Source organism: Molossus molossus, unplaced genomic scaffold (genome assembly GCF_014108415.1).
Source record: "Molossus molossus isolate mMolMol1 unplaced genomic scaffold, mMolMol1.p scaffold_m16_p_19, whole genome shotgun sequence".
Classification (NCBI taxonomy): domain Eukaryota; kingdom Metazoa; phylum Chordata; class Mammalia; order Chiroptera; family Molossidae; genus Molossus; species Molossus molossus.
The window spans coordinates 35,315,184-35,387,272 of record NW_023425354.1 but is presented as its reverse complement, the minus strand read 5'-3'; the positions used below and the strand labels follow the sequence as shown (position 1 = coordinate 35,387,272).

Below are 72,089 nucleotides of genomic sequence, written 5' to 3'. Positions count from 1 at the left end.
GCCCTGTCAGGTGTGAGGAGGTGGATGCGTGTTCCAATGGACCAGTGCATTTCACAGGTCCAGTTTGCAGTAGACATGGGATCCCAGTGGAGACTGAGTAGTTCCCCCTTGCCCAGGGGTACCAAGTAACCTGCCCAACCCAGGCAGTTGTTGGAGCCAATTTAAGAACAACAGGAATCCGCAATTTGGGGTGCAGTGAGGAGGAAGCTATTCAGTGCAAACAGGTCAATAGTGATAGTCACAGCTGTGGAACAGCTCAATGGTGTTAGAACTCGGTTATAAAACAGCACAGCCACAGGCGGCTAGGCAGTGACGTGGCTCTCAGGCGGGGCCCCTCTCAGGTTAGACCACTAGTGGGCTCTCCTCCCCTCCTCTGCTCAGCTCCTGTCCACTCAGATCTTCCGTGGAAAGAAAACGCACTGTCAGCTAGAAGTTCCGGCTGCTGATCCCTGCAAAGGAGGACTCCAAATCCTCACGTGTTGGCCCAAAAAGCACTGTCCTGATTGGTTGGCAAGGGACCACTCTGATTGGTCAGTGGAAATACAAATGAGGCTATAACTGCACAGCTCTGATTGGATTGGGGAAGTCTCAGTCCTATTGGTTGAAAGATGATTCCAGGAACTCCTTTATAAGGGTTGGTTTCGGAGGCCAGGAATGCAGTTCAGGCTTCTTCCTGAAGTGCGACTTGCGGGAGAGACCCTGTTTCGGCTCTTTTTTAAATTTCAGCCCGGTTAGCCACCAGGAGTCTTTCTTGGTAGGTATTTTCTTTATCAGTGTCCACATGGCCAAGGTGGTTTTACCTGTGAGTAACTTGGTCTGCTGCTTTAATATTCCATTTTTTCCCCTTTCCACTAACCATTGCTGCTTGCAGATCTGAGGGAACAGGAAACCTCCACTCAATGTCATGTCCTTTTGCCCAGTCTGCTGCATTATGACCTTTGAAATGTGACCCCCCCACCACCACTCACTGTCCATTCAAGTTGGGTATCCATAAACAGTACTCAGCTTCTCTAACCCTGTAGTGGTCGCAGGCTGGTTTGCACAGCAACAGGGCAAAGCTTAGGTTAGGCCAGACACGACGTCCACACAAACCAAGGCATGTTTGGAACCCTTATGGGAGGGAGCAGGCCCATCTAGTCAATTTGCTAATCTCTCACAGTTGAGAACTCCACTGGATGGCCCCAGACTCCTTTGGCAGTTGCCTTGGGTAGGTATTGTTTAGAACATACACTATCTACTATTACTGCATTAACCAAGCCACTGCGTTTGAAGGGCCATCTGGCATCCTTGGTAATATGCCATCCCACCCAGGGGCTACAGTGGCCACTCCTCCTATGGACCCAGGCTGCTGTATCTACTGAAGGGTCAGCTGCTAATGCTTATACCTGGGCTAGGGCTGGGGGGTGTCAGAGACTTGTGAGCCAGGATATGGGAGACACTGAGAACTGCCTCGGGCTCTTGAAGGCAAATCCAAGTGTCTTTTCACCTTTCCTGACTTCCCAAGGGCTTATTCATGGTCATCCTACCTGTTAGGTTCCCACTGTCCAAGCCATAGGTTCATCTCTTTAGAATAGCCCAACTGTGAGTGCAAAGGGGTGGTGGCCAGGGCGCATGAGTGATCACAAGCGAGACTGCTCTGAGGTCAGCCCACTGGCTGCTGCAGTTTATTCCTGCTTTCTGGTGTCTGTTTACCAGGCGACCGTGGGAATTTCCCCCACTCCCTCGCTACAGGCCTCAGGGACCCCCACAGAAATGGGGCGGGGACATTGGAGTAGCAGCATACTCTACAGGGCCTAGCAGCACCTGCATCTCTCAAGATAGTGGGCTGGTGGTCAGGGTGCTCCTCGGCTGCAAAGAGGCATGCCATTCATCAAAATGGGAGTTTGAGCCACGGCACAGGTGGGTCAGTGAAACATATCCTCCATTCACCCCTTGATGGGAAGTGAAGTTCTCACCATGATATGCTGTTTCTTCCAGAGAGACTTCCTGGAGGAGTTCTTGCTTTATGGGAACTTATAGATTTCTGCCTCCTTCCAGAGCTGGGACCAAAATCCTAGGGGACTCTCTCCTGCTGTCTCTGCCACATGCCTTCCAGAGTCACGGACACATCTAACTCAAACGGTAGCCCTGCTTGCGGGATGCCCGGAGCGTCTGTCTGTCTCGTGAGTGTTTGTGCTTCTCAGACGCTGCTTGCCACTGTGAGTCCCAGACCCACGCATGCCCTTTCTTTACTAGGCACTCAGGGGTGGAGACACTGTGCCAGGTGGGGATAAAAGTCCTCCGAAACCCCAGATCCCTTACACCTCCGCCACAGTCTTAGGGACTGGATGGGCTTGCACCTTTTCAGTCACAGCCTCCGAGACAGCGTGCCTCTTACCCAGCCAGCCAGACTCCCCAAAATTACAGCGGTGCCCAGGACCTGGGTTTTCTGTGCATTCACCGCCCGTCCTCTCCCCGCTAGATGTTCCAGCAAAGTCTGTAGTGTGCCTGCAGCAGAGGCAAGTCTCCATGTGTTAACACTGTATCATCGATGTAATGGGCCCATCTTCCTGGGGTGGGGAGGGATAGCAGGGACGGGTCTCAAGCTACTGTTTTATCCCATATTGCGGAGGTGTGCAGGCACCTTAGCTATCAGAAACCTGAGCTTGTGCATCTTCCCGGGGATCCCCTTGAAGACAAGCGAGCACCAGAGTAAAACAATAACTGTCTGTAGATGATAAAAGGCTTAAAGATAGCCATCGGTCCAGATCTGATGAGAGTTCCTTGTCATGCAGTTGACAAGGAAATTCGGTTAGTCCTGTGATACATATTTTTAAAGTATGACTGATAACATCGTATCAGAACATATCTGATTTTTAGGAATTTTATACAAATATACCCTAAAGAAAACTGAGCATCACTTCTTTTGTTTGTTTTTTAATCCTCCCCCAGTGGTATGTCTATCCATATGAGAGAGAGAGAAAGATCAATGTGAAAGAGAAACATCAGCTGGTTGCCTCTTGTTTGTGCTCCAACTGGGGATTGATCCCGAAACCTAGGTATGTGCCCTGACTGGGAATCAAATCCGAAACTTTTTGGTGTGTGGGACGATGCTCCAACCCACTGAGCCACTGAGCCACTGGGCCAGGCCAGGACCACTTCTTATCTGACATGAAATTGAACATATCAAATAAGCCTAATTAGTTTAATGTCTCTCTTTTATAAGCAGAGAACATGTCTTTTGAGATGTCCCAGGGGCCCTCTGGAATATCCCAAAATTAGTTCAAGGTCAACAAGAATTCATTTAGAATTTGATTTGGGGGAAGTTTGTCAAAAATATCAAAAGGTTTTAAAACCCATTATTAAATAGAGCCATAAGTCATTATGAAACAATATATTATCCATTTAATCAAAGTGACAAAGGCTTTAAAGACAAATATAGAAAGGTACAGAGTTGAAAAAAAAAAAGAAAGAAACTTAGCTCTTTTAATAGAGAAGACTCAGTTTTCTTAAGGAATCCAAGACCTGGTAAAGACAATATAAAGCCATAGAAAATGATTTTGATAAAACACAGAATCTTTGTTTCTTAGGCAGATTACATGAAAGATAAACGAAAACCTTTCACAATCTTATCAGGAATAGACACACAGTCTAAGAAAATTAAGCTTTAGTTTTACATAAGTACACTGATGATATTAAAGCTTATTTTTCTTTAAGCCAATTAAATAGAGCTATTTTACAAATTAATTTTGGCAATACCCTCCAGAGGTGAAAAAACAATTAGCAGTGTGGTTTATATATAAACATCAGATATTGCAGGATCCTCGGAAATGCTTTTATGGTAGTCAGTTGATTAAACATCCCCTTCTGCAATCAGATTTATAAAAACCTATTTGCTTTGCACCGTGGGTATGAGTCGAGGGTACAGGGACTAGGTCTAGACCGGGTCTACCTGGCCCAGACTTTCAGGTATTGCCCTAATTGTGTGTAATTGTGGTCTTTTTGATGAAGGCAAAATGCTAAGTGCATAATTAAACGTGAAAGGGCTCTCCAGATAAATTCATTTGCAAATCAGGCAGTTTAACCCCCTATTAGACAAGGTGCCCAGATTTTTGCTGTGGACAATGGATTCGCTTATGAATGAATAAATGAACACATGGCCGAATTCACTTCCTCTGACACAGAGGCTGCTTTCCTGAGACAGACACAGAGGAACTGGGGTCTCTCCCAGCTCTGGGGAGCCTGGGGCTTGCCTGGCGCCCAGAGCCCAGGAGGACGCGAGAGGAGAGGGCAGCCTCCTGCTAATAGTGACAGGCAGGCAGGTTAGGAAGCTGAGATCTCCAATCAGCTCTAATGCTAATTTGCTACTTAACATGTGCCAGATACATGCTGCTGCCACCATCACTCTCAAATTAAAAAAAGAAAAAAAAGACATGTTCTTTTCTAATACACAGATGACATTATTATTTCCAACTCAGAGAGGCCTCAATATACAGCTTTTCCTCCTGGCCGGTCATTGCCATAAAGAAAAGCTAAAGATCAACTATTATAAACCAAACTATTCCCTGCTGTTGGTTGGTTTATAAATAAACACCTCATACAACAACTATTCCTTATTTAGTGACCTCAGTGCACAACTTAGCAAATAAGTTGTCGTGAAGGGTAGACCAGAGAGGCGCATTAAGCAAAGCTGGCCATTTAATACATACCTCATTGAGATTTTATTTATAGTTGTCGTATTTTTTTTTTTTTCCCTTCCCAGAGAAAACTACAGAATTCAGACCACACAGAGTTGGGGCTCAACTGCGAGTTGCTGTGAACCCTGGAATGGATTGAACTCGCTGTGTGACCTTTTGGAAAACCACCTAACATCTCTGGGCTGTTTCCTCGTTTATGCTAAATCATTGCTGAGGCTCCCATCTGCACCGGCTTTCTCCGCTGCTGCGGTTTGACACAAGCCTTGACCACATCAGAAATGCAAAGTTAATGAAACAAATATTAGTTGGAATTTGGGATTCTGCTCATTAACTCTATGTCACCATCTGCGCGAGCGGTGTGATAACAGGGCCTGGTGAACTTGAACTCCCCAACACTTGTTAAACCTGCAGATTACTGCTCCATGCCCCCGCCATGCTCCACTGAATCAGAATATCTAGGGGTGGGGCCCGGAAGGCCCTCTTCTTTCTAGGGGTTGTGGAGGGCAGAAGCTGCTCTCTACCCAGAACCAGCCGTGCAGAGGAGCGCTAACTGCCTATCAGGCACACCAGGCTGGTTTCTGGAGTTTCACACTGCACGTCCCTCTGCCTGGAATGATACCCCCCAAAGATGCCCCCCGTGGCTGGCTGCTTCTCCTGTGTCTGCTCTGCCAGGCCTTGGCTGGCCTGCCCGCCCCCACCTTCCACCCCGCCCATTTCCATCATGGTTCTTTTTCTTCTCATTCCTAGTCATTTTCTGAAATTCTTCTCATCTCCTTGTGAATTATCTGTTGCTGCTGCTGGAATCTAGTCCCCGCACCTCTACTCCTACCCCGCCCTCACTCCCGGAGGCAGAAACCCTGCCTGGCTTATTGGAGACTGTACCCCAGCTTGAGGCACATGGGAGGTGCTCGGTCATATAAGAATTCATGAATAAATGAACACTGGATGAATTCCCTGATTTCTGATGCTGAGACTGCTTCTCTGAGAGGCGAGAATGAGGACCCTGTTCCAACTCGGGAGCCTGGGGCCTGCCCAGAGCCCAATTCCTGAGGACGGTGAGGGGCTCCTCCTGCCTCCCAGCCCTGTCTGCTGTTTCCCCGGCGCCTGGGGAAGACCCGAGTGGAGCCCGAGTCAGAGCACCCAGCAGGGGCTGTGCACCCAGAGAATCTCAGCGATATTAACTGACGGGAAACCCCTGACTTCCAAGCTCAGGACTAAGTCGCGGGCACCGGAGACAGGATGACCCGATGCTGCTTACCTGCTCGGGTGAAGGGTTATTCTGTCTTTCCTCCCCTGACCTGGAACGGCTGGCTGACCTTGAACTTTCCATACCAGCTTCTCTCGACTTAAAACTGACAGGCTAATGATGTCCTAAGGAAATAAACAGTCGATGTCAAATAAATGCTTGCTGGTATGGAATAAGGAAGACCTCTACACTCACCTTACCATTGATCTGTTTTGGGATACCCCCAAATTAGTGTGTCCTAGGAGCACTCACTCCTTACTACGGAATCAGTGGCTTCTAACTCCCTCTTATTTGGTTTGCTTTCAATGAGACACTGAGACACGTGTACCTACAGTCCCTTAGTCCTCAGGACTGACCTCCCAGTGGGCTGAGGAGAGACTTCTGGGCTGCACCTGACCACACCCACTCCATCCTGAAAGCCCTCAGTCCAACCCCTGTGTGTAAAGACACAAGGTCCTGGTCCTACAAGTGAAGTGGGCCTGGCTCACGTGCACACCGCGGGTGCATCAAGGTGCCCGGGGTCGGAGGCTTAGATTTCTGCTTTGACTTCCTGTCACCTCCTTCCTCCCGAAGCTGTGGAAGTCCACCCCACCCCACCGTTCTCCCGCCCAACCTCTCGGCGTCAGGCTGCTTTTCTCTAAATACCCTTTATTTCGTGTTCTGGCCCCGATGCGTCCTTCCCTTTGAGTCTCCTCTGTCTCTCTCTCCCCCGGGAAGGAAGTAGAACAAAGAAACCATCACTGTGTCCTCTCTGTCTCTCAGTCCCTGGAGCCCACCGCTTCCCACATAAGGACAAAGGAACAGAGAGACCCCGAAGCCACCAAGCCACAGGCAGGCCTTCAGCAGAAGCGTCGCAGGCTCCAGTGGCCTCTAGGTGAGCCGCCAGGCGACAGCACCAGCGAGAGAAGCAGCGCCCTGGGAGCTGGTCCGCCTGCCTTGAGTGGAGCGTCCTCTCCCCCTTGTGGTTACAGCTGCCGAGCTGGGGAACAGGCATCCACGGGCGTGTGTTCTATCACACTTCCATCGCCTGGCTTATTATGCAATCTCTTTTGCTCATCGGATCTCTCTCAGCCAGCCACCCGCCCTGCTCCTAACGGGATCCTCCCCTCGCAAGTCATCCACCTGCTCTGTACAAAGCGCTTCAGCTGGTATAGACGCGCGTGCACTTCATCTGCATACCTATTTGCATTTGATGACTTTTCTGTATCTCCCGTATGCACTCGAATCCAATGTGTCTACTCCCCAGCTTTTCCATAAAACCACATGAAATAAAACTCATGGAATAGGAATAAGAAAACAGGAAACAGAATGAAGGAAAAAGAAGCAGTATGGCCCTGGCTGGTTTGTCTCAGCCGTAGAGCGTCAGCCTGTGGTCCGGAGAGACCGGGTTTGGTTCCCGCTAAGGGCACATACCTCGGTTGCAGTTTGTCCCCGGCCCTGGTCGGTTGTGTTGGTGGCAGCCACTCGATGTGTCCCTTTCATGTCGATGTTTCTCTCTCTCTCCCTCCCCACTCTATCTGAACAAAAAATGGAAAAATGTCCTTTGGTGAGGATAAAAGAAGAAGGAGGAGGAGGAGGAGGAGAAGGAGGAGGAGGAGGAGGAGAAGGAGGAGGAGGAGGAGGAGAAGGAGGAGGAGGAGGAGGAGGAGGAGGAGGAGGAGGAGGAGGAGAAGGAGGAGGAGGAGGAGGAGGAATGTCTACGTTGGTCACCACGATCATCTTTTTCTCTGCGTCTCTATGCATTCTCCCGATTCATTACACACGTTTTAATGTGTCCAGCCTCAAGGTAGGCACCGCAAGGGAATAAACAAAGTGTGAAAAGCATGGCCCTTGCGCTCAGGGAGCTGTTCATCTCCTGGGCGAGGCATTAACAGTGTATCTGCATCACACCTGATAGGAAACTCTTTAACAAGCGTGGCCCCATTCGATCTCTATAAGCAGAAGAGAGGCCACGCCTCCACATGGAAGAAGAAACAGGCTCGGAGAGGTGAAGGACCCTGAGAAGACAGGAGGGTCTGGGGCTCACTGTTTCCTGACTCCAGATTTCATGGTGCTTTTACTCGGCCATTATTTCAGGCCAGCTTCCCCACAGATGCCTCCCAGAGCTGTGACACAGGGAGGCCGGCGGCGGGGCCACCTCAGCTGGCCGTGAGGAGGAGCCGGCTCTGGGGGGAGGGAAACTGAGGGCTGGAGAGAGTGAGAAGAACGACGAGGCGGGGTGGCTGGGAGACAGAGCGCCTGGAAGAAGCTACAGGACTCAGGACAAGGGCTGTCGCGGAGAGAGCCCTCCAGATGCTGTGTGTCTGTGTGTGTGTCGTCCAAAGGGTCTGCAGAAAAGCCACCAGCGGCTGGGTTTCCAAGAGCTTATTGTGGAAGGAGTGAGAATGAGGTGAATGTCTTCACCTTCTGTCTCTGTGTGTAAAGGTATAAATATATACATGTGCATATGTATATGTGTTTCCTTCTTCCGTGTCCGAGGGTACGTTCAGGGCAGCAGGGACTGATCGCCTGCTAATTTGGTCTGGCCACTGGGGAAGCAGGGTGGGAGGGCACCCATAGCGAGAGACCGCATCGCACCGTTGTTGGAAGAAGTCAGCAGGAAAGATGGCCTGGCCTACCCATGAGCTGAACCCGGGCTCCCATTTTATGAATGGGCACAGGGAGACCTGGTGGGCCAGGAGAGACTCGCCCCAGGTCACGGAGCCGCCGCACCACCGAAGTCCAGACTGGAGCCACGGATTTTAATTCTATGTCCTCCGCTACTCATCGAGGACAATAAACACCAATTAAACGACTGGAGGCAGGCAAGAGACCTAATAGAAAATAAATGCAGTCCAGAACGATGGGACTATTTAGGGGAGAAATTATTATGTGATGATAGAAAAACAGATCAAGGGAGAGCCAGTGAAAGTATAAGCCTGCCGGTGTGAAGGGCGGGGAAGCTGCGTGGCCAGGGTTGGGGCCGTTTCATTAACTCTGCTGGGGAAGCAGCGTGAGGCTGCCACCCGACACCTCAGCACTCAGTTTGCACTTAAAGTAACAGTACCTGCGGTCCCACGCGGAGGAGTTGAAACCCAACGGAGCTTGCAGTTGTCAATTGAAAGGATGCCAACACCCGAGCATTGAAGGGCACTCCCAGTTCTAAAGGAGGTGCACCGACGTCTACATCACGTGGTCCGTGGGCTGCAGCCACGGACACGAAAGCGCCCTCCTAAGTATCCGTATGGACCGAGTCGCCACAAAGGGAAGGGAATCAACATGTATTGGGAACTGAAATCTCACTTCCTCCTGGGAGGTGATGCTGCCCGTTGTCTAGGCAACGAAACGAAGGTTTGAAGATGTTAAGTAAACTGGCTGGGGTTCCACCCGTGAGAGTCCGGGGTAACTGACTCCTGCTGTTGCCCCTGTGCCTCGACACTGTGGCGCGCTGTGGTCACGGGCTCAGGTGCTGGTGTCGGAGTTTACGTCCTGGATCTGCAGCACAACCTCTGTGACGTGAAGCATGCTGTGTGACTTGTCTAAACCTTGGTTTACTTATCTGTAAGACGAGGATGGTCCCACGACCCACCTCTCAGGGCTGATGGGAGGATCTGCTGAGCCAAATCATATAAAGTACTGGCAAGTATCTAAGACGAGCTCACTAATTACAGCACCATTATTAACATCATCATCATCATTACTACTACCATTTTTAAAAAATATGTTTTTATTGACTTTTTAGAGAGAGAGAAAGGGAGAGAGAGATAGAAACATCCATGTGAGAGAGAAACATCAATTGGCTGCTTCCTGCACGCCCCCTACTGGGGATTCAGCCTGCAACCCAGGCATGTGCCCTGACCGGAAATGGAACCGGAACCTCTCAGTCCATGGGACAATGCTCAATCCACTGAGCCACACTGGCCAGGCTGTTATTACTACTATTCTCAGGAGACCCACCAGACTTGGAACCACACCCACAGACTTGTCACCTTTCTTTGGTCTCCAAGCGACTCACCTTGTCCCCATGCAAAATGGGAAGCGTACCATCAGGAATTCAGGTTTAAACATGAGTGCAGACAAACAAGACACCATCAGTAACCATAAACCAGGGTCCCCTGGGGCCCATTGGTAACTCTCTCAGCTGGTTTCGAGGCCTTAGCTTGAGACTTGAGACGGGAGGGAAACTGACAGGGTCGTTTACATCCTGCAATGAATTGCTTGGAGGCCCTCCCTCCCCTGAAAGTGCTCCCCCTCCTTGCGGAAACATCACAGCACAAGGATCTGTATTTAAGTCTATGTTTACTCAAGCCCCATAAGATTCTCATAAAACAACCTATTTTGCTTTCAGAAGAAACAGTGATCAAGCATTCCCTGGGCATCGGCTGTTTTCACATCCATTTTATCTTGACATACAACAGCCGTAGAGGTTCTGTGATGTTCATCTGTCAAGTGAGGCCCTTGAGGAGCATGGGAGCTAATTCGTTCGTTCATGGTTTTTGATGGTATTTTGAGCATTAGGAACTGGTGGGGGTGGGGTGCCCATGTCAGAACTTCTCTTAAGGCGTGTTAAATGTGGTTGGAGAAATGGAGAAGGCTTAAGGGGTCTGTTTGTCTGAACAGGAAACAGACACACGGAGAAGAGTTATTGACTTCCCCATCGCAGAGTAAAATCTAAAATTCTTTCCGTGTCCTGCACCTGTTACAATGGAACGTCCTCAGTATTTCTCATAGCATTGATTTCTCTCTTGTATTGTCTGCCTCCCCAGCTAGACTATGAGCTCCTAGAAGGCTCAGATGTGGGGCTGCCTATCCGATTGGTAGAGGCCCAATCAAATATTTGTTGAACTAATGAATGAACCTTAAAACAAATGATTGCGCTTCTGATTTTCCAAGAGTGCTCCCAGTCTTGTAGTCACCTCTGTAAACAGATATCCAAGCAGAGGGGGAAGAATTTCTTTAAAAAGTAAAAAGTCCCGCCTGGCCGGTGTGGCTCAGTAGTTGAGCGTTGACCCATGCACCAAGAGGTTGCTGGTTTGATTACCCATCAGGGCACATGCCCAGCTTGTGGGCCTGATCCCCAGTGGGGGGGGGGGGGGCGTGCAGGAGGCGGCCAATCGATGTTTCTGTCTCATCAATATTTCTATTTCTCCCTCTCCCTTCCTTTCTCTCTCTCTCTCTAATATCAATAAAGAAACAAAAATTTTTTTAAGTAAAAAGTCAGGCCTATAGTGTCCGAAGGCCTCCTTATGTCATTTGCTCTCTGTCTCTCAAACAGGGAGACGTGCCCCGCTAACTATAAGCCTTTTGAGGATACAGAATACACCCCATTGTGCATTATATCCTCAAAAGCTAGCAGAGAGCTTCACATCAGAAAGGCTCAAGACTACATATTTTGGGAGGGGGGGCAAAAAAGTGTGGCCTCAAAGACACAAAGCTTCAGCACATTTTCACCTTTTTATTCAAATACCCACTGACTTACTCCCGCGTGCCTGGTTGGGTGTGATGTACCCGAGGTCGCCGTGGCCGCCACTCTCCTCGGCCGGGGTCTAAGGAGCGTCTGTAGGGATGAGCTACCAACAGTCACATGTGCTCTGCTATTGCAAGATGGAGCACAGGCCCTTTTAGAAAGAAAGGAAAGGAGGGAGGGAGGGAGGGAGGGAGGGAGGGAGGGAGGAAGATGAAGCTTTAACAATAGTTTGTGTTTCTTGCCAAAACAGACCAGAAACCACTAGCAATGATGCTGAAGCCCTCGCCGCAATACCGGTTTGCTTCTGGAGTTACAGCTGTACCCTAGGAACCTGAGTTACCCTCCAGAGAGGTCATTAGTGTCTGCAAACACGTTATTGAGGACAGTGGTACCCTTTCCAGTCCCGGATGCTCTCAGTCAAGTGTGACAGCAGGAAATAGGGGTCAAAATAATTAACCTCGTGTGATTTTGGGGGGGAAACCTTGCGAAACCATGCTTTTGCATTTAATGTTTCCTTCAGCTGAAGAGTGTACCAGCATCTGTTTTTGCAAAAGGTTCTTCTTTTCCTCTCTGCTTTTTCCACCACTGTGCCTTTGTTTTTTTTTTTTTTTTTTTTTTTTTTTTTCTGGCTTTCTTTTTATGTATCTTGTGACTTACTTTCTCTTCTTTATTCCCTTCTTCCTTCCCACCCCACAGAACGATACTATAGGTGATAGTATTGCTGGGGTTTTCAGCACGTAAATTTTTTTAATCCTTACCCAAGCCTGGCCGGTGTGGCTCAGTGGTTAAGCGTCGACCCATGCACCAGGAGGTCGCCGGTTCTATTCCCAGTCATTCCAGTCAGGGCACATGCCCAGGTTGTGGGCCAAATCCCCAGTGGGGGGCATGCTGGAGGCGGCCAGCTTATGTTCTCTCTCATTGATGTGTCTATCTCTCTCTCCCTCTTTCTTTCTCTCTCTCTAAAATCAATAAAGAAAAAAATTAAAAATAAATAAATAAATTCTCACTCTAGGATATTTTTCCATTTATCTTCAGATACAGTGGAATGAAGAGAGGGAGAGAGAGAGAGAGAGAAACATTGATGTGAGAGAGACACATCAACTGGTTGCCTTCCACATGACCCCAACCAGGGCTGGGGACCAAACTGTAACTGAGGTGCGTGCCCTTGACCAGAATCAAACCCACGATGCTCTAACCTTAGCTGAACCAAACAGGCCAGGGCAGCACCATAATTCTTACACCAGATCATAATTCTCAGGAGAAAACCAGAACTTCTCATTTGGTCTTTCTTGACTTTGTTTCAATTAAATCACTGTTTCTGTTCCCAGGCCTGCATGAACTATAATCATGTCCAAATAATCTGGCCACTGGGAGGCTGGGGTTGCAGCAGACATCCTGCAGCATCCATTGGCCAAGGACCAGCATGGCTTTGGGAGTCAGCTCTGGGTTCAGATACTGTTTCCACCATTTGCTACTGTAACTGGGCCCTTGAATGGCTCCTCTGTGGAGTGGGGATGATGACATTTACCAGATTATGAGGAATACCTTGCAGGAGCATCTAAAGTTTCTCTCAGAGTGTGGGTTTCAATGAGTGTTAATTCCATCCATCCATCTGTTCTCTTTACTCAACAAACATGTATTGAAATCCAACTCAACACAAAGGGTGGTACACCACAGAAGGTTTGCATCTGGGATGACCTTTTGCACCAGTATGGGGTGCATTTTTTAGTCACGTTTTTATTGTTGTGAAATGAATCATTCAAGCAATTGCTTCTAATCAACATGAAGTCCAGAATCTCCCTCCCTCTTGATGTTACTTTATTTTCCCCTGGCCTCATTCCCACCAATTATCCAGGTAGGCCTTACCTTTCAGCTAAGTATCAGTGCAAATTCCTCAGACTACACATGCAATTTCCCCTCGTCGCCACAAGAGGTCACTGCTGAAGAATGGTCTCAGGGAGGTCAGACAGTCTCTCCCACCAAGTTGAGGTGATGCCCACAGGTGCTGATCTAGACCACTGCACGGGCTGCAGTGGGGAACTGTGCTTAGGTCAAGAGTTTAGTTATATTAGTACACAAGCATACTTAGGGGAGCCAGGAGCTAAGAAGCTTCCAGATTCATTCACACACTGAGCTGCATCCTCACCGGCTCAGGTCTTCCCGACTAGTCTGCATGGCCCTTTCTCTCCAGCCAGTGAGCTTGGGGTGGGCGAGCCCTCTCCATTCTGATTTCCCTCATCACATGCCTCCAGGACCAGGGTCACCATCTCAGCCCCCTTCCACCACGTGGGCCTACGCGATCCCTCTGCAGACCCGCCTGCACGGTCCCAGGTCCCCGCAATAACAAGAGAGGCAGCTTCTGCCCAGTCCCCCAACAGTCCTCCAACAGCACACACTCCACGTCCTGTTACCACCTCCCCGCAGGACAGAGGTTCCGCCCTAGGAGAAAGTCTGCTCCATGCGCACCCCTCGGTTCTCCGTCTCAGAGAAGGGGACGCAGGTTGTTATTCCTACACAGTTGTAGTTGGAAAAAGATCCGCTGCTAAGTCTTGATTTTTAAAAATATAAAACCAACACAGCACTGGCCCTAGAAAAATGTCAAATAACCCCCAGACCAACGCTCTATGCACATAACCAAATCCATCCCCCTCAGAAACACCCGAAGAGAGACAAACATGCCCTAGGTGCCCAAGGTAAGTGAAGAAGGTCACAGAGGCATGTACAGGGAACAGTCGCCTGCAGCAGCCCAAGCCTATTATAGTCACCTTTACTGTCACCCTCCCCCTGCTGCCCACCAGGAGACAGCTCTTTATAGAGCTTCAGGGGGGCAAGGTTCCCCCGATCCGGTGTGGAAGGGCCTGGAAGAAGGGCCCATTTCTACATTGGTGTCCCCTCCCCATCCCTCACACACTGCGAGTAAATGTAGCATTTGGAAGTGAAGGGTGGTGCCAAGGACAAACACTGCCCCTCCCCTTCTAGTCAGTTCCCTCTGAAATCACAAGGCCTGGAGCCCCTCACCCCTGGCCTGTGTTCTCCGCCTGAGGTCCCCTCACCCCTGGCCTGTGTTCTCCGCCTGAGGTCCCCTCACCCCTGGCCTGTGTTCTCCGCCTGAGGTCCCCTCACCCCTGGCCTGTGTTCCCCGCCTGAGGTCCCCTCACCCCTGGCCTGTGTTCTCCGCCTGAGGTCCTTTCCCGGAGACCCAGGAGGTGCGGTCCTGGCGCCAACCCAGAGAACGCCAGGGGAGGGGTTAGCGGGCCTCCATAGATAACACCGGAGAGGCCTAGCGATGCTGGGAACAGGAAGAAATTGTTTCCAGCAGTTTAGAGTCTTGGCTTGACTCATAATTTAACCTTGCATATCGTTTTCAAAAATCATTTAGCCCCCAGAGCCTTCATCTCTGGCAGCGATTAGCCCTGATGCAGGAAGCAGGAAGTTAACATGTCTATGTATAAGGAGGCATGCAACGCATGAAAAATCGGTTCATTCTGCGTTCACCTACCTTCCTGTTTCCGGCTGTTTGCTCGGCTGTGGGCACCGTGCTGGGTGCTGGGAATTCCCACAGAGAACAAACTCAGCCTCCATTCCCGAGAGGAGCCTGCAGTCTAATCACAGGAGGGGGCAGGGAATCGGCATTTAGGAAGTACCTGCTGCATGTCAAATTCTGTGGGGGCCTCTTGTACCCGTTAACTCCCACACCAACGTTTCTCTATTTTACATATCAGTAAACAGAGGCTCACAGAGGTGAGATAGTATGCCCAAGGTCACATGGTTAAAGTAGAAGATCCAGAATTCAAACCATGGTCTGTCTAATTCTGGAATCAGTGCAAGTCTTACCACTTTTATTCCCCCAGATCCGAACAGGGATAGAGGCTGTCCCACCCTCTCTGTACCCGGTCTGTTTTCCTGGTCTGCCCATCTGTGTAATAAACAGCGAATGCAAATGCTGACTGGACCTCAACAGGGCAGGGTATTCTTCCTCACGACATGTGAATAGGGTTCTTTTTATTTAAAATCGCATTAAGATGACCAAAGGGGATAAGAAGAGCAGAGCTCTCTCTAACAAGAAGAATAAGAAAACAACATGCTAACAACAGCAATAATTATTATAGCACCCACTGTGTGCCAAGCGCATGCTAGGAGCATGATAGAATTAGATTTTAATCCTCATAGCAACCTTACGGGGTAGGTACAGTATCATCTTTATTTTAAAGATGAGGAAATCCTAGGCACAGAAAAGTTAAGGAACTTGCCCTAAGTTATCTAGCTAGTGAGTAGAGGACCGGAGATTTAAGTCCAGGGTCCACGCTATTAAAATAACAAACAGGTCCAGCTGGTGTGGCTCAGTGGTTGAGCATTGACCCATGCACCAAGATGTCGCTGGTTCGATTCCCGGTCAGGGCACATGCCCAGGTTGTGGGCCCGATCCCCAGTGGGGGGCATGTAGGAGGCGGCCAGTTAATTTTCTCTCTCATCACTGTTTCTAGTTCTCTCTCCCCTTCCCTTTCTCTCTCTAAAAATCAATAAAGAAAAAATATAATAAAAATAATAACAAACAGTGTTTCTAATGATGACGGTACAGATAGGTAGGTAGGTAGGTAGGTAGGTAGATAGATGGATAGACAATTAGATAGACAGACAATTTGGTACATAGACACTGATCTGAGGTAAAAGGACCTAAAGGACTTGTAGACAAGGAGGAGGCAAGGGCCCCAAATACTTTACCTCCTTCTCTGGCAACATGAAGACTGTACGGTCCCCGAGGAAACATTCTGCCAAGACTGACCCCAGCCCTCCTACGAGGGAGGAGAAAAGGCTGGTCATCTCTAGACAGTCTTCTATGCAGGAACACATGGCGCGGCTGGCCGTGGTGATCCTGGTACCCTGCCCTCAGGGACGTGGCCTGGGGCGGAGCAGTAAGCAACCCCCAGTGCTGGGCTCTGCAAACTTGCTTTCTGAATGTACGTCACTGGTGGGACCCCCGTGGGGCTCGCACCCCTTCTGGTTCTGACGCCTTTCACCAGGGAGGAGAGGGGTGGAGAAGAGCAAAACCACGGTGTTACAGTGTCTTCTTTGTCTCCCGAGATAAGGGCAATGGGACCTGGACTGGCTCATTGCAGATGCTCTGGAGCCAAACTGCCTGTCTCGTTCCCGGCCTGTGGCATCCCACCCTGTGCAGCCTTAATGCTGGATGGCTGCCCATGTAGGTATATGGCTTACATATACAGTATTATATATACACAGGGTGTCCCCAAAAACGTGTATACACACTTAACAGCTGATAGCGCAATTGATGATTCTTTCTTTTCAGATTTAACCCATTGGAATTTATAATTATCCAAAGTGTGTATCCATTTTTCAGGATACTATATATATATGGTACACACATACACCCCCCCCCCCATATTTAGCACCCAAACTGCACTGTTAATGATGCTGGGTCAGTAGTCATAAAATGAGACTGTCCTAGACACATTTGGATCTAAAGTCACCTTACTTCTATAGGACCATGTACATGTGCTCTAGTGACACACATATATTAACTCATTTAATTCTCATACAGCCCTTAGAGGAGGAACTGCTATCAGCTCCACTTTGCTGATGAAGAAACTGAAGGTCAAGGTCACATGGCTCTTACTCTAGGCCCCAGGGTATGCGTACGGTCCCTCCAGTGCCCAGCAAGAGAGAAACATGCCTTTCCCCGGCTCAGGCACTAAACTTGGCCTCTGCCAGAGGCTTGGGGATGAGGCTAAAGGAAGAAAAGGAGAGAGAAGAAGATGGGCGGAGGGGCACCCCTAAGGGGCCGACCAAGCCACACCAGGAGGCTCAGCCACAGGATGTTCCCGGGAAGACCTCTAGTCACTTCATGCGTGTTTGTGACTCTCAGGACTGGCATTTGGGGCTTTGAGGTCACAAAATGAAAAATTATCCTTGTAATCCTGTACTGGCTTTGGGAGCCTGTTAGAAGTAAGCACGAAATGGCCAGATGTACACATCTCAGCCACGGTACCTACCTCCCCCCCCCCCCGAATTGTGCTCCCACATCTCCCCAAGCAATGGCTCAGCGAAAGCCAAGAAACTTCTCTGTTGCCATGGCAATGGCAAGGATGCCTCTAATAGGAAGTAAGAAGGAAAGAAGTTGATTCTCCAGCTTCCTCAGGTGACCAGGGAGCAAATTCTCCACTTTCACTTTGCACCCAGAGTCCAGGGTTTCTCCGGATAACAGAAACAGCCCTGAGGTTTTCAGCCCCCTCAACCCGGCACACCAGTTACCACATTTTGTTGTTGTTAATCCTCATCTAAGGATATTTTCTTATTGATTTTTAGGTAGAGTGAAAGGGGGGGAGGGACAGAGAGAGAGAGAAACATCGATGCGAGAAAGACACATCAGTTGGTTGCCTCCTGCTCGATCCTGACCCAGGTCAGGGATGGAACCTGCAACCCAGGTACATGCCCTTGACTGGGAATCAAACCCGCGACCCTTAGTTCTGAGGGTCGAAGCTCTAACCGCTGAGCAAAACCACCAGGGTTGGTTACCCCATTTTCACCACAGCTCTGTCCCACGACAAATACGCAAAACAAGCCCGTTCCCCCGGTGAGTTCGACGCCTTTTGTGAGATAGTGGCTCCCAAGCAGGCTGTGGAGACTGAAGGGGCACCAGGAAGGGGTCGCTCCAGTGATGACACGAAACCATTGGCTGGCCAGAGCAAACTCACATCGGGACATCAGTGGACGGACGTGGAGAGAGAGCCCATGGGGCTGCTTGACCTACTCATCTTCCCCTAGATGCACCGACCAGCCAGGGCATCGCCAGCTCCTAGGACAATCAAAATAGCCCACTCATGGAGGGATGGTCTGGTGTACTAGGTGGACTCATCCCCTCTCCACCAAACCTGGCAACAGAAGAAGGCATCGAGGCTCTGAGGACCAGTTCGACAAGGGGCCACTGGAAAGTCTACAGGAAAGACAGGACATCACAGAGCAGAAACCCTGGCAATGACCAGGCTGCAATGGACCAGCGATGGAGCGGGTGGGAGCGGTCACAGGCCTGGACTCAGGAGGCTTGCAGCCCTGCACCTCCCACCCGCTGTGTCCTTGGGCAGCTCACTCCTCCCCGCCACCCCGGTTCTGTCCTCTGCCGAGACCTCATCCATCTGTGACAGGTAGGGACAGAGTGGCAAGGCAAAGGAGCTGAAGATGTGTCCAGAGGGCATTTGGAGGAGCGGGCACTGTGGCTCGGAAAGACATACTGCGGGGACCCTTCTTTCCACGTTTTTCTAAAGGCTAGACGTGCCTCTTCCCACGCTGCGTGCTAATCCCAAGTCCCTTCTCGTACATTGACACCGTTTGCCTAACTGCCCAAGTCTTAATTAGGTGTGTAACCGGGGAGCTGGAGATGGTGTGTGCACGCGCAAATAGTCCCCAAACTTCATTTCTGTTGTGGCTTCCAGCTCTCTCCCACATATGGTAAGTACCCAAACCGTATTGTTTTCTCTTCAACCGTCTCCTTTCCCACCTGGTCTTCCAACCCTAAGGCTTGAGGGGAAGCACTCAGCGTCTTACATAAACCGCCAACTGAAAAAGAGCTGTTGTTCCCTCCACCTCAGCAAAATAGAGGCACGAGCAAGAAACACAGACACGGGCAGACGTACAAAGTGTCCCTGCGTGAGATTCGACTTTGAATTTCCCTTGAGCCAGGACGTCAGTTCTGCCCCTTCATCTGTTTCTGCTATAATTGCAAGAAACCAAGGGTTCTGGCTTCTGAATACGGTAAGAACTCCAAGCTCTCCATTTGGAGGTCATCGTAGAGACCTGCTGTTTGCTCTGCGACCACAGAAGCGAGTCTGGAGTATCCAAAGTCTGGACCATGTTTCTGGGCTCCCAACTGCTCCCTCGAGGTGACTCTAGGTGCACCCTTCTCCTGTAGCTCTTTCCCTGCTGTCCAAGAGAAGAAACCTTCTTTCTTCTGTCTCTTCCCCAGGGTACACAATTCATTTGCATCTATTTTCATTCATTACCTTTCCAGAGCCTTTGATCCAGTACCTACCAAGGTGGGTACCCTCATTTTACAGAGAAAGCCAAGGCAGAGAAAGGAGACGGCCTTGTCCGGGACCACGCAATAAGTACACTATAGCTCTGAGCATTTCCAACGCAAGCTGGACCCCCGAATCTGTGCGCTCCTTCACTTCCGCTTCTGGTTTTTGGGGTCCTGACTGGTGGGTAACAGCGAGCAGGGAGGGAGGATGGAGGGAGGAGGAAGTGGGTCAGAAGTAAAAATATGCTAGAGAAAGAAATGTTACTTATTGTATTCTGCAGTATTTCCTTGGGTCTTTTTCTTTCCTGGCGGAGCGCATGCATTATTGATCCCTCACACTCAGAGTGTGTGCATTCGTAGTAAAGGTCAGAGAGGAGGAGAGAGTTATCTAAGTGCACAGCTATATTGACATAGTACAGTCTGATGGAATCCAGACAAATAAAGATGCAAGCTTTGATGTTTCTTCTTTTATTTCTTCCTTCCTTCCTTCCTTTTTTTTTTTTTTCCTAAATGAAGAAGGCTGACACGCAAGCTTGCCCCCTCTTGGACTCATGCCCCGCCCTCTGTCCCTCCCCTGACCCCGTGTGGTTTTCACGTGTCAATCAGGGAATCTGGAATGAGTTCTGTGACCTTAATGCTCTCTGGCATGAGCTTTCCCGTCTCTGATTTTGCAACCCCCTTGGACATCTTCCATTTTCTCTTTTGAAATCCTCAAACCTATTTATTTTAATTAAAACAATAAATATGTGCTCTCTAGCACTCGGAGAAAGCGACTTCGGGGATATCAAGGCATAAAAGCCAACAGATGGGATGCTGCCGCCACAGCGAAGATGGAAGCCCCGGGCTGGTACTTGCCAGTCCCGTGCTGCCCATCCACCAGCCACAGGGACATCCCCTCATTGGTCACTGACCGTTTCACCCTCCTCGTGTGCCGGTCCCTGACCCGATTTTCAGCTGTGTTCAGCCGCAGTGAGCTGTCAGTCCGTCTGCATTAAAGCTGGGAGTCCTGCGGTTTTTGCAAAAGACGCCTGAGTACTTACCTCGTTCCCCCCAACCCCCCACTGCATGAAAGAAACCAGCCTGGGTCAGTGCATGAGGTTCAGAAGAGTTTGTTCCATTCTCGTTCCTGGAAGCCCATAGCACAACCCCAAAGAGAAAATATCTTTTTAATTGCTGAAGCAAGGAAACCGCCGAAAGACTGCAAACAGCAAATTATTCATTATACCCACCAAACATTGCCCAGACTGAGATGCGAGAACCTGGTGAGAGACGCATGCCACCTGACATCCCCGGGGGGTGCCGAGCCCACCTGACATCCCCAGTGACATCCCCGGGGGGTGCCGAGCCCACCTGACATCCCCGGGGGGTGCCGAGCCCCCCTGACATCCCCGGTGGGTGCCGAGCCCCCCTGACATCCCCGGTGGGTGCCGAGCTCCCCCCGGGGGAGCGCCCTTGTCCTGGGGTCAGCACCCAGGCAGGCTCTGAGAAGAGTGGCAGTGTCTGGGGCCTTCTCAAGTGTCAGGAGACAGGGACTCTGCAGAAAGTGAGCTCTCCCCTGCAGAAATGTGAGGGCGGAAGGGCCTGGGGAGCAATGATAAATCAATACTATGCATTTCCAGATTTGCCGCCAATGGAGAAAGGACAAGATAGTGTTAAAATAAAAACATCAGATTGCTATTGGAGAAGGATGAACAGGAAGAGAAGAGGAAAAGGAACAAAGAAGAAGGGAGATTGGGTTCAGGCACAGAGAAGAAACATTACTTGAACACATTCCTTGGGCCAGGTACTGGGGTATGTCATTTAAATGTACCTATTATTTCATTTCCTTCTCACAAAAGAGCAAGATAGAGATCATTATCTCTATCTGACATACAATTATCAAGCAGCTATAACAGACTTTTTTTTTTTATCCTCAGCGGAGGACATTTTTCTATTCTTTGTTCGGATAGAGTGGGAGGGGGAGAGAGGAAGAGAGAGAAAGAGAAACATTGATGAGAAAGGGACACATTGAGTGGTTGCCACCCGCACAACCCAACCAGGGCCGGGGACAAACTGCAACCGAGGTACGTGCCCTTAGCGGGAACTGAACCAGGGTCTCTCCGGACCGCAGGCCGACGCTCTAACCGCTGAGCCAAACCGGCCAGGGCATAACAGACACTTTAACTCGGGTGTTCTGATGCCAACGCCTATGCTTCTTCAATGACGTCATTGTCACCATCATCTTTATCTTCATCACCACCACCAGCATCATCTTCGTCAGCATCATCGTCATCTTCATCACCACTGACGTGCATCGAGCGCTGAGACGTGACCTCAACATCAGCATGCAAATTTTTCCTGTAATTCTCACATTTTGTAGTGGAGTAAACTCCACTTTATATATAGTCCATTAAAACGGAGGGGTTAGAAAAGGCTACATCAAATTCCCCAGATCACAGCTGGGGGTTGGCAGAGCCCAGATGCCCCCGATGCCTCCCTCGTCACCATGCTGAGCTACCACCTCCCACCACTTGCACACAGACCCTGCGATTCCACTGACTGGTTCACACATCACCTTTCCCTTCTCGGACTTGGCCTCCTCGTCTGAAAAATGAGCTGATTGTGCTAAATGAGTTAAGATTCCCCGTCCAACTGATCTGGCAAAGTAATCTAATGTCAGGGCGTTTCCACTGACTGGTTCACACATCATCTTTCCTTTCTCGGACTTGACCTCCTCGTCTGAAAAACGAGCTGATTGTGCTAAATGAGTTAAGATTTTCTGCCCAGCTGATCTGGCAGAGTAATCTAATGTCAGGGCAGCAGTGGGCACGGAATGTTTTTGGTTTGTGTTTGTGTTTCTGAAACAACCTATCTTCTCTCTTCCCAGGAGAACAGCGATGAGTACACACACGGGCAGGGGACAAAAGAACCCACAAATCCTGAGAAACTGAAATCACATGGCAAAATGTTGTTATTCTGAGAACGAGAATAAAACAGCCCCACGGGCTGTAGGCTGTGAATTTCACGCAGCTGCCAGTCAGGGGTACACCCAGGCATACTTCCAGAACAGCTGCTCTGTCCAACCCAATGATCCAATGGACAGTTTGGAGCTTAGCGCTGCAAAGTCCCTTAACCTGCACCCAGGCATCTGAGATGCCCTCCCTCCACCTGCAAGTACCCAATCAATCACCAAGCCTCATTGATTGCCCCTCTGGAATAGCCTGCAATAAGCACCCCATTTTCGGTGTCTTTGCTCAGGCTCGTGTCATCTGCTCCCTGGACTATTGCCGTAGCCTCCTACCTGCCTGTGTACCCCCTCCTCGGTGCTAGCAAAGCAAGATTTTCCAAATACAAATCTGATCATGACACTGTCTTATACGAACCATCTTAAATAATAAAGTAAAAACCATTGCTGACCTATATGTTAAAACCATTCATAACCTGACCCCACCCTGTATGTTCAGCTTCCCCCGTCATTCCGTTCCCCATGCTTCAACCATACTGGACCACTTATGCTTCGTAGGCGTGGGATATATTTCCATGTTTTCACGTCTTCTCCCTCCCTCTCATCCAGAATGTTCCTTATTCTCTTTCCCACTCCCGGACTTGACTGTCTGGAGAACTCCTATCTATGCTTCAAAACCCAGCTCCGCTGTCAACGTCACTAGGATGTATGAACTTCACTGTGCTTTCTCAGCTAGAGTTAATCCTCTAGCTCTAAATCTCTAGTACTTAAGAAATGACATTTTAGATACTTGGTTTTGTGTTCACTATTTTTACTGGACTGAAAGCTCCTTAGGGAAAAGGAAGCTTTAAAAAAAGTGGTATGTAGTGACTTTGCTAGAAACTAATAACTACTTTCATAATTTATCCAAATGAATTAAGTTAGAAACCAAAGAGCATCCACCCCAGAAAGTTTGATAAAAGCACTTGATAAGGTCATTTTGCAAGAATTTATAAGGTCCATTTAAGAAACACACATTAAATGTTCTTTAGCTATAGGTTGCCATAAAATTATGTATATAACAAAAGAATTATGTGACAGACACCTTCTCCAAAGAAATTGAAGAGATATTGAAGAAATCAATATTCACAGCCATGAGATAATAAAAAAAGAATTTAATATACCACAAATTAAATTATGGGATTAATAAAATCCAAGTCAGAACTCTAAAGGGATTTTTCTTTTAGTCTTGACAAAATGAAGTTTATTTGTAATATCAAAAACAGACAAGAGCAATTTCAAATAAAATTCCAGCAAGCTTTTGTGCAGTAATTGATAATGTGATATGAAAATTTACATAAAAATAAAAAGGACCCAGTGCCTTCCTTAAGGTAATCTTAGAGCAGAAGAAACCAGGAGGGGTTATATAACCAGAGAGTTATTTTACAATTTTAATAATTAAGACACTGTGGTGTTTGCACAAGAGTAGATAAACTGATGAATGGAACAAAATAGAGAGGTTACACAGAGTCTTCTTACACATTATGACAGGCAAGGAATCGTATTTCCTGCTCCCTTTTGTCTCTGTCTTCTTCCATAGCTTTGTCAGATTCCTCCATAGTGTTGAATATAGTATGAAACTGTTCATACTCATTGCTGTGCAGTATTCTTTCATGCAGTGTGTGTTTCAATGCAGTGGAGAGGGGGAAAAGTCATTTTAATAACTGGTTATTAACCTAGAAGTCAACTGGATTTTGCCCCCTGCCTCACATTATACACAAAAAACCATTTCAGATGAACTGCATACCTAAATGTGAAGGTTAAAACAATAATTTATAAGAAGACATGTTTGTGATAGGGGAGGAGATAGATTTCTTAGACATGTTACAGAAGTGCGAACTGCAGAAGAAAAACAGTGAAGTATTCATTTAACTTACCATTTTAGTGATGTCATCAAGAGACACAATCGAAAGAGTGAAAAGTCAACCTAAGGAGTAAAAGATGCAAGTAAACACAAGTCCTAGATACATAAACAACTCGCACAAATCAGTTTTTGTTTTTGTTTTAAGCAACTCAATGAGAAGAAGCTAAAAGACTAGAAGAGACAGCTAACTAGAAAGGATATGCAAATGACCAATAAAACTACAAAAGTAGGTTCAGCCTCATCAGTCATCATAGAAATGGAACTTTATATCTTAATACCAATCACACCAGAATGGCTAAAATAAGTAAGACAGAAAATACTAAGTGTTGGCAAGAATGTGAGTCCTGTAATTGGAACTCTTATTCACTGCTGGTAGAATTGCCAATTACTACATCCATTCTGGAAAACTATTTGGCAGTATCTACAAAAACCAAGCACATACTTAGTTAATAACCCAGCAATTCTACTCCCAGGAATAGACCGAACAGAACTGCAAACATATGTATGTACACCAATAAATTGTATGCAGATGTTCACCTATGGTACTGTGATTACTGGACAGGGTCTGGTCCCAGAGCAGGTCTGCCTCGGGCCAACTGGTAGTGTGTGGGTTCTTGCCTTCATGCAGGAAAGATTTCACAACACAAGTCCAGCTGATTTTGAGAGCATGTGTATTAAAGCTGGGGACAATGAAACAAGGGAAAGACTTAAGGTAGAAGAAGCAACAGAGGAGAGAAAGTCAGAGAAAAGGGGGGGCCTGGAGACAGGTTCAGGAGGTACACAGGAGGCCACTCTCCACTGTTCTCTTGGTTGCAAGTCTGGTGGGGACTCTTAGAGTTCAGGAGAAAACCAGCAGATGTACAAGGTGTGGGTGTGCTCTAGTGAGAGCAGCCCTGGGTTCTTTGTCTTGAGGTTTCTTTATCTTTCTTTGGCTGGCTGCAATCCTAGGGGAGGGCTCAGGGGAGGGTCTTAACAGAATATTCATTAGCTTTGCAGGTGTGTCCTTCAATATGTTGATTCATCAAAATGTGTGTATAGAGGGAGGGGTCAGGATTATTTTCTGGTTTTATTTTTAAAGAACGTTACTGAAGAGGGACTGGGACCCAGGCCATGCTGTTCCTGGATAGCCTGGACTATGTAAACCATTTCCTCCTAAGTGTCCTTGGTTAGGGAAGAGAAAACCCTGTGATTTATTAGCTGGCTGAAAATGGCTCAGATTGTTTGGCCTTGTATTTTGTCTAAGCTTCTCATATTCCACTTCTCAAGAAATTCCCTTAGCTTCTTACTATCCTCTCTCAGTGCTAAAATATTTATAACAGCATTATTGGTAGTAGCTTCAAATTTGAAAACTCCCAAAATACCTGTCAACAGTAAATCGAGGAAATAAATCATGGTGTACACTCAAAGAAACAGTATACAACAATGGGCATGAACAATGTAAAACTATATTTAACAACATGGATAAATCTCACAGACATAACGCTGAATGGAAGAAGCCAGAGAAACACACAAGGGGTAGGCCATAAGATTATTATTATTATATAAAGTTCAAAAACAGGCAAAGTTGATCTTGATCAAAGTGAAGATAGTGGTCCCCCTCAGAGCAGTTAGTAGCTGGAAGAGACCTTGATGGCGGGTGGTGCTTCTGGGACTGTTGGTTATATCTGTTTCTTAATTTGATCTGATTGCTGATTAGGCATCAGAGCTCAGTTTATGGAAATTCCCCAGGTCGTTCACTTACGACATGTTTACTCTTCATATGTATGTAACACTTCAGTAAGAAAGTTAAAACATATTTCAAATGTTCATAGAAAAATGATTTAAAAATAGAAGGAAATAGATATGAAAACATATTATAATGCTACAATAATGCAAAAGGTATGGTATTGACCCAAGACTAGGAACATAGATCAGTAGAGCACAAGCCAAGAAATATATCTTAGTATGTATAAGAGTTAATTATATGGTTTAAGGTGCTATTTCAGACCAGTGGGGAACAAGAATGATTCAACAATAGTTTTGGGACAATTTATTAACTAGTTAGAAGGAAAAAAAAATAACCCTAAATACCTTCTTTAAACAATTACTAAAATAAAGTCTAGGTAAATTCAACATATGATTATATATTGCATGTCTTTAAATTCTTCTTTGCTTATATGAAATATTTACATAAACATGGAACCATGGAGCTGTAAGAGGAGAATATAGGTGAAACTGTTTGGTGATTTCAGCAGTGAGGGCTAAGGGAGACCTTTCTCATCATAAAAAAAAAAGATGAAAGAGCCCTGGCCGGTTTGGCTCAGGGGTTAGATCATCGGCCTGTGGTCCAGAGAGACCCGGGTTCGGTTTCCACTAGGGGCATGTACTGCGGTTGCAGTTTGTCCCTAGCCCCGGTTGGGTCGTGCGGGAGGCAGCCACTCGATGTGTTTCTTTCACGTTGATGTTTGATGTTTCTCTCTCTCTCTCTCTTCCTCTCTCTCGCTCCCACTCTGTCTGAACAAAAAATGAAAAAACGTCCTCGTGTGAGGACAAAAAAAAAAAAAAAGAAAGAAAGAAAGAAAGAAAGAAAGAAAGAAAGGGAAGAGAATAAGCAAATATATATAACACGCAGACACAGACAACAGTGTGGTGTTAGCCAGAGGGAAAGAAGGGTGGAGGGGAAATGGGCCAAGAGGGGGGTGGGGATGGAGAGAGACTTTGCTTGGGCAACGGGCACACGATGCAGTGTGCAGATGTTTCGTAGATGTGTACACTGGAAACCTATATGGTTTGACGAACCAATGTTACTCCAACAAATTCAATTAAAAAAAAATAGAAAAAAGAAAAAAAAACTACAGGCAAAGCATTACAAGCCCAATGTAAATTATAAAATTATAAAAGTAAATGAAAGATTAGAAAGACAGATGACCTATAATGGCAAAGGATTAATTCCCTTTGAATATAATAATCCCTTTCTAAATAATAATAATATAAATATACACTCCAATAGAAATATATACACAGTATAAAAGTATACATTCTACCAAGTGAAAGAAAAATGTCTGATAAACTCCTAAAATTCCTTCACCTCAGTAGTAACTAAAGAGATCCTACTTAAGACGATAATGAGCTACCACCCAACCTCGGTGAGGGTGAGATGAAATGCCAGGGTTCTAAACCAGTCTTCCCTTCCTGAAAGATAATTTTACAATCTACAGAAAAAGGCATACAAGACCTATCCTGGTTGGCCAGACAGTTCCACTCAAAGGAGATGCATTCCTAAGGAAATCATCGGAGAGGACATCAAGGAATTACGCAGAAGATGCATCACCGTGCTGCTTGCGATTATACAAGAGTTGAAGCAGTCCCGGTGTAAAACAAGAGACCAGTAAACAGGCATGGACTGCAAAACCATGCAGCCAGACAAATGCAAAGGAAAACAAAACAGTGCAAAGCCCTTCTGAGTCTGGACGAGCCCAGGGAAGTACTCCTTCCCCCAAACATCTGGGGACTCTTAACAACACTCTCCTTTGCCATGAAAGGCATTTCAGTGGGAAAGTTAGGGAGACTCTTCTGATTATAATGACCTGCTAACGGGGGGCTCTGCAGCCTGGGGGAGTCGTTTATGGGCAGGGTGTCCTATCTGCGGTGTTTTTGTGGGTATTCCATGTGTCGACATTACACATTTTAAAAATAAAAACCCCATTTTCCTTAAGCCTTTTCGTTCCACTTGTGGGATTTTTCTCCTATTAATAAACCTGATAACATGACACAAATAGCAAATGGTCAAAAACCATGTTTTTAAAGGCTAACAAATGACCTGGGGAAAAATAGACTGTGGTAAGGAAAAAAGACAGGACGAAATACAGACAGGCTATTTTGATCCACACACACACTCCCGAGTGCCTAGAAAGAGGAATGAGATCACTGGATGCCTTTCAATTGTTTACTTCTGTGCTTCTGATTGTTTGAATCGCGAAAGCCATGTGGGTGTTGCTTTCACAATGGCGCTACAACACAACGATTTTCATTTTGAAAAGGTAGAGAGTGGGAATCAGAACGATGCCACAGAGCGCGATTTCCTCTCTGAAATGGTTTTTGGCAACGGAATTTCTTTTCAAGTGAAACCTTCTATGGGAGATGACTCTCTGAACAACAACAAAACCCCTCTCCGGTGAATAAGAGTGGCAGACGGGGACCTCAGGACCTCACCTACTTGGTCCTCTTCCTGCCCCCACCTGACCCTCATCTCCTCCCCTCCTCCGCCCAGCACCTGAGGCACCTTCCAAAGAACCCTAAAGCATCGTGCCACTTAATTTAAAAAGGCTTATTATTATTATTATTTTTATTTGCAGTACAGAAAGAAAAATAGGTTAACATTGAATCAGCCAAGCGGGAGACCGGGAGTTGTGTTCTCCAGACCCGGCTCCCTGAGGGCGGGAGGGTCAGGCAACCCCTCCTTCCTTCAGGCTCTGAGGTCCTCCAGGGAATCTGTCTGGCTTCACGGGAAAGCAGCCAGGGATAAAGACACATACTTTAAATGACTGTTCGCTGGTATAGGTGAGTCTTTCATGGCATATTCCTAAGTGTTAAATGTGGATTATAAAAGAATTTTGGGGCAAAGATCCCGTTTTTCAAAACTCCCCATGTATAATATATAACATGAACGTATGGGCACTAACAAGTAGTGAAAAGAAATACACCAGAGTGTAAAATCTTGTTGTATCCGAGTGGAAACCAGGCTCCGTTTCATTTTTATATTTTTGCTCATCTGCGTTTTGTCATTTTCCTGCTGTGAACATGTATCGCTTTTATAATAAGAAAAAAAAAAAGCCTTTTGTAATGGGAGAACAGGAGTTGAGAGAATGATTTATTTTAGAGACAGTCTAGTGTCATCACTTTTTTTTTTTTTAAATAAAAAAAGCAGCAGTACTTTTTTCAGGCATATTTTACGTACAATAAAATTCTCAAGCTCTAAGTGCACAGCCGGTTGAATTTTGTCGTATACACATTCCTGTAACTAAAATTCCTTTTTAAAGTAATAATTTTTTATTTTTCAATTGCGGTTGATGTAAAATATCATATTAGTGTCAGGTGTATTCTCCAGTGACTAGACATGTATATAACTTACACAGGGATCACCCTGATATTTCCAGTGCCCACGTGGCACCATCCACGCCTATCACGACATTATCGGCTGTATCCCCTACACTGTACTTGACATCCTCGTGACCATGTAATTACTTTTAGCTGTTGTTCCTCTCCTTAATTTTTATATGTAGTTTTGGATGCTGCTTAAAAAACAGTTCTGTTGAGGCATAACCAGCTTACAGTAAACTGCCCGTGTTTCAGTGCCCAGTTGGACCCGTTGTCACGTGGAGAGAAGGGTCCGTCCTTGCTGGGTTTCAGTGCTGGGTCTGAATCTATCTTGATCGTGGGTAATCGTTTCATCTCTTTGAACCTCAGTCTGCTGGCCGGTGGCTCGTGTACTTGCCCTGCAGACTTTCTGAGAGGACTCAGTACATGACGTGTGAGACTAGCAGTGCGCCCCTGGGCGCCCAGTGAGGACGGACCTCGTCTCCTTCCAGGGAGGGCGCCTGCCGCCCAGGGAGGTTAGAGACATGCTCCGGGTGCACAGCTGGATGGAGCGGGGACCCCTCTGTGTGAGGGTGGCCTTCGGGGGGCCGTGAACCTGGGAGAGAAGCTCTCCGGCTCCCCGGCTTCGGAGTGAGGGGGTAAGCAACCCTCCCGCTTGCCTCCGGAAAGCTGCCCGAACCTGCGTCCTCCGTGTTAAAGGGAGAAGTGCGATGAAGAACGGCAGCCTTTGGAGGCGGCTGTGCATCTCACGTGATGACAGCCAACTCGACCTGCCAGGTGCTGCGCACGACACCCTGCTCCACTCGAAGCTCCTGGAGGGAGGAGAGCGTTGAATGAAACTCCACAGCAGAAAGGACTCTGGAAAACACCTTGTTTCTCGTTGCCCTCGGGGTGAAATAATAACCATACCAATGAACAAAACGCCTCCCAGGTGTCCAGGACCCGCAGGTGTTCTGCTCGGCAGCTTTCCCGACTCACTTCATCTCTTCTTGTCTGCAACCAGGCTACGCAGACCGTCCAACTCCCCTTTACAGGGAGAAAACCAACAGGGTTGAAGTTAGCTGTCCAAAGTCACATGGCTGCGACTCTCCTTAGCGCGGGGCTGCTGCTTCGGAACAGTGTTCTTCGAAGCATTTCGGAAAAGGAAAGAGGAGAAACACCTCCAAGCCCATTGCATGAGTGCAGCAGAACCTAGTTGGTGCCGTGGGTATATACGTTTGTCAAAATTCATCAAGATTTATACTTAAAATGCGTTCGTTTTATTGTATGGAAATAAACTGTCTGGTAATCAATTTGATTTAAAGTAAAGTGCCCCAGGTATGTACGTTCATTAAAGAGTAAGCACCACTTATCTATGCCAGATGACCTCCGTCTCCTCTGTCATGGCGGGTATTAAAACACCTGGCGCACGGTTAGTACCCCACATGGAGAGGAACTGAGAGGAGGTGGGGTGGGAGAGGCGCATGGCTGAAGTGTGGGGAGGAGCAGGGTTCAAGCCAGAATAGTAGCAGGGAATATCTGCTCTCTGCCATACACCTCTTCCGCCAGAAGGGGGCATCAGAGGACACTAAAAGGTGCCATTCCTACTCCATCCAGCAGATGGCAGCAGGCTCGCACCAACACCGAGTGGAATTTTCAAGATCCTTTGTGTCCAGCTTGTCTCCTCTGTAGTTCTTTCCTTCCAATGCCACGATCTCTGCCCAGACAGTCTGCCAGGCAGAAATAGGAGACATATATGGAAGAGGATGGGAACGCACCCCTGAGCCCCATGTATGCGGGAACTTGTTCTCCATGCTTCATAAGCAAAATCTCATACCCATCTCAACCCTGTATGGTGGGCATGATTTTCTTTATTTTAAACATAATCAAAGGCTCAGAGAGGGAGAATGGGCTCCTAAGCACTGAGGTAGAAGTGGAAGAGATGGCGTTTGAATCTGATCCCCCACCCACCCCCCACCCTCCACACACACACATAACACTGTCCAAACCTCTTTTCTGCCAAAGGCCATTTGGGTATTTATAACACCATTAGCTGGCCATACAAAATTACCATCTTAAAAATTAGCCTGCTATATTTTGTCAGGCTGATTTGGTGAGGTGCGTGATGTCAGCTGGTATTGATTTTGAGGGCCTTATCGACCCGCGGGGCCGGACATCCCCTACTCCTGCTAGGCGTGTCAGCACCCACAAGAGTAGCGTATGTTTATTGAGTGCTCCCTAAAGTAGCACTCTAACTGCTTTGCATGCATTAACTCATTTCATCTTCACCAGGTAGGGACCGTTTTTATTCCCGTTTCAAAGAGAGGTAGAGAAACCGAGGCCCTGAAAGATGAGCAAACTTGCTCCAGTCACACCATGAGTCAAAGCTGTAGCCAGCACTGGAACCTTGGGTTTGGGTCTGGGACCCCTCCCCTTAACACTGCACTATTTACCAAATGACTGTTTTCACCAGCCTCGAGGGGGAGCCAGGGAGGCTACTGGCTGTACAGGGAATGTCCGTCCATTTCTTCCAGCTCCTTCCAAACGTCCAGGAGTAGCAAAAAATGGCTTCTCCCCGCACAATGTTCCCTACTACTGGGGGCCCAGGAGCAATCAGGGGGTTCACTGTTATCTCTGTCTGGTGTCCCCAACCTTTAGGAGTCTTCTCAAACCACCCAGGGCTGGTCACCAGGCTAGCCCGTCCTGAGCACCTACCGAATGCCAACCATAAGCTAAGGGAGCGCAGTGTCTGCTGCAAAGGCCTCTCGTGCTGGGAGGAAGACCATATGCAAATCCAGGTGAAAACAAAACCACAGAGGTTTTAAAAAAAAAGTCTGTGGTGATTAATCAGCATGTGTGTGGCACAGAGTTTTTGCCTAGTCAGGGAGGACTTTCTGGAGGAGGGAGGCCTCCTGCTTGGGCCTTCAAGGCTGACTAAGGCTTCAAGAGATAGAATATGAGGTCAGAATAGTCTTGGCACGAGCAGGAAACTGTGAGGAGAACAGAGGTCAGCGAGATTGCGTGGAGGTTCTGGGGGGATGGTTGGAACCAAGGCTGGAGGGAAATAAGGCACAGCTGGGAACAGACAGATCCTGAGGGTCCTGAGGGTCCTGAGGGTCCTGAGGGCCCGGAAGAGGACCTTTAAAGTGTGTTTTGTAAACCGATACCTTACGATGGCTGGAAGCCACTTCGGGTGTGCAGGAAGGAGGTGGCAAGATAAAGCCAGTGTCTGAGAAGATCAGACGGGCAAGTCTGTGCAGAGGGAATGGAATGGAAGAGCCTGCCGGGCAGGAGAAGGGACCTGGGTGATGGCCAATATCCCCTCTGTGGCAGCACGGAGTACTCAACCTCTATTATGAGTCCTGGAAGATGTGCGTAATTACCACCTGCTTTACAGGTGACTCAATTAAGACACACGAGATAAAGGCGGCTTCCCGAGGTGTCCTGGCCTAACTCCAAAAGGGCTGGGGTTTGACCCTGCACAGTCTGACAGCAACGCTCGCTTTCTTCGCCACCGTGCCATGTCAACTTCCCGTCACCGACAGGGCGAAATCCAGGCCCGCTGGGTCTGAGAGGGCTTTCGCCTCATCTGGGGTACCTAGCAAGGCCGAGGGTATAAGGTTGGAAGGACTTAGGACTTTGCCCAGAAAGATGCCCCAAGATATCCAGTGTCTCTAAACAGAGAGTTGGAGCTACGCACTCAGAATTTTAGGGGGACTACACCTGGCTTGTGCACACAGGGGCTGTCGTAGCAGGTACTTGGTGGTGTCTATTCTTCGAAGCCGATGGAAGACAGAGTGTCCCCCAGGAGACAAGGCATCTAAGCATCTCCATCACCTGTTCCCTGAGAGGGAGATGACCCCCCTCCTGCCACACCTGCGGTCCAGGTACAACTGAAGGCCCAGGGGTGGGGGCGGGGAGGAAGCACTCCTAAAAGCACGTGGGAAGTCTCCCTCCAGCTATCCGGGTGAGACTGCAGATGTGCACCTCTGATCTGAGCAAGCCTCACAGGGAACTCCCCAGAAGCAAGCAGGGTCCTGTCTGAGGACGCAAAAGCCTTGACGTACCGGCTGGCGCCCGACAAGCACCGCGTGATGTCTGCCGAGGCTGAGATGCATGTTGGAACCACTGCAAGAAGAGATGGCAGTGAGGAAAGGGGCGTTCCAGGTTCCCACGGGACGAGACCGGAAATAAGGCCGATGGCCAAGCAGCATGTCGCTCATGAGAATTCGCGGAAAACTGCCACACACACGGTTCTGTGCTCTGTAGCTTTCAGAGTCCAGAGGGCGGGGGTCCAGGATGGGATCTTTTGTTGAGAGAAGAGACTTTTGAAAAGGGGGGCGGCAGGGAGGGACAGTGGCGATGGAGAGTTAAACCTCTCTAACGGGAGCTGTGACAGGTCCGGGCACTTGGGATGAGCTCATGGAGAATCCTCACAAGAAGACTTGCAGCTGTGAAACTGAGCCAGCTCCCCAGGCGCTACTAGAAGGGAAAAAGAAACTGGCCCGGTGAGGTTGATTGGGTAAGGACGCTTCTGTTAGGAGGCACGGCGTTTGGCTGTATTCGTCGAGAGAGGTGAGACTGTGTTGCATAACAAGCAAGCCAACACAAAATATAAACCAGAATTACTTTATAAACTAGAAGTCTGTCTCCACGCGTGCTCTGTCCCACACTCCTGGACCCAGCATCCGGACTCTCATCAGTTCCCGAGTCTCCTGAGCTTCAAGTGGGAAGTGACATCACTCCCATTCATTGACCGGAACTAGTCACATGGCCCCACCAAATGCAAGGAAGCCGGGAAATGTCACGGGACATGTAAGCTCTGCTATGTCCCCCACACTTGGCAGAGCCTGGCATCTGCCATTCAGAGAAATCTTTTGACTTAGCTCCTAATGGTCTTATGGCCAAGTCTGTGGGAGAACACTAAATACAAACGTGAAGTGTTATTTTACTAAAACTGCCACGGGGCATTGAGGCACAGCCGCGCGGCCTGGACAGTTTCACCGGCCAACCCTCGCAGAGAGGGGAGAGGCAGGCCGGTTCCTCAAGACACCGCGTGTCGTGGGGTTCGGTGCACCAGGAGCCAGCTGCCCCGGTCCCCGTGGGGCTGCTGCCGGGCTTCTCAGGGCAGAGGCAGTCGGGGGTTGTGAACGTGTCTGTTTGCATGGGGGTGACACTGCACGAGGCCCCCTCTGGGCTTCATTGTGACTGGGGAACTGTAGCAGAGGCTCAGACCCTTTATCAGGTGTGTGGAGGCTGAGACCTGGAGAGGGTGACCCTGGGCTGCCTTGGAAGAGGCTGGTGACACCCGGATTGCATTCTGCCCCTATGACCGAAACTCAGTGTCACCTAGTTAGTAATTGGCTCAGCTGTTGATTCCCTGCCATGACTGGAAAGCCAGGCACTGTTTGGGAGGCATAACACATGGAGGAAAATACAGTGACCTGGAGCCCGACTCTGGCCCTGCTAAGGGCCAGAGACCCGTCGGCACATCAACTATGTGATATCTAAGCCAGTTCATATCTCTGTTTCCCACCTGTGAAGAGCTGGACGAGACGGCCCGGATTCCTCTCCACCTCTGGTTTGAATCCGCTGCAGGAACCCAGCCGACGGCAGCCGACGTGGCATGGTGCCGTGCCCCTGCACCCGGCGAGGGGACCCCAGCACCGGCAAGCTGGCGCGGGGAGAACAGGTCCACTTCTCCACACTCCCAGCCTTTCTCCACAAGCGCCCTCACGGGTGGGGGTGTCACTGGACAGCTGGAGAAGGGGAGAGGAGACCGAGTTAGACCACAGCAAGGCCGGGCAGGACCCCCACCTCTGTCCACTGCTCCAGCCCCTGGCCTCCAACCCCAGCAGCCACCGGTCTGAGCCCTGGGCTGGGTTGGCATGGAGCCAGCAGTCCACGGGCTGCCCGCCCCGCCCCCTGGGGCTCAGGTCTGCTCCTGCAGTCCCTGCCTGGGGCTGAGCCCTGCCCTCGCTGCTATCCAGATGGGGAGGGCGGAGCAAGGGCAGGCAGTGTGCGGTGGGAGCAGGTGGCCAGGTCTCAAGAGCTCTGAGGCCCCATGGCAGGCGGTTCCCCGGCCATCCTGGCCCCAGCCTCCATTCTCCTGGTCCCTGAGCTCCTGCAGAAATGTGACCACCTAACCTCCCGTCTAGGGAGTTAGTCATCCTTGGGACTAGCTCCGCTCTCTGGGCACTGAGTCCTTCCCATCGCTGGCCTTTGTCTTCCCAGGCCTGAACACATGCCCTTCCCTGGCACTGAGCCTCCCCCAGAGCCTGGCACTGAGCCCCGCCCCTCCGTAGAGATCAAGCCTGAGGTTTAGCTGCCTGCACCCCAGCCTGGTACTGAGCACCGCCCCTCTCCCGTCTGTCCTGTCTGCCCCTCAGACTTAGCCGGTCCTTTGCTCTGGGCCCTCCTTCCCGATCATAACTTCTAACCATTCTGCAGCCTTAGTTCCTCTGTTCAGATTCTTCCAGAATGCGTTAGAGTTCAACTGTGTGTCAGGACATTACCTTGGATGAGCTCATTGAAGCCACTCATCCCAGACTCCCGAGTCCCCACCTGTTCCTTCCCCGGTACTAAATGCCCCTCCGCCCCCTGCGTGCTCAGCTCGGTCCTCCGCACACGGCCTCCGACATGTCTCAGAGCCCGGGCACGCAGGACTGTGTCCACCAGCCTCCAGGGGTCACCGTTCCTCGACGCCGTGCCATAACCCACACAGGTGAACGAAGCCTAGCCACCTCCCAGGACCAGATTCTCAAGGTGCGTCATTCTCCACGGGGCTCTGCTCACTTTCCAGTCGGAAATGCTGCCCTGAGCTCGCCCTCCCTCCACCTCAGGCCACGTGCCCGCGCTCCCTCTCCTGCAGCGCAAGTGTGGACCCCGGGTCCCCGGCCACGTGCCCGTGCCCCTCTCCTGCAGCGCAAGTGTGGACCCCGGGTGTCCGGCCACGTGCCCGCGCTCCCTCTCCCACAGCGCAAGTGTGGACCCCGGGTGTCCGGCCACGTGCCCGCGCTCCCTCTCCCGCAGCGCAAGTGTGGACCCCGGGTCCCCGGCCACGTGCCCGTGCCCCTCTCCTGCAGCGCAAGTGTGGACCCCGGGTGTCCGGCCACGTGCCCGCGCTCCCTCTCCCGCAGCGCAAGTGTGGACCCCGTGTCCCCGGCCACGTGCCCGCGCTCCCTCTCCCACAGCGCAAGTGTGGACCCCGGGTGTCCGGCCACGTGCCCGCGCTCCCTCTCCCGCAGTGCAAGTGTGGGCCCCGGGTGTCCAGCCACGTGCCCGCGCCCCTCTCCCGCAGCGCAAGTGTGGGCCCCGGGTGTCCGGCCACGTGCCCGCGCTCCCTCTCCCGCAGCGCAAGTGTGGACCCCGGGTCCCCGGCCACGTGCCCGCGCTCCCTCTCCTGCAGCGCAAGTGTGGACCCCGGGTCCCCGGCCACGTGCCCGCGCCCCTCTCCCGCGCGCAAGTGTGGGCCCCGGGTCTCCAGTGGCCGGCTGGGCTCTCCCACCTGCTTCCCAAAGGCTGTAGGAGTCACCACGCAGGAGAACAAACAGCTAAACATCACATTCCAGGTCCTCTTCTCGGGTCAGCAATCAGCTAAGACCCCAACCTGCCCCCCAACATCATGGGCTCTTCCCCTGACCGAAGTCCTTTCTTCTATTTCCTCTTTCCTCCTTCCCTTGGCCCCTTTCCCAGGCATGACACCCACTAGTGGAAACTGAACCTTCCTCGCTAGTACAAGTCATCCCCGAGAAGGAAGCTCCCCTTTCACTTTCTTACATCAAGACTTGGGCTCTTCTTCGGAAAAAATGTCTCTTCACTTCCTTTATCCTTTTTTATTTATTTATTTTCCAAAATAGAGCATCTCTTTAGAAAAAAAAAACAAAACGACCTTTTATAATTGAATTTTTGTTTAATTTTTATTTTATTTTATTTGTTTCATCACCATGTACCCTCCATGGCCTCTCCACCACGATCCCCTGCCATCCCCACAGATGTTGTTATTTAATTGTTTGAGTTCTTTATACAGGTTGGAAATTAAGCCCTCAGCAGATGTATAACTTGCAAACATTTCCTCCCATTTCATAGGTTGCTTTTTCACGTTACGGATGACGGCCTCTTCGGCCGAGCAGAAGTTTTTGGTGCGATGTGTTCCCACTTAGTTATGTTTGCTGTCGCTCTTTATGCTTTTGGCCAATCGGTCCATGAAAGGACACTCATCACTAGTGGGCAGGAAAATGCAAATCAAGACTGTCCTGAGCTCTCCCCCGCACCGTGGGGTTGGCCGTCACCCCGCAGCTCAGAGACCCTTGTCGCAGGCCGGTGGACGCGGTGGCCCAGCGCTGCCCGTGGGACCGTGAGTCGGTTCGTTCATCATGGAAGACGGCATGCAGGGTCCTCGGAAGGGTGAAATAGAGCTGTCATGGGGTCCAGCAAGCCCACCTCTGGGTGGACCATCACAGAGAATAAAAACAGGGTGTCGAAGAGCGGGGGAATGAGCTTTTCAGTCCTAACACGTCCCTTCCAGGGAGGCCTGGGGAGGGGAACGCCGCGCCCTTTCCCGGGGAACAGCAGGGCTCCTCTCCGTCCCTGTCCTCCCGGGGAACAGCAGGGCTCCTCTCTGTCCCTGTCCTCCCGGGGAACAGCAGGGCTCCTCTCTGTCCCTGTCCTCCCGGGGAACAGCAGGGCTCCTCTCTGTCCCTGTCCGCAGCTGAGGATGGCTGTGCTGGGTTGGGGGTGGCACTTGCGTTTTTCCTTTTGGGCCACTACACACACATTTTCAAAGACACAGACTTCAGCCTCGCTGGGCCCTGGTCACACCCTGTCAGCTCCGAACAGGGCCCTGGGGGACGCTGGCAGAGGAGGCAGGAAGGCAAGACGTTGGCCAGACGCCCAAGGGCAGGCAGGGGCTCGGGTCGGTCTCGGCCTCGGCATGTTGCATCCTCTCCCAGGCATGATAGTTGAGGGCTGGAAAATACCCACAGATCGGTAGGCTGATCTCCAGCTCTGAGCATCTGACGTCCGCCAGTAAACCGTGAAAGGGAGCTGAGACCAATGGGACACCAGGCTTTTGGGAAACTGAGAAGATCAAGTTGACTTCCCGGTCCAATAAGCTGACATCACCTGGCAGAGGTTCTCAGACTGAAGCAGTCCAGACTGACGTCTTAAAGCACGCAGTGGGAGATGGAAAAAAAAACACATCCACTGAACACCACTTATGTTCCAAGTAATATTCCGGGGTGTAGATCACTGCATACCTTGCCTAATAGCTTTTTCAAAAATCAAGCTATTATTCACACCATCCTATTCACCCTTTTTAACTGGCCAGTGCAGTTGTTTTAGTACATTTGCCAAGTTGTGCAACCATCCATTTCATACTGGCACATCTGCATCACTCTGAAAACAAACCTGTGTCCATTCGTGGTCATGTTTCCTGTTCCCGGCACCTGGCAGCCCTGGTCTGCTTTGTCCGACCGCTTGGCTCCACTGGACATTTCAGAGGCCCATGTGGCATTTGGTTATGGGCATCTCTCACTTAGCACAACGTTTCCAGGATGTGTCCTGCTGCAACATGTATCAGTACTTGATTCCTTTTCATTCTACAGTATGGACATGTGACATTGTATCCATTCACCAGTTGATGGGCATTCGGGTTGTTTCTGCTTTTTGGCGACTGTGAACAGTGAAGCTATGAACATTCACACAGGAGTTTTTGTGTGAACATGTGTCTTCAGTTCTCTGGGGTAGTGCCCCAGAGGAGGACGACAGGGTACCATGGCATCTCTGCGTCTGACTCTTGGAGAAGAAACCACCGAGCTGTGTTCTGCAGAGATTGCATCATTTTCCAGTCTCACAGGGAACTCACGCGGGCTCAGATTTCTTCATATTCTCACCAGCATTTGCAGTCGTTCATCTTCTCTATTATAACCATGCTTGTGGGTATGAAGCGGTATCTCACTGTGGTCTGATTTGCTTTTCCCTGATCACTAATGATGTCGAGCGTCTTTTCACGTGTTTATTGGCCATCCATGTATTTTCTTTCTTTTTTTTACATTTATCTTCAGACAGACTGGGAGGCAGAGAGAGAGAGAGAGCGAGCGAGAGAGAGAGAGAGAGAGAGAAACATCAATGTGAGAGAGACACATCGATTGGTTGTCACCTGTACAACCCAAACTGGGGCTGGGGCCTAACTGCAATCGAGGTACATGCCCTTGGCCGGAATTGAACCGGGACTCTTTGGTCTACAGGCTGACGCCCTGACCTCTCAGTCAAACCAGCCAGGGCTGTATTTTCCTTTACGTTTTCTTTGAAAAGCATGTTTTTTTGTTTTGTTTTATTTTGTTTTTTATCCTCACCCGAGGACATTTTTCCATTTTTTTTGTTCAGATAGAGTGGGAGGGAGAGAGAGAAAGAAAGAGAGAGAGAGAAACATCAACGTAAAAGGGACACATACAGTGGCTGCCACCCGCATGACCCAACCAGGGCCGGGGACAAATTGCAACTGAGGTATGTGCCCCCAACGGGAACCGAACCCGGGTCTCTCTGGACCACAGGCCGACGGAAGAGCATGTTTTTCTAATCAATCCTGCCAAATGCAACCTTTCCATTAGTGTTTAATTCATTTATAGTTAATGTGATTATTAATAAGGTAGGATTTAATTCTGCCACTTTGTTATTTTTTCTCGTGTCTTTTTTTAGTTTTCTGTTCCTCAATAACTTTTTTTGTGATACGTAGACATTTCTAAATGCTCCACTCAAATTCCCTTGTCTTTACTATTCTTTTTAAAAATTATCTTCTTAGTGCATGCTTTGGGGATTACAGTTAACATCTTGATTTATAACAATCCAGTTTGAATTAAAATGAACTTAACTTCAATAATATACAAAAATCTTATTTCCATATAACTTCATTCAATAACCCTCCTTTGTTTTGTTATTGTTGTCCTATAAATGACATCTCTATACATTGTGTGTCTACCAACACATATTTATTGTTACTGCTTTATAGAATTGTCTCTTAAAACACACAGGAGAAAAATAGAAATAAAAAAAAATACCAATACAATACAAAGAGGGAAAAGACAGATAAAAAATACTCTCATACTGTCTTTTGTATTGACCTACCTCGTTACTTTTACTGATGCTCTTTATTTCTTCGCGTAGACTCCCGCCTCTGCCTCGTGTCTTTTGTTTCAGCCTGAAGTACTCTCTCCGGCATTTTTTCTAGAACAGGTGTGCTAGCAGCAAAGTCGTACTTTCTCCTTCATTGTGAAAGACCATGTTGTCCAAGGTAGAGCTCTCGATCAATAGTTTCTTCTTTCAGCATTGTAAGCAAATCATGTCATTGCCTCCTGGCCTGTGGAGTTCTCAATGATAAGCCAGCTTTTCATGTTATTGAGGATCTTTTACATGTGATGAATTGCTTTTCTCTTGCTGTCTTTTTTTAAAACACTTCACTGGAGTATATGTTTTTATTGATTTTTAGAGAGAGGAAGGGAGTGAGAGAGAGACATCATATGAGAGAGAAACATTGATCGGTTGCCTCCGGTACGCACCCTGATCGGGGATCAAACCTGCAACCTAGGTGTGTGCCCTGACCGGTGCACTTTTTGCTGTACAGGCCGATGCTCCGACCAACTGAGCCGCCTGGCTGAGCCACTCTTGCTGCTTTTAAATTACCTCATTGGCTTTGGCTTTTGACAGTTTGGTTATGGTGTGTCGTGGTGTGGATCTCTGTAAGTTTATCCTGCTTGGACTGTGTTGAGCTTTTCGAATGTGTAGATTAAAGCTTTCCGTCAAATTTGGGGATTTTTAAGCCACTACTTTTTCAAATACCCCTTCTCCTTCTTCGCTCCCCACCCCGCCCCACTCTGTCTCTTTCCCATTACACATACATTGGTGAAATCTTTGGTGTTCCACACTCAAAGTTCTCATTTTTTTCCTTCTGTTCCTCAGACTGGCTGATTTCAATACACCCCTCTTTGTGTTTCCTGATTTTTGCCTCTGCCTGCTCAGATGTGCTACTGAACTTCTCTAGTCAATTTTTATTTCAGTTACCGTCATTTTCAACGTCAGAATTTCTATTTGGTTGCTTTTAATAATTTCTGTATATCTTTATTGATATTCTTTTTTGAGTGAGACACCATTCCCACACTTTCTTTTAGTTCTTTTGATACTTTGTTTAGTTTTTAAACCTAGTTAGAAAACCTAGTTTAAAGTCTTTGTCTCAGACTCATAGATAGAGAGCAGGCAGATAACTCTGCTGTGGGGTAGGGGGGTGCTGGGGGTGGAGAGATTGAGCAAAACAGAAAAAAAAGGAAGAATGCATGGACAACAGTGGTCATTGTGGGGGGTGGGGGAGGTGGAAGAAGGCATAGAGGAGATCAATGGCAATAGGAAAACATAAAATAAAATAAATTAATAATAAAAAAGTAGAGTCTTTCATAAGTCAGTGCAACGTGTTGGCTTCCCCAAGGATAGTTTGTGTTGACTTCTCCCTTCCACTCTCCCCCTCCCCCATGTATATGTCCTACATTCTTATTTCTTTTCATGTCTCAAAATCAGAGTCTCCTTCCTCCCGAAGCTTTGTTATTATTTGTGTGTGTTTGTTTAATGACCTTTCTGCACTAATTCTATGAAGTTTGCTTTTTTTTTTTTTTTTTTTTTTTTCGTGTTTGGCCACTGAAATCTCTTCTCAGCTAGCTTAGTTGCCTGGAAATAATAAGTTTCCCAGTCTTTGCCGAAGGCTTCTGTGTGTGCATTGAGTAAACCTTCAGCATCGGCTAGGTGTTCACAACTCCACTTTAGTCTTTACTCCCTGCTTGCTCAGTGCCTCAAGTCAGCCAGAGGTGAGAGCGTAGGGTCTTTCCAGATCTTTCTTGAGCAAATGCACAGTTCTACGCATATGTCTGGCCTTCAGGATTCTGCACAGTTTTTTTTAAGTGATTTTAATCCACTCAATAATTTGCAAAATGAGGCTCAAAGGTATTAAGTGATTTGCATAAAATCTCCATCAAGCAGTGAGAAACACTAGATTCAAAGTCCAAGTCATGCTCTTTCTGCTTCAAGAAGCAATACACCTGCCACATCCGTAGGTGTTACTGTTTCGTGCTCACTGGTAATCCTGGCTCTAACCCAGTGGGGAAACCCTTCACACTAAGTTTGAGATTACAGAGTGCGCTCTTGAGAGGTGGCAAGCGTGTGGGAGTAGATCCTTAAACTCAAAGTGGATTCCAAGGGAATCTCAAGGATGGAGAAAGGAAGGCTCGTCCCGTGTCTAACAGGCAGGGGACAACTGTCTGTGCATTCTCAGGACCAGAGGACCTTCAAGGCGGTCACGACGGACTCCGGCCTGTTATAAAAGCTTCACCTGTTGGGCCCTCACTAACAGGTCCCTGGCCCCGTGACAAGCACTGGGAGTATAGTAGGTCTATGACACAGCAGAAGAAAATCTCAGCAAATGAATTACTAAGGTGGCCTACAATTCTAGAGTCTAAGCTCTTCACTAAACTAAACGGGTTTTATTGGGATCAACTAAACTCCTTTTATTAAATCTCTTCCATGGTCACCTCCAACGACCAGGAACTCACTACCAAGGCAACACATTCCACTTTCAAGTGCCTGTACTTGTCCGACAGCCCAGCACAGTAGGACAAGATCACCCCTCCTGATCAATGTGACTTTGCCAAGTCACTTCCTCTTGCTGACACCGTTTCCTCATCTGAAGAGATGGAGGAAAGAATGCCTATTTGGCAGGGTTGTCGGGGGACGGAGGACAGAAAGCATTTTGATGTACTGGCAGCAGCTATTATCAAGGGTCTTCTGTCTGGAGAACTGATGTCTGTGCCACCGATGTTTTCCTTTCTTTTTCCTCATTCTGTTCCTTCAGCCTACTTCCCAAACTTGTACTTTCAGATCATTACACACAGCAATTGTATTGTTTATTTTTATTTAGGTTAAGCCATTCTAGTTCCCAAACAACTTCAGACATATGGTCTTCACTTTTTTTACTACCTTATTTCCTCTCTAAAGAGAAGACCTACTCTCCCTCACTCCCACGCACAGTGTGGGAAGGTCTCAAGGCTGTTCTGACAAACAGAGAAAGATTCATCCCTTACCCCTTATACTTGTAGTAATGCAGTCCAAGGTCACCTTCATTTTTTTCGGTGAGCTGTGCCACCTTGGGGGACTATTTGGGGCCTCATGTTTGCCCCAAATTGGTGGAGTATAAGGTCAATCCATCTTTTTTCCATTCCTGGTCAAATGCATCTTGCTAGAGTGAGCTCTTGTCCCAGGCAGCTGAGTGTCTGATTTTTACATCCCTCTCAAAGCTTATAAATGGCAAATATGATGAGAAGAAAAACTCGACTACATCATCCACGTTTCTCCTGTCTCCATGCCCTTCCCACCAACTGTAAGTGTCTTCAGTAGATGAGCTGAGGCTATTCTGACGAAAAACAAGACCGGGGCCTGAGAGATGCTGAATTTAAGTCCATAAACATTTATTGACACCTGACATGGAGCAGGAATTACAAACCCAGGGTCTTGTGGGACGCTCACAACCACCACCTGCAGAGAGCATCATAAACCCACTTACAGGTGGGAGTCAACGAGGTCAAGTAATTGTCACAAAATCATGCAACTGATTACAGGGACAGGGCACAAACCTGGGTTTATCTGCCTCTGGAGCTTATATGCTTTCCCCTGGATTTCCATGTTCGCCAGGTTTCTAATGGCGGCTATGAGCAGTTCCCCAACTTCAAAGTGGATAGGAATCCTCTTTTTTTTTTATCCTCACCCGAGGACATTTTTTTATTTTTTATATTTTTTTGTTGTTGTTGTTCAGATAGAGTGGGAGGAAGAGAGAGAGAGAGAAACATCGACATGAAAGGGACACATCAAGTGGCTGCCACCCGCACGACCCAATCAGGGCCAGGGACAAACTGCAACCGAGGTACGTGCCCTTAGCGGGAACCAAACCCGGGTCTCTCTGGACCGCAGGTCGACGCTCTAACCGCTGAGCCAAACCGGCCAGGGCAGGAATCCTCTTAAAATATTGTTTAAAATGAAGATCTATCCTCACTTCTCAAATTGTAATTCATTAGGTCCAGAGTGAGCTTGGGCACCTGTAAGAGGCATGAGGTGATTCTGCGGCTGGTAGGTCACACACAACAGCCTGCTGTGCCCCCAGGACTGGGCTCCGAAGGTCGGTGCCCCAGCATGTCCTGTGCGTCGAGTCTGCTTTGCCTGCCCTCCCGGCCAGGCCCGCACCAGTGATGGTGAGCCTCTCCTGGAGGCCAAAGAGAGACAGTGGGCACCCTCCCCAGCCTCCGCCTCGGGCTGCTCCCGTGGGGTTTTCAGCCTGGACCCTAAACATTCTCATTTCTGAAACATCTGATTCCTTCACAGATCTGGCCGGAGGAAGTGGGAAAGCCCAGGCATGGATGTCGCAATCGCTGATTAGTTAAAACAACTGGAGCACTCCCTGCATCCTGGAATCTCCCACAGCAGAAAAGGAGACATTCCTGGGCTGCCGACCAGGCTTTGTCCCTAAGGACGAGAGTTCACACGGAAAACTGCAGCCGGCTCATCACGGCTGCTGGCCACCCCTCGGCCCCCCTGCGCGAGACACTGCCTCAGACGCCGGCATCAAGGACCTGGCTTCCCACCCGCTGGACTTCCTCATCTCCACCTAGTGTCATGCAGGCTGTTTCTTAAAGGCACCCGTCCTGGTCACGAGACAGATGGAGAAAACTGCTTCTTCCATCCTTTCTGGATATGAGTAATGGTTGCAACTTTCTCGTGGTCAGTATGTGGTGACCGGCTTTCTGAAGAAAGAATTTAAATGTAATGAGAAGTTCATGGACTGCCTGGCTGCATTTTGTTAGCTCTGTGTGGTAAAAGTGACTCAGCGAGACTGAGCTAAAATGTCTATGGGCCTTGAACAAGCGACTTAACCCCTCTGAGCTGCAGCTCCTTTGTCAGTAAATGATAACCTCTTGGTTATCACTAAGAGCACTGAACACATCCTGCAAGGGGCTGGCGTGTGGTAGGGGCTCTGTGTTCCTCTGCATGCTGTCATGATTCTCTACATCTTGCTGCACCCAGCAGAGTCCCCAGAGAAGCAGCATCTGTATCACCTGAGATCTTGCTAGAAATGCAGGCTTTTGCCCTGGCCGGTTTGGCTCGGTGGTTGGAGCTTCAGCCTGTGGACCAGAGTCCTGGGTTTGGTTCCCGCTAGGGGCACGTATCAAAGAAAGAAAGAAAGAAAGAAAGAAATGCAGGCTTTCACCCCCATCCCAGATCTATTCAATCAGAATCTGCATTTTAAACAGGTTTCCTGGGGATTCAAATAAACATTGCAGTTTGAGAAGCAGTGGATGGCTCACCAAGCAATGGGGTGGGGGCTGGGAATGGGTATAGCAACAGCTTTCCAACGAAGTTTTCCATCATTTTTGTTACTGCTCACCATCCCTGCCAAATTGTGCCAAATTGTGCCAAATTCCTGTTCATTTTCCTGCGGGCGTGATCTTATGTAAACAGAAATTGGCCTTATCGCTCTCCCATGTGTAGATGGCTCCCTGCCGCCTAGAGGGTGAAGGACTAACTCCTTGAAGTGCCATTCGAGTCCCTTTCCGATATTCTCCAATCCTATCTGTCCAGCCACAGCACCTTCAGATGTCTCGCTCCAGCCACCATGGGCGTGTCTGTCATTTCTCAAAGGCGGTCTTCACTGGCAGACCCTCAGCTCTTGAGTCCAGACGTGACTCCTTCCCCATGGGGCACTGTCTCTTCGATACTTTCTCCAACTTACTCATGCCCCACTTCCTGGAGTGTTCTTCTCTGTCTCCAACACCCTACTCAACCGTCAAGGTGCATCACCACTGTCCTTGCCAGAATATGTGCCAATCAAACTTCTGATGATGCACATCTCAGAGTCATGAACTTGGACTCTCGTTTGGCCCACCAACAACTATGTAACTCTGTTTGGGCAAGTCACTTGAATGTTGGAGCCTTGGCACTCCTATGAAACTTATCTGGGTGAAGGAGAAAATAAAGGTGCCAACCTCAGAGAATCATTATGAGGGTTCCTTGGGGCTCCTGTGCTTAGCACAGTGACTAGCACAAAGTATATGTTCAATAAAACCTAGCTGAACCCACTGAGTGTAAACTACTTGAGCATCAATTTCACAGAGGGACATGCCTATGTCTGTTTTGCTCCTCTGTTATAACCCAGCACGTGACCCAGTTTCTGATACATAGTATATGCTCAACAAACATCTGCTAAATAAATAAATGGCTAAAAAATGTTATGTAAATTGTAAAGCTCTATACAAATAAAAGGTCACTAGTGTGTTTGTCTTTATTTTACTTACCAGGATTTAGATAACTTGAGAGAGAGACAGAGATCACAAATGCATTATCATTGCAGTTGCTGACTTAGGCTTCCTCCCAGCCCCAGGAGAGCTGGCTATGACTTCTTTACACACAAGTCAAAGAATGTGTGCTGGGGTGGTTTTCTTCCCCATTATTTCAACATCTTGTCTAAACTGTTTTCAACCTTTCATCACTATGACAACTGTGCCACCCCCACAACAACTATTTTGAGCCACATCACCTCTAGAATCACCAACTAGACTGTAAAAGCTCCAAAACTCAGTCCATGTCTCACTTCTTGGGCCCACGTCTGTCCTTGATCACCACCCCTCAACCTCAGAATGCCCAGAAGAGACATCTTTTCTCAGGAACGATAGACGAGAGGTCCCAACGGGATATGGACCAAACACCTGGATGAGGGACAAAGGAGAGAGGTAGCTCCAAAACGGGGCTCTTAACTAGGAGGTCAAGGGTACCCAACAGGCCTGTTGGGTCAAGGAAGTTATTCCTTCCCAGCATGATTATCATCATGGGCTCTTTTCTGCGCCATCTGTGTTGGCGCCCACCCCTCACACTCTGTGCCCTCACTGTGTCTCCTTCGAATGCAGGGACTCGGTGGTTGCAGATGACCTCTATCCCAGGTCATCTCAAACCTTTATACGCATGTCTTATTAAATGAGAGAATTGGCAGGGCTTGTTAAATAGGGGGTTCTGAGTCAGTGGACCTATGGTGGGATCTGAGATTCTGCATTTTTCTAATCAACTCCAAGTGATGAAAATGTTGCTGCTCTGTGGACCACATTTGGAGTAGCAAGGGCCTAATCTATTCCTGGATTATGGATCTCATCATTCCCCCTGAAACCTGAGAAGCCCAGTTGTCTGCTAAGTACTTTGTAAATTTTTTTCTTATAATTTTATTTTTCAATTATACATAAATAGAGCAGGAAAAAGTATATATGGGAACATATATTTGAAGTATGAAAAAATTTTCTTTTATAGATTATATAATCCAAATTAATAATTGACACCACAAAGTAATAGACACTGAGTATTTTGTATGTGGAATAAAAGACAAGTTCTAATTATAGAATAATATTTATTATCTAGTTTTTTAGTTTGCTTAGTCCCTTTAATAGAAATATAGTTTTTTTCCATTAAAATAGAGTTTATATAGTATTTTGTTTGTTACTCTTAAATCCTTTTTCTCTTTTTATACTATTTTACTACCAACAATGAAAGGATTGTCTTTCAGATAACCATCAGGATGAATGGTCAGTTGGCTACCTATCAATAAAGTTGATGATAGTATGATAACACAACAACAATAAACATTTATTGAGTATTTACTAGGACTCAGGCTGTGTTTTACAAGAATTAATCTTATTTAGTAGTTGTGGGTAATCCTCATAGTCGTCCATCCTGAGGCTCAACCCCACCCACAAAGGAGCCAACAGCAATCAAGTCTCAACTACAACAAGAGAGTTCACATAACCCACACAAGAGACATTCTAGAGCACCCAGCTCAGGTGTTCAGGAAGACTGCTCCACTAAGCCCCACAAGACACCCACTGCTTTAGGCCACTATACCAAGACTGGAGACATAGCAAATACACAGAAACAAATATAGATAGGTAGCCAAAATGGGGATACAAAGAAACATGCCTCAAATAAAAGAATAGGACAGATTACCAGAAAAATATTTAAATACAATGGAGGCAAGCAATCTACCAGATAGAGAATTTAAAAGAATAGTTATAAGGATGCTTAAGGAACTTAGGGGAAGAATGGATGAACTCAGTGAGAACTTAAACAAAGAGACAGAAACCATAAAAAAAAGGGGGGGGGGACATAGAAATCATAAAAAAGAACTGATCATAAATGAAGAATACACTAGAAGAAATCAACAGCAGGTTAGATGAAGTAGAGGATTGAATCCGCAATTTAGAAGACAAGGTAGCAGAAAACACCCAATCAGAGCAACAAAAATAAATAAATAATTTTTTAAAATGAGCATAGTTTTGAGCAAAATAAGCCAGTCAGAGAAAGGCAAATACCACATGATCTCACTTATCTATGGAACATCATGAATAAAATGAACTGTCGATCAAAATAGATCCAGAGTCATGGAAGTAGGGAACAGACTGACAAACCTCAAAGAGATGAGGGGTGGAATGGGGTGGGAAGAGATAAACAAAGAATTTATATGCATATATGCACAACCACTGGACACAGACATTAGGTTAGGGAAAGAAGGAAGGGGTGGAGCGGTGAAGAGGGGGCCAACGGGGAAGAAAGAGGGACATCTGTAATACTTTCAACGATAAATTAATAAATAGGCATAGTTTGTTTAAGGTACCTCTGGGACAACATCAAGTGTAACAACATCTGCATCATAGTGGTACCAGAAAGAGAAGAGAGAGAGCAAGAGATCGATAACCTATTTGAAGAAATAATGACTAAAAACTTTCCAAATCTGGTAAAATAAAAAGACAAACAAATCTAGGAAGAGCAGAGAGTCCCAAACAAGAAGAACCCAAAGAGGCCCACACTAAGGCACATCAAAATTAAAATGCCAAAGGTTAAAGACAAAGAGATTCAATTAAAAAAAAGTCTTTAAAAAGAAAATCCCTGGCTGGTGTGGCTCAGTTGGTTGAACATGGTCCCGTGCCCTGAAAGGTTGCTGATTTGATTCCCAGTCAGGGTACATGCTCTGGTTATGGGCTCGATGCCTGGTAGAGTCCGTGCAGGAGGCAGTCGATCGATGTTTTACTCTCATATCAGCATTGCTCTCTCTCTCTAAAAATCAATTTTAAAAAATCTTTAAAAGAGACAAAGAGAGAATCTTAAAAGCAGCAAGAGAAAGACAGTTCCTACAAGGGAGCCTCCATAAGACTGTCACTTGATTTCTCAGCAGAAACATTTCAGGCAAGAAGGCATTGGCACAAAATATTCAAAGTGATGAAAAGTAATGACCTATAACCAAGACTACTTACTCTACCCAGCAAGCTTATTATTTAAAATTAAAGCAGATAAAAAGAACTTCCCAGACAAGAAAAAATGAAAAGAGTTCATCACCACCAAACCAGTATTACAAGAAATGTTAAAGGAACTTCTTTAAAAAGAAGAAAGGAAAAAAATAAAGAGAGGAACTTAGTTATAACAAATAAAATAGCAATAAATATATACCTATCAATAATCACTTTAAATGTAAATGGATTAAATGATCTAATAAAAAAACATAAGGGAGCTGAATTGATAAGAAAATAAGGCCCTTATATATGCTGTTTATGAAAGACCTACCTCAGAATAAAAGACACACAGAGACTGAAAGTAAAGGAATGGAAAAATATATTTTATGCAAGTCGAATCAAAATAAAAGCTGGGGTAGCAATACTTACATCATGCAATATAGACTTTAACACAAGGCTATAATAAAAGGCAAAGAAGGGCATTATATAAAGATAAAGAGATCAATATGACAGAAGGATATAACCCTTGCAAGCATTTATATACCCAACATAGGAAACCCTAAATATATAAAGCAAATCTCAACGGACAAAGAGGGAGAGAGAGACAGTAATACAGTCACAGTAGAAGATTTTAATTAACACTCCAGTGACATCAATAAATAGATCTTTCAGGCAGAAAATCAACAAGGAAGCAGTGGCCTTAAATGAAACACTAGACCAGATGGATTTAATTGATATTTTTAGAGCATTTCACTCCAAAACAGCAGAATATTTATTATTTTCAAGTGCACAGGAAACACTTTCTAAGATAGACCACATGCTAAGACTCAAAACAAGCCTCAAGAAATTTAAGAAGATTAAAATAATGTTAAGAATCTTGTCTGAACACAATGGTATGAGAATAAAAATTAATTACAACCTCCCCCACACCCAAAAAACATACAAACAAATGAAGGCTAAATAAAATGTTACTAAACAATGAATGGGATAACAATGGGATCAAGAAAGAAATCAAAACATATCTTGAGACAAATGAAAACACAACAGCCAAAATCTATGGGACACAGCAAAAGCAGTCCTAAGAGGGATAGTCATAGCATTATAGGCCTACCTCAAGAAATAAGAAAAATCTCAAATAAACAATCTAACTTTACACCTAAAGGAACTAGAAAAAGAACAACAAACAAATCCTAAAGTGAGTAGGGAAAAAAAGCAATAATAAAGATCAGAGCATAAGGAAACCAAAAAGAGTCTTTTTTAAAAAGCCAATACAATAATCAATGAAACCAAGATCTGTTTCTTTAAAAAGATAAAAAAAGAATGATAAATCTTTAATTGGACTCACCAAGAAAAAAGAGAGAGGACTCAAGTAAGTAAAATCAGAAACGAAAGAGAAGAAGTAAAAACTAACACCACAGAAATACAAAGGATTAAAAAAAAATTACAAACAACTATAAACCACATTGGACATCGGAAGAAACAGATAAATTCCAAGAAACAAACAATCATCTAAAATTGAATCAAGATAAAACAGAAAATCTAAACAGACTGATTACAACTAACAAAACTGACTTAATAATTAAAAAGCTCTCAATAAACAAAAGTCTTGGACCAGATAGCTTCACATGTGAATTTTACCAAATATCCAAAGAAGAACTAACATCTATCGTTTTCAAACTATTCCAAAAAATTAAAAGAGAAGGGATTCCAAAGATCATTTTATGAGGCCAGTATTATCCTAATTCCAAAACCAGATAAACATACTACAAAGAAAGAAAAGTATAGGCCTACATTCCTAATGAACATAATGCAAAAATCCTTCATGAAATATTAGCAAACTGAATCCAGCAATACATTAAAAAGGTCATACACCATGACCAAGTGGGATTTGTTCCTGGGATGCATGATTAATTCAATATCTGCAAATATTTTAATATGATAAACCACATAAACAAAATGAAGAATAAAAATTATATAATCACTTCAAGAGATGCAGAAAAAGCTTTTGACCAGATCCAGCACCCATTTGTGATTAATAAAAAACAACTCTCAGCAAAGTGGAAATAGAGGAAACATACCTGAACATAATAAAGGACATATATGACAAACCCACACCTAACATCATACTCAACAGGAAAAAACTAAAGGCATTTCTCTTAAGATGAAGAACAAGACAGGAATGTCCACTTTCACTCTTATTTAACATAGTACTGAAAGTTCTAGCCACAGCAATCAGAAAAGAAGAAGAAAAAAAGACGTCCAAATTGGAAAAAAAGTAAAGCTCTTATTATTTACAGATGACATATACTGTATATAGAGAACCCTAAAGATTCCACCAAAACACTAGTAGAACTAAACTAATAAATTAATTCAGTAAAGCAGCAGAAAATAAATACATATTCTGAAATTGGTTGCACTTTTATACACCAATAATGAACTATCAGAAAGAGAAACTAGAAAGAAAATAAAAATCTTATTTACAACTGCATTAAAAAAATACTTAGGAAAAATTTTAACCAAGAAGGTAAAAGATCTGCACTCAAAAATTATAAAACACTGAAGAAAAAAATTTAAGAACATACAAATAAATGGAATTATATACTATGTTCATGGATGGGAATAAATAACATCATTAAAATGTCCATACTACCCAAATAATCTATAGACTCAATGCAATTCCTATCAAAATACCAATGATGTATTTCACAGAACTAGAACAAATACTCCAAAAATGTATAGGGAACCACAAAAGACCCTGAATAGCCACAGCAATCCTGAGAAGAAAGAATAAATTTGGATGTATCATGTTACCTGATATCAAACTATACTATAAGGCTATAGTAATCAAAGCAGTATGGTACTGGCATGAAAATAAACATATAGATCAATGTAGTAGAATAGAGAGCCCAGAAATAAATCCATGCCTATATGGCAATTAATATTTGACAAACAAGGCAAGAACACACAAGGGGGTAAGACAATCTATTCAGTAAATGGTGTTGGGAAAATTGGACAGGTACATGCAAAAAAATTAAACTAGATCACCTTCTCACACCATATACTACAAGAATAACCCCAAAATATATTAAATATTTAAATATATGTCTAAAAACCATAAAACTCTTAGAAGAAAACATAGACAGTTAAATCTCAGACATTTCTCATAACAATATATTTTTTTTTGATGTGTTTTCTTGAGCAAGGGAAACAGAAGAAAAAACAAACAAATGGGACTACATCAACTAAAAAGTTTTTGCACCGCAAAGAAAACAATTAAAAAACAAAAAGACAACTTACTGAATGAGAGTAGATATTTGCCAATGATACATCTGATAAGGGGATAATATCCAAAATTTGTAAAGACCGCATACAACTCAACACCAAAAAAACAAACAATCCAATTAAAAAATGGGCAAAGGACCTGAATAGACATCTCTCCAAAGAGGACATAGAGATGGCCAATAGACATATGAAAAGATGCTCAACATCATTAATCATCAAAGAAATATACATTAAAACCACATGAGAGCCCTGGCCGGTTTGGCTCAGCGGTTGGAGCCTCAGCTCATGGACCAGAGAGTCCTGGGTTCGGTTCCCACTAGGGACACGTACCAAAAAAAAACACACGAAACATCACATCCCACCATCGAAATGGCTATCATCAATAAATCATCAAATAAGACGTACTGAGGAGGATGTAGAGAAAAGGGAACCCTCATAGACTGTTGGTGGGAATGTAGATTGGTGAAGCCACTATGGAAAACAGTAATTTTTAAAATATTAAATATGGAACTGCCTTATGACTCTGATTCTACTTCTGGCTGAGTATCTGAAGAACCCCAAGCACTAATTCAAAAGAATATATACACCCCTAAGTTTATTGCAGTGTTATTTACAATAGGCAAGATATAGAAGCAACCTAAGTGCCCATCACTAGATGAGTAAATAAAAAAGTGGTAATACACACACACAATTAAATATTAATAAGCCATAAAAATAATGCGAGTTAACCATTTTTGACAGCATGAATGGACCTAGAGGTTATTATGCTAAGAGAAATTAGTCAGACAGAGAAAGACAAATACCATATGATTTCACTTATATGTGGACTCAAATGAACAAAATAAATAAAACAAAAAATTGAAGCAGACATTTTATAGTTAAATAAGAAAAATCTTCTCAACAGTTTAAAATAGACTAATTCTTCTTTCACAGATAAGCTGAACTATGACTAACACATTCACCAAGTAGTAATTGTTTTAAACAATGGTCATTTTGAAAATATTGCTTCACTGAGTTATGCAGATCTTCCAAGTGTTGACATTTGATGATATAATGTCAAAAAATTTTATTAATTAATACCATTACTGTTCTCATCAGCAAAGTCTTTAAGCATTGTCTAACTATCAAGTTCTCAGTGGTACATACAGGTTTTCCAAAATTCTAATTTTCACTCCAATTTTTCTCCAGTATTATCGAGATATCATTGACATATAACCTTGTAATAATTTAAGGCATACAATGTAATGATTTGATATAAGTATATATTGTGGAATGATTACCACAGTAAATCTAGTTAACATACATCACCCCACAAAGTTACAATTATTTCTGTGATGAGAACTTTTAAGATCTACTCTCTTAGCAACTTTCAAATATATATGACAGTATTGCTTATGATAGTCATCGTGTTAGATCCCCATAAGCTGTTAAATTTATCATTGAAAGGTAGTTTTAATATCTAGTATACACCTAATGTACATCAGGCTCCGTAATAGGCCCTTCAACTAGCTTATTTGATGTAATGTGTTCACCTCTCCACTTTATACGTGAAGAGCCGGAGTCCCAGAGAGATGTACAGTGTCCTTCAGTCCCTGAGGTGTGGACTGGTGGACTTGAGCCGCAGCTGGGGGAGCGATGGCTGCAGACAAGGGGGGAATAGGGCCAGGGTGCGTGTTTGCTTTGTGTATTTACATCTCCGCCCTAGCAGCCAGCGTCCACGATCTGAAATTAGCACCCGCTTGCTATTGCTCACGCAAGGGTCTATAGATGGGTGTTTCTCAAGAAAATGGGCTGCAAGCCATCTTTGTTACAATTCCCAAGGATTCATGTAACCAATATGTATTACGTTCTCATCCAAGTTCAGGACTGAGACTGGCTAGTTCTTCGAGTCCGTTTCCCTGCTGGGCACACGGCTGGACTGCTTCCCAGGCCTTCGTAGGGAAGGCGCCATGAGACTGGTTCTGCCGGCGGGAATGTGAGTGTAAGGGACGGTGGCCTCCGCTGCAGCAACCGAGAGCAGGTGTGTCTCCTCCACACCCGCGCTGCACGCCCTGATGTGGTGGATGATCACAGGAGACGCAGTGAAGGACTGCAAGGTCACAGTGAGGCAGGCCAGCCAGCCAGGACAAGTGGGACAGGGAAACTGAGCCAGAGAGCGGAACACACTGGCAGCGTCTCAGCGGACACAGAAGGTCAGCGCCCTAGAGATGACATCGGGGCCTCAGTTGTATTTCAGCTCTGCACCCAGAAAAGCAGCAAAACCAGGTGGGTGACACCAGGACCGGATGCAATGACTAACGACCCTCTGCCCTGACACTGACCAATCAGCGGTGACCAGGACCCTGAAAAGTCACACCTGGAAAACTGATGGATATTCTGCGAAACCCTCCCGAGACCTCCCCTAAGATTCTCACCTGAAAGAGAGAAATAAAAACCTCAAGACAAAGGCCCCAGCACTTGCTCTCTCTGGGGAGCAGCCCACACCATTCCCTTTCCCCCCTTCTTCCCCCACAGGCAGGCATCTCCTACATGCTAAGGGGCCCCGCGAGACTTGCAACCAGGGGAGCAGTGGGCAGCAACAGCTCGTCCCAGGCTAACCCCTAAACCTGTCCCCAGGGCCCCTTTTTCTCTGACTTCCCAGAGAGCTAGTGCAGCCCAGCCGAGGCTGTCCTGTTGCTTCTTCTGTGCTAAGTCCTTCCTTGTTCCACTGTCCCCAGCTTTAACAAACCTTCCCTGATGGTCACCTGGACTCATGCTGTGAAAATTTTCCAGCATGAAGTCCAGAACCCACACTCTGCCAGCTGGCCCTAGACAGACCCGCCAAGGACAGGTCCCTTTTCTGGTAACAACGGGAGTTACAAAACCACTGCACGGGGTCCCGGAATGACTGAGTGAAACAGATCCATAGTGGATTGTGGCATGAAAAACAAACTTTCTCTTGTTCAGCCATTGTAACCGTGGGGTGGTTGGGGGCAAAGTCTGCCACCCTGACTGATACCTGCATCGAATGGATCTGGATGGAGGAGGCTAGAAATCAGCAGTCTTCGAAAGCCTCCAGTTCATTCTGAAATACTGGAGTTTTGTGAAAGGGGGTGAGACTGGACACAGGAATCGAAGAGGATCTGTGTGGTCCAAAGAGCTGTGTGAAAGACAACAGACAGCCATAACATTTTCCCATGGAGCATCACCCTCATGTCAGCCCCTTCTCTCGTTCCTGCCTGTCGCAGGGAAAACTGAAGCCGAATCACAGCCTTTGTAGGCTGTCGCGGTACTATGTCCTTTCTTGCAGACGGGAGTGATTCTGAAACTTGGGCTCCATCCACAGAAAAGCTGGTGGAAAACCAGAAGTCACATGCTTGGATGCCCAGCAGGTGTTTTATCTGTCAAAACAGCGAAGCTCGAAGACAAGTCATCTCTGCATTCACACCCATCACCGCGTCTGTCGCGTCCCGTCAGAGACCAAGCCCTGGGACGGTGTGGAGGTGGGGGTAGGTGGAAGTACACAGTAACACATTCATTTTTGGGAGTGGGAACGTGTGTGCGGGTCTGGAAGTTTATCTGAACTGCCAACCAATACTCGAAAGCAAGTGCCCGCCGACCCAACGAGCTGGTCTCCAAGTGACTTGTTGCTCGGCCTCCCCAAGCGCTCTGGGGCTCGGTAGCACAGTAGCTCTCTCCACCTTCAACACACGCGCGCGTGCACACGCACACCTAGTACTCATCTTTAGAGTCCACTGAGAGACAGGGGCTCCTTCCCTCTGTGTTTGGTTGGTGCTGCCAGTGGCTGGTTGAGGACTGGGGGTGAGAGCAGTTATCATGGGGAAGAATTACGGGCTCCTCCTCTGTCCATCGTTCACTGTTTCTCGGTTATAAGTGAATGGCCACTGCAGTGAGTCACACTTTCTCCAGAATTGTCTGAGACTTGACCACAATCTGACACGGAGAGATGGAGGTCGGGGTGGAGTGGGTGGGATGTGGAGAAGGGAGGGTCTCTGTCCAGCTCCCAAAGTCCCAGCATCACACAGCGGGACCAGACATTGGGTCACACAGCCCTAAGGTTACCTTCAAAGCTGGGAAAAGAAGTCTACTGTGCCTGGTCCTCCAGACTGAAAGAAATTGGCCTCCTGCCCAATGGGAAGCCAAAGATAGGGGCACTGACAATCCCACTGCAGCCCAGGAAGGATAATCCCCCCATCCTAACTCACATACATGCCAACCCCAACTCCTTATCTGTTTCTGATTCACTAGGGAGGGTGTGGTGGGATTTTAAGGTCTTCCTGACTCATTTCACTTAGCTTATGCTGTTGCAAATAATAAGATTTCACAATTGTCCATCCGGTGTGGCTTAGTGGTTGAGCATCGACTCATGCACCAAGAGGTCGCCGGTTTTATTCCTGGTCAGGACACATGCCCAGGTTGTGAGCCCAATCCCTGATGGGGGGCATGCAGAAAGCGGCCAATCGATGTTCTCTCTCATCGATGTTTCTATCTCTCTCTCCCTCTCCCTTCCTCTCTCTCTAAAATCAATAAAGAAAAAAATACTTTAAAAAAAAAAGATTTCATTCTTTTTTATGGCCAAGTAATATTCCACTGTATATAGCTACCATAACTTTTTATCTGGCATGTGCAGGGTTTGGGATGAAAGGAAGAGAAGAGAGTGAGACTCAGGTGTACTGCGCTACGTCCTATTAGATGTGAGACGTTTTATATATGGCATTTCATTTGATCCTTGCAGTTCTCATAGTAAGTGTGCCCTGCTATTGCTCATCTTTACAGATGAGAAACCCAATGCTTAAATGACTGGCCTGGGGAAGATCAGGCTAACAAGTGACATATTTGAGGTGTGATCCCGAGACGGCTTCAGTGCAAAGCCGTAATTCTCTCCCCTCTACCACACTTCCTCCCAGGACATTCTACAGACTGACCCCTCAGCCAGCGCATTCTGGACAGTCCAACTGCCAATTTCAGTTTAAGGATAGGTCGCTCAAAACCACAGAAGCATTGATCATCTTTCTTTTAATTCACCCAGTGTTGGCGATTGAGACGTGAATGGTGCAAGAAATTAGACACTGGGGACAGTTTGGAAAAACAAATGCCCTGTCTCATGCTTTGTATTGTCACCAGCTGCCTCAGAAACGTGGCTCCAACTGGAACCCAAGGTATTTTCCTCTTCTGCTTGACTTTGTAATGCATGTTCCAAGGCTGTAGCACCTCTAAGCACAGCACCCATCTAATGTCTCACTTCTCCTTTCCTTCTGAGTTGCTGAATGTGGCTTGGTGTACTTGCTTCCAGATGCCTGTGACTACTTAAAATAACTAGGTCACAGGAGCAGATTAACCTCAAACCAGATCATGGGACACACCCTTTTTTTTTTTTTTTTTTTTTACACGGATGATTCATGCATTTAGCTAAAAATTGAGGGTTTGAGCCTCCTACATCCATCTAGTCTAGTTATTATATCTTTTCATATCTTGTAAATACTTCTTAAGGATTGAATGGGGTCTTAGAAACTGCACGGGGAAAATTGAGCACCTGGCATGCCTTCATTCATTCACTCGTTGATTTGGCAAATATTTTATCGAGTGCCTGTTATGCCCTTGGCCAAGCCCCCACCCTCAAGGTTCTCAGGGCCCGTGGCCCCCCAACAATGTGTGATATTGCAACACTGTATCCACCGCCACTGGGATGCGCGTAGCACACAGCACACAGCTGCTCCGAAGGAGGGAAGCTTCAGTTTGACATTTTTGGAACCTGGACACTGCCTTTGCAGTGTAAGGGGGCTTACCCACGGGTCGCACACAGAAGGGGTGTCTGCAAAGCTTTCCTATAGCAGGCTCCTCTGTCTCGGACTTATTTTCATGGGAGGAAAACCTTCCCTTTTCATTATTTGAATGTATCCTTATGTAGACACATTAGGGCATTTAATTTTTCAGGCAATGAAACTATGAATTATACTACGGTAAATTGTATATTAACTATACCTTCTTGGGATGTTTCATACACACAGCATGCCCCCCACTGGGGATTTGGCCCACAACCTGGGCATGTGCCCTGACCTGAAATCGAACCGGCGACCTGCTGGTGCAGGGTCGGCGCTCAACCACTGAGCCACACCGGCCGGGCAATTATGAAATCTTATCATTTGGAACAGCATGGGTGGACCTAGAGGGTATTATGCTAAGTGAAATAAGTCAGACAGAAAAAGATAAATACCATATGATTTCAATTACATGTGGAATATAAAGAACAAAATAAATAAACAAGCAAAATAGAAACAAACTCCGAGAACAGAGTGATATTTGCCAGAGGGGAGGAGGACTGGGGGACTGGGTGAAAAGGTGAGAACCTTGAGGGTGGGGGCTTGGCCAAGGGCATAACAGGCACTCGATAAAATACAAATTGGTAGTTACAGATTAGCCATGAGGATGTAAAGGGCAGCATAGGGAATACAGTCAATAATATTGTAATAACTATATACGGTGCCAGGTGTGTACTGGAAATATCAGGGGACCACTTTGCAAAGTATGTGATTGTCTAACCTAAAACTAATTGTACACCTAAAACTAATACAAAATAATATTGAATAAAAACTGTGATTGGAAAATAAAATTTAGGCCCTGGCCAGTTTGGCTCAGCGGTTAGAGTGTCAGCCTGCGGTCCACAGAGATCTGGGTTCAGTTCCCGCTAAGGGCTCGTACCTTGGTTGCAGTTTGTCCCCGGCCCTGTTTGGGGTTGTGCGGGTGGCAGCCACTCGATGTGTCCCTTCACGTCGATGTTTCTCTCTCTCTCACTTCCTCTCTCTCCCTCCCACTCTATCTGAACAAAAATGAAAAAATGTCCTCAGGTGAGGATAAATAAATAAATAAATAAATAAATAAATAAATAAAATTTAGGATCAAAATTACAACTAAACTACAGAACAAACATCATTCAAAACTGCCTGAAATCGAGCTGAATGAAAGTCCTATAACTACGGAATTGAAGAGGCCACATGGAGACCGGTAGGAGGGGCGGAGGTGTGGACGAGTTGGTCCCACACCCATGTATGGCAGATAAAAATCAGGAGAATACCTCGTCTGTGAAGGTCTTCCCTGAGGAGTGAGGGGTCCCCCTCCCACACCAGGCTTCCAGCTCAGGGTTCCAGTGCCGGGAATTGAAGTCCCCATCACTTCTGGCTGTAAAAACCAGCGGGAACTGAGGCTGAGGGAGGCTGAGGTGGCTGGAGCCCCAGGCAGCTCTTCTTAAAGGGTCCGCACACAGACTTACTCGGACTCGCACCCTCCAGGCTCCAGCATTGGGGAGGCAGCCTGAAAGGCACCAGAGACATACGGAGAAGAAATGAGTTGTTTGGCATTAGGGCAACGGCTGGAGAGACAGCTTTCTCCTGGACAGACATGCTGTCAGAGGCCTTGGTTCCTTTGGTGAGCTCTTCCCCCACAAGGCCAGCACACAGCAGCCATATCTGGGACTCCAGCAACCTGGCTCACACTGGTTGCCCCACCCTGGTGATTCCCTGAGGCCCCGCCCCACTTGCTTTCAAGCCCACCCAAGCTGTTGCCAGTTGCTTTACCATAGGATTGGCCTGTCTTGGATCCTGCTTCAGGTTTTCCTAAATTCTTTCAAACAAGCAGCATCTGGTCTCAGTCAGCCCCATACCTCTCTTTAAGTGGCCCCAGGCCTGGCACTAGAAGCAACCAGCCTTGGTTCACAACTTGGCTTTGCCTGGGCACCTCCAAGCCCAGCACAAGAAGCAGCCATCTTTAGATCACTTTGTAGCTTATGCCAGGTGGCCCCAGGATAGAACACAGGCAGAGAGTGACCTTGTCCCAGAGCCAGCACACCCAGTGGACAGCTTCAGACCACATCGAAACACCACCACCCAACCACCTCCACAAATGACACACTCAATGAGTAGACTCAGTGGGTACCAGAGTCTTGCTCTGTGTGGTGGGCCCCTGCACAGCTGATCATCCAAAGTAGTCAGAGGTCAGTGGGTAGTGGGCACAGCCAGTCCTTGCAGCTGATCAGCCTGAGTAAAACCTACTTATTGATGTGCCAACAGCAATTAAGACTCAATTACAACAGAAGGGTGTCCACACGAGGGGTACACCTCAAGGGCCCAGCTGGGAGACCAGGGAGGCTGTGCCACTGAACCCTACAGGACACCTACAACAATAGGCCACCCTAGGAAGCCCAAGAGACATAGCAGCTCTACCTACTACATAGAAACAAACACAAGGAGGCAGCCAAAATGAGGAGACAAAGAAACATGTTTGAAATGAAAGAATAGAACAAAACTCCAGGAAAAGAACTAAATGAAATGAAGATAAACAATCTAATAGGTGTAGATAAGGCTGCTTATAAGGATGTTCAATGAACTTAGTGAGAACTTCAATGAACTTAGTAGGGCCTAAAGAGCATACAAAAATACCAGTCAGAAATGAAGGAGACATTAACTGAAATAAAGAGTAATTTACAGAGAATTCATAGTAGAGTAGGCAAAGACAAGAAGAAAACCATCGATATGGAATATAAGGAAGCAAAAAATGCCCAATCAGAACGACAAAAAAAAAAAAAAAAAGAATCCAAAAAATGAAGACAATGTAAGGAGCCTCTGGGACAACTTCAAGTGTGTCAACATTCACATTATGGGGGTGCCAGAAGGCAAAGAGAGAAAGCAAGAAATTGAAAACCTATTTGAAACAATAATGATAGAAAGCTTCCCCTACTTGTGAAGGAAACAGACATACAAGTCCAGGAAGCACAGAGTCCCAAACAAGATGAACCCCAAGAGGCCCACACCAAGACACATCATCATCAAAATGCAAAAGGTTCAAGACAAAGAGAGAATCTTAAAAGCAGCAAGAGAAAAGCAGTTTGTTACCTACAAAGGAGCTCCCATAAGACTCTCAGCTGATTTCTCAAAAGAAACTGCAGGCCAGAAGGGAGTGGCAAGAAATATTCAGAGTGATGAAAAGCAAGAACCTACAACCAAGATGACTCTGTCCTGCAAAGCTATCATTTAGAATCAATGGACATATCAAGAGTTTCCCAGACAAGAAAAAGTTAAAGGAGTTCATCACCACCAAACCTGTATTATATGAAAATTTGAAGGGTCTTCTTGTAGAAAAAGAAGATCAAAAATATGAACAAAAAAATGGCAATAAATACATATCTATCGACAATTGAATCTACAAACAAAATGAACATGCAGAACAGAAACATTCTCATAGATACAGAGAACATTTGTTGGTTGCCAGGTGGGAGGGGGGAGAGGGAAATGGGTGAAAAAGGTGAAGGGATCAAGAAGTACAAATTGGTTGTTAGACCGACAAACCTTAAAGGGAAGGGGGATGGGGGGGATAAACCAAAGAACTTCCATGCATATATGCATAACCAATGGACACAGACGACAGTGTGGGGTAAGGCGGAGCGGGGGGGTGGTGGCGGGAGCGGGGAGGAGGGTGTCAATGGGGGAAAAAGGAGAAACATCTGTAATACATTCAACAATAAAGATGAATTTTTTAAAAAAGTAAAAGAAAACTTAAATGCATGTGGGCAGGCTGCTGGGCTGCCCAGAGTCACCCTGAGCACCTGCTGCCTGGGACTGTGCTCCCAGCCTCCAAGCCTGCTGTCCCCTGTCCTCTGGACGAGCCCAATACCCAACCTCTTAGGGTCCGAGAGCCCTAAGGTCTAGGGGGTGAAGAAACCAACATCGTGACAGTGGAGAAGAGACAGTCCCTAAGTGAATGGAAGCCGGTCATCAGCTTAGTGGAAGCTGATGCTTTGGACCCCTGCATGGAACACTTCCACCTCTCCATCCGTCAACAATCTCCATCCGTCAACAATCTCCATCCGTCAACAATCTGCATCCGTCAACAATCTCTATCCATCAGCAACAGCACAGCGATACAGCCCGTTTTCCTCCAGAGAGCCGCTCCCCAGGAGGGGCTCCAGAGAGGTCCCCAAGAAGAGGCTCTGGAGAGAGATGCCCAGAGGAAAGGGAAGATGAGGCACATGAAGAGGTTGTGAGCCCCCTGCCTACAGAAAGCCAGGCTCCCTGCCACCCCAAACCTGTCAGTTCTGACACTGAGGATGTGACCAAGAGGAAGAACCACAACGTCCTGGAGCACAAACGGTAGAATGCTCTCCATTCAAAGGTTCTTGGCCCCGCGGCACCCAGTACCCACCCTGGCCAGCTGCTCCCAGGCCTGCAGCGTGAGGGTCCTGAGCGAGGCGTCGGCAGGGCGAGAAGAGGGTGCCCTGGAGGAGACGCAGCTCGGATGCCAGCAGCAGCAGCAGCAGCAAAAAAGAACCTTGTACCTCAGTGGCTACTAACTGATGAAAAAGCCCGACTGCTCTGTCTTACAAAGACCCGGCTTTATATTTTATCCTTCCCTCTCCCCCTTAGTAATTTGCTCCTTTTGGTTACGGCAGGACAGTCTGGACAGTAGGTCCCAGAATGCTTTGCAGCCAGTGCACAAAATAAGGGCTTACATCCTTGGAAACCTGGAAACCCAGCTCTGCCTCTTCCCTGACTCAAGGGAGCACCGTGTCTTCTCTGGCGCCTTTGGCTTCTCAGGCAGGCAGCTGACTGAGGAGCCTTGGGCTCTGCCTCGCTCACCAGCTCTGAAGACACGCCTGACAGGTGCTAGGCAGCAGGTGGTGGACGTTGTAGGGGCCCGCAGCCCGCATCAGGTGTCTCTCTCTGGAGGAGCTCGAGGCTGGGAAAGGATGCTCCCACTGGCTCCTCTGGGGTGATGCTGGGCAGCTGGGCCTGGCCGCTACACTGAGGCTCCCTGTTTCAGGACACTCATGGGCTGTCCTGGGTGAAGACAAGCTCGTTGACTTGATCAGCGTGGACCAGGACCTCCCTGTCAGGCCGTCTCCAGTAGCTGAGGAGTCGGAAACCTTTCCATGTGTAAATGCGTGTGCTCTTACTGTAAGTATCAAGGAAAAACTGATGCAAGCCAGAGCCCTGGTGAGGGGTGTTACCTTCTTGTTTTTGCAGGGAATCAAGTCTAACCCCAACCATCACAGCCTCCTACACCCAGACTTCTCATCTCAGGAAGGGGGAAGAGAGGATGGCTGAAAAGAAAAAAATAGATATATTTGTGTAAAATATAACACATATGTGCTATAAATAATGTCCGCTTCTTACCCAAGGGACAGATTCACAAGGGTCCCAAGAGCCACTATTAGGAGCTATTATCACCAATAATGGGAAGACTCTGCCCCATTGGATGGAAACTGCAGGTATCTGTTCTGTCACTGAAGTTGTTGTTTTTTAAATGTCTCTGAAGAACAACGCCAATGTTTAAAATATACATACATATATGAAAGCCTGGCCGGTGTGGCTCAGTGGTTGAGCATCAACTCATGCACAAAGAGGTCACCGGTTTGATTCCCTGTCAGGGCACATGCCCAGGTTGTGGGCACATGATCCCCAGTGGGGGGCATGCAGGAGGCAGCCAATCGATGTTCTCTCTCATTGATCTTTCTCTCTCTCTTTTCTTTCCTCTCTCTGTAAAATATATTTTAAAAATTTGTTTTAAATAAAAATAAAATATACATATATAATGATGCTAAATGACACCCCTCCCACTCAGTGCTGTGACCTTGGGGACAGCACTTGGTTGGCCTCTAGATTCTTGGGTCCTTTCCTCGGAGGGAAAGACCATTCTGTCCTCACCGGGCCATCTTTGTTTCCCCGTCTTTGTCGTGCAGTGGGCTCTAGGGCACCCTTTCCTGCGGGTCAGGAATGTTTCCCCTAGACCCAGGGAAATGGGTCCTGGCTGGGGGCAGCTTGGGTCCCGGCTGTGAGCCCAGGTGTCTTCCATCCTGGAATTCTTTCTCAAGGCCGATGTCAGGCGGCGCAGCAGTGGGAACTGCACTGCTTCCTCTTTCCCAGGTCCCTCCCAGCTCGATCCCGGGCTGCGAGGTGGCAGTTCCACTGGAACCATGCCCACCTGGCCCTCTCGTGCACCTCCAGGAGCTTGTGTCTCTGCAGCTGTCCCTGGGCCCCTGGCCAGCCTGACATGAGTCTGACCCCTTTCCCAGAATCTGGGCCTTACTGAAGTTCTTACTGGGAGAGCGGCTGGGACTCATCCAGTGCCCCAGAGAGTGGCCTGGCTTCCTGCGGTTCTGAAGGAGCTTCCAGGAGCTCAGCTTAGTGCATCATGATGGATTCTGCCCCAGCTGGATGTGGCACCTCCAAGTGGATACCAGGTGCAGCCTCCAGCCTGCGAAAGGCACGCAAGCCTACAGGTGTCTTATGGGCAACCTCAGGAGCCCCTAAGCCTAGTCTGGAGCAAGGACCAGCCTCTTCAGAACTCTGCCCAGGGCAGCGGGTGTCTGCTGGCTGTGGGTTTGAAAGGGGGGGACGGGAGGATGGTGGCGTTCTGTTTGTGGCTCTGGAAAGCCACCTGCTTCCAAACATATTGTGCACGATGGTCTGCTTTTGAAGTGGCTTCCTGGCCCCAGAGAAGCCCAGTGCAAGTTTGGGAAAAGTCTATTTTCTGAAGCATGCTTTTGGGGAGCCAATTGACTTCTGGAACTGTCTTTGCAGAACAGGAAAGACATAGCTTACCCATGTCTCATCTGAATAGCTTGTATTTTACAAGCTGCTGTTGGGTATTTTGCTGGGAGCAGTCTTTTCTATATACTGTATTTTTGTATGCCTTTTGCAAAGTGATGTTGTTTTTGTAGAAGAAAAAATTCTCGGGCAATTAAAGAAATGAAAAAATTTAAACAAAACAAAGCAAAACGAAACCCTCCCATCTCACTTCTTTTTTGCGGGGGATGTGAATTTATTTACATGAAGGCCTCATAAAAGCATTAAAGTCACATTTTGTGACACATTTAGCAAAATGTATTGACTGAAATAAAGCTGGAATTACTTGTTCTTTTTTTATCTCTATCCCTTAGCTGGTTTCACCTCCTTCCAGAGCCGAGCAGAATGCTGAATAGCATGTAGAGTCTCCAAATGAACGTTGAATTGAAATATATCCAAGTGAATACAAGCAAAGTAAATACCTCGTTGGGTTGACTCTCTCATCTTGAAGCCTTGGCGTTGCTCTCCGGTGGTTCAGTCCAGTCCCATGTTCTGCCCTGGGCACTCCAGGGAGCTGGAGGGTGTCTGCACCGATGTCCCAGGTCCCTCCTGGCTGCTGACAGCCTGGGGAAGGGCTCAGGGGAGGAGAGAGATGTTTGCAGATTGTTTCGGTGTTTCCTGTGTGGGGACCTTTCTTCCTCCCACAGTGCGCATGTTTCCCCAGCACACCCCATCTCTCTCTGCACTGACCACTGCACATGGGCGTGAGGGTCCCCCTCCAGAACACACAGACCTCAGGACTGCCCCTGCGCCAGTCATCACATCCTGTCCCAGGTGACAGGTATTAGTGAATGTGTGTTACCCTTTCCCTTATTCTGCACACACGCACATGCACACGCACGCCCTGCCCTGGGAGCTGACACCAACATCCTTAGGGGAAGGGAAAACATGGGGAGGGAATTCCCCTGGGAAAGTCATGGACCAGTGTTGTAGGACTTTGTCATCTAAGGTCATTTCTTTCAAGCATTCTTGGCTGGGCTCCCAGCTGGGACAGAGAAGCCAAGCCAAGGGGACACAGTGAGGTAACCCCAAGGTCATATCTGTCCAAATACTCACTGCTCCCCCACGCTGGTGACAGAGGACAGAAGCTACAAGCACCTTCCCCATGGCCCCTGCCCCGCTCCCTCTCCTCCCTAGTTACCAAAGAAGCCGGGGCTGGGGATCCGTGCCAAAGCCTGCTTCCTCCGGCATGTCCCTCCCCCTCCCCCCAGGGCCAGATGTTCTTCAAAGAAAGCCTGGAATTTCCTCCCAAACTCAGTAACGCACAAGTCCCTGCTATGGCGATGGTCTCCAAAGGCAGGCTAAACCCTTTCAATAGGCATGTACTCTGAGCCCTGGGACCAGTCACTTCTGGGCATGTCACTCCTGGGGACTCTTTCCATGCCACCTGTGGAGCTGCCTAGTGGCCGACCGCTGCATCTCCGCTCCCTCCTCCCGGCCTGCACCCACGCAGACCCCGGTCCTTGGGACCTCTCCCACCCGGGGAGTGAAGAAGCCATTGTGGGGGCTGCAGTGGGCTGGACACTGCTGGAATAGAGGGAGGCCAGAGTGACGTCAGTGCATGAGCATCACCTACACAGCCTTAGACCCCACCCTGTGCCTGGCAGTGGGTCCCATCCGTGCGTGCTGGCGCCTCCTCCTCTCTCCACGCCGGATGCTCGCCCTACTCCACTCGCTGCCCCAGCACCCTGTCCTCACCTCCTCTGCCCACCCTCAGCACGTCTCATGTGGCTTCTGAGACGTTTCCTTTCTCTTTTGTGACATGGTCAGCACACAGGGGGCTGTCTGCCTAGCCACCCTGAGGGCATCCAACAAGGATTCTCTTCCCCCACATTCTTCTAGGGGACAGCAGCCAACGCCCCCTTCCCCGGCCCTTTGGGGTCTTCCGAGAGCCATGGCTGGGAGAACGGGAGTGAGCCGGCCTTTCCTGGGGCTGCCCCTCACGTATTGCCATGACCTTGGCACTCCAAGAACACCCTGCCTTCAGTCCACTTTCCCCCGAACTCGGCCTGGCCACTCGCCTGGCGAAGCCCAGGTCATCTGGCTGAACCCAGCTGCTCTCAACAAGAGGTGTCAGTCCTCAGAGGCCTCGCTGTCAGGGATCAGCCTCCCTGAGCCCCACAGTGTGTTAGTAGGCGAGAGTCACTCTGTTGACTGCCCCATGCTGACAAATGTGTAAGACATGATAGTCGGATCCATTGCTCTCCTGAACCAGGACCTTCAACAGCAATGACTTGCCAGAAGAGAAAGGCACCCCTTTTCAGTTATCTTATCATCTTCCTGATTCAATTGGCTTCCGTCCTTGCTGGTCTTCACCCCCCACCTCTCTCTCTCTCTCTCTCTCTCTCTCTCTCTCTCTCTCTCTCCAACAAGAGAGTAAACCCAAGGCTCAACGCATCAGGCAGGCAGCTGTCTCCAGTTCCAATTGAAAAGCAATGTTTGTCTCGAGTGGACTAAAATGCTCTCACATTTACAGCAGTTACACAATGTTACTTTTCAAGATGAATTTATTTAGGTTCAAAGAAGTCATTTTAAAGAAAACCACCAAGCACATAAGGGAATGGTATTACCAGAGTAGAGTGTGCCACCGTTGGAGACGCCCTGTAGCTGGAGGATACACCACCATGTGATGATTCTAGGCCCTGAAGACCAGCGGTGGACAAGGGGTTTGGGTCCCAGAACTTGGGGATCATGGTGGCCAGCTGCTTCTGCTTTCCATGTGACATGTCTGAGTCAGGGTGGTGCACCCAGACAGGTCTGCACCCTGGTCAGAAGGCTAGTGGTGAGTTTATGGATTGTCACGTATTAAAATTGCCATAGAAACACCACACATAGAGGAGGCATAAATCCTAGACTAATTTCAGCTGATCGTATGATGTTGAACAGGTTGCTCTACCTCCGCAGACCTCAGAGTTGTCATTTGAGAACACACGAGCTGGGTACTATCTCTTAGTTCATAGGGCTCCTGGGAAAATTAAACTGAGGTTCCCCAAGGCAGAAACCACGACTTTTGCAAGAGTTAATGTAGACCCAGTATCTGTTCTATGGTAAGTTCTAATTATTTTCATGAATGAATATGGGAAGTGTACAGCAGAAACATACCATAGGGTCTTGGAAGTGGCAGTTCCTAATGGTGACTGTCATCCCTGTATTCCTAGCATCAGCATTTTTCTGAGTGAGGATGAATGCACCACAGGGCACAGTGAGGGGAACTAGTTTGAGGAGGTCAGCGGTTCTCTGATGATTCACAGAGACTTAGACGTCGGCAGGTGCATGGAACCCCATTCCTGGGTTCAGCAAAGCACCTGTGTGCCAGGCTAGCTCCCCAAGCTCCAGCTTTGTCGTTTGCCCTGAGTAGGGAGAGCAGAAAGATTCTTCACTGAAACCCTGACCATGGAGCAGAGATTTTTTTAAAAAAAATGCTGGCTGGCAGGAGAAAAAGGTCAAATAGCTTATTATTTTTCTCCTGAAACCAATCCAAAGAGCATGTCACAGGGAAAAGCCACAAGAAAGCATGTGGACTTTCCCAGCTACAATGACTAACAGCTGCTCCTACTTTTAGTAGCCTCTGTGGGCTTGAATGTGACCCCTTGTTCTACAGAAACACAGACACAGAGACATTCCTTCCTTCTAAGCCCCAGCCACCCACAAAGGTGGACCAAGTTGGTTTGGCTTTACAAGCAGTGTTGGAGCAGAAAAGATAAATAATTTGTCTCTTTGGAACTTCTCCTGTGTTCATAGAGAAGGACATGATTAAGCACTTTCTTGGTCCAGGCATTATCTATGTATTAGGAACCCAGGGACCCATAGATTAAAATAGAGGACACAAGCAAGACCAATAATTGCAATAGATTAGGTAAATACTTGTTTAGGGCCAACATCAATGCTGTAGAAATGAAGGAAAGGGCCCCTGATCTGGGTTCTGCGGGATGGGTAGAAGGAGAAGGGTAAGACCCTGCAGAGAAAGGAAACAGCTTGTGCAAAGACCCAGAATTTGGCCTGTGGTGAAAGGGAAGGTCCCTGAAAAGCAGCTCAGCCTTTCTGGAATCAGGATGCCTGAGACGAGAGAGGAGGGTTGAAGCCGGAGCGAGAAGGGTCAAGCCACGACCCACCCCAGATGAGCACACTGAGGGACAGAAGGAAGCTCTAGAAGGATTCTCAGCAGAGACGAGACCAACTGCATTGGCATTTCAGGCTTTGGCATGAGGGCGCAGGGTGGATTAGAGGTGTGAGAGAGTGGGCTTAAAGCCCATCTGGGAGCCCTGCAGTGTCCAGGCCAATGTTTTAAGAACCTGAAGAGGCGTAATGCCAATTAGGATGGTGAGGAGGGGGATGGAACGTAAGGTAGACAGAGGAGCCAAGGATGACTTCCATGTTTCTGTTCAATCTGCTGAGCCAAAATTCAATGCCTTGAAGTCATGTACCATTGTGTAATCAGTTTCAGGGTATTGCAAGCAGCTAGCACAATGTCTTGCATGGACTGGATCTTCGATAAAAGTTAGTTCAAGGATGAGAGGATGAATAAGTGAGTGAATGAATGAATGAAATCTTCCTCTAACACCTCTCTCAGGGTGTCGCTGCTATCTAGGCAACATTGGTTACCACATCTCCTCCTAGCTTCTTTCTAGAGAAAGTGGAAGCCCTAAACAGATGAGGGAGACAGGAACTTCAGTTTGCTCAGACTAGAAATCCCCCTTCTTCTCTGAGGAAGACCCAGCTGGAGCCAGTAGAGATAGAGAGAACTCTGGGCAGGAAGTGGGGTCCTGGTCACTGCCCTGGCCTCGGCCATCTGCCTCTAGGGCTCCTGGGACACGTTGGGGATTTCTTTACGTTGCTGGGGCCTGGGCATGGGAGGCATGACCTGGTCGTGGGAAGTGCTCTGAATGTGTGTTCTGGTTCAGTCACGTGATCACTGACCCTCAGGAGGGTGACTGCACACAGTCGCTGTACAGATCTACAGAGGCAGGGCTGGCTGTTGAAAATACTTATTGCAGATAAATTCAATGTTAAGAGTTTGTGTGTAAGAACAGTGTAGCAAAAAACAAGTAAAAGCCCCAGATTTAGAGCTTTGCTTCTGTGGTTTGCTATTCCCGTGTCCCTGGCCAAGTTGCTTCACTCCTCTGAACCTTAGGTTCTGAACTGTGAAACAGAAAGATAGGGCACCTGTTACAGCAGGCTGTGGAGAGAGCAGAAATGGGAGACAATGTGCAAATAAACTTGATCACCTAGAAAAGGCAGCACACCTCGAATTGAGTACTGGGCAAGGCAACATGAGCTTGGCTCTTCTTTGGACCAGACTGCTCACTGGCCATTCTGTGCGCACCGACAGGTGTCTCTGAAGGTTTGGAACAGGCATGTGAATGACCAACAGTTAACATGCCCGTGCCTCGGTTTCCCTCCTTAATGCCTCAGATGGCCCAAATGACATCTGTAAAGAGCTCTGTGGCTAGCATCTGACCAAGGCATATGACCCTCTCCAGGCAGCTTCTTCAAGTTTAAAGGTATGAAGTAAGATAGACTGTATGAGTTTTTTGAGGGTTCTTAAATTGATTTCAGAGATAGAGATAGATAGATAGATAATAGATAGATAGATAGATAGATAGATAGATAGATAGATAGATAGATAAATAGATAGATTTGTGTTCCACTTATTTATGCATTCATTGGTTGATTCTTATATGTGCCTCAACTGAGGATTGAACCCCTAACCTTGGTGTATTGGGATGACACTTTAACCATCTTAGCTACCCTACCAAGGCAATGACTGTAAGAGTTTTATCCAGAATCCATGCTCAGAGATTCTCCAAATCCCGTATCAAAGGCTCCTGTTATTTCAAATACCTTGTGGTAGAGGAACAACTCTTTCCCAGAAAAGAAGTCAGAGACCTAAGCTTCAGCCTGAGCCCTGGTCACTAGTTTGCTGTGTGACTTCAAGCAAGTCACTGCTTTCTCTATACTATGGGATCTTCAATCTGCAAAATTGTCTTGGGTGCCATGGTCTCTCCCATGCTTTCCCATTCTCAGCCTAGACATGCAATGCTCATGTCAACCAACCATCTTACTGGTGGCTGAACTCACTGGGGCAAGGGTGGTCTCTTAAGGGTGTAGGAATCCTAAGCTCTGATTGGCATGGAAAAAGGCTATAAGCAAAGAGTAAGCGTTTAGAGTCAGAGTTGACTCTTTTTTTTTTTTTTTATATCCTCTCCCGAGGACATTTTTGCATTTATCTTCAGAGAGAGCAGGAGGGAGAGAGGGGGCAAGAGAGAGAGAGAAATATTGATGTGAAAGAGCCACCCGCACGACCCCAACCAGGGCCTGGGTCAAACCGAAACTGAGGCACGTGCCTTTAGTGGGAACCAAACCCGGGACTCTCTGGTCCACGGGCTGATGCTCTAACCGCTGAGCCATACTGGCCAGAGCCAGAGTTGACTCTTGATTTCCCCAAGGGACTGAATCCAGAAGCTCCCAGAAAGGGGGAAGGCCTGTTTGTTTTGCAAATTGCAGATAACGGGAGAGAAAGCTTTTCTGACTTTTCTTTTCCTAGAA

General features: G+C 47.3%; 1 protein-coding gene across 1 annotated transcript; it reads left to right on the top strand.

Annotated features, from left to right (window-relative positions):
- The first annotated feature begins 35,941 nt into the window (after positions 1–35,941).
- Positions 35,942–63,268, top strand: LOC118634161 (protein L-Myc-like). Its single transcript, XM_036268485.1, is given in 8 exon segments — positions 35,942–36,067; positions 36,227–36,388; positions 36,496–36,609; positions 36,657–36,767; positions 36,823–36,886; positions 62,628–62,743; positions 62,812–63,087; positions 63,089–63,268. Coding segments are annotated over 8 exon segments (1,149 nt in total).
- The last annotated feature ends 8,821 nt before the right edge of the window (positions 63,269–72,089 follow it).